This window comes from Mauremys mutica, unplaced genomic scaffold, assembly GCF_020497125.1.
Source record: "Mauremys mutica isolate MM-2020 ecotype Southern unplaced genomic scaffold, ASM2049712v1 Super-Scaffold_100046, whole genome shotgun sequence".
Taxonomy (NCBI): Eukaryota; Metazoa; Chordata; order Testudines; family Geoemydidae; genus Mauremys; species Mauremys mutica.
The window spans coordinates 5647458-5718031 of record NW_025423257.1 but is presented as its reverse complement, the minus strand read 5'-3'; the positions used below and the strand labels follow the sequence as shown (position 1 = coordinate 5718031).

At 51.7% G+C, this 70574-nt stretch overlaps 2 protein-coding genes across 2 annotated transcripts; both read left to right on the top strand.

Annotated features, from left to right (window-relative positions):
- The first annotated feature begins 14240 nt into the window (after positions 1–14240).
- LOC123358365 (hydroperoxide isomerase ALOXE3-like) lies at positions 14241–42976 on the top strand. Its single transcript, XM_045000925.1, has 14 exons — positions 14241–14387; positions 22207–22411; positions 29089–29173; positions 29351–29473; positions 30720–30823; positions 31226–31398; positions 31700–31843; positions 32392–32595; positions 32970–33056; positions 36946–37115; positions 40241–40362; positions 40865–40965; positions 41538–41708; positions 42718–42976. The coding sequence occupies exons 1-14, from the start codon at positions 14241–14243 to the stop codon at positions 42895–42897; spliced, it is 2016 nt and encodes a 671-aa protein (XP_044856860.1). The 3' UTR covers positions 42898–42976.
- An 8147-nt stretch (positions 42977–51123) lies between these two features.
- On the top strand, positions 51124–60094 carry LOC123358362 (natural killer cell receptor 2B4-like). Its single transcript, XM_045000923.1, has 6 exons — positions 51124–51448; positions 51539–51835; positions 56109–56219; positions 57047–57120; positions 59289–59354; positions 60089–60094. Exons 1-6 carry the CDS (start codon positions 51139–51141, stop codon positions 60092–60094), a joined length of 864 nt encoding a protein of 287 aa, XP_044856858.1. The 5' UTR covers positions 51124–51138.
- The last annotated feature ends 10480 nt before the right edge of the window (positions 60095–70574 follow it).

Genomic DNA, 70574 nt, shown 5'->3' with positions numbered 1-70574 from the left:
CTCCTCCAGCCGGGCAATCAGCTGGGCCTTGGTGAGCTTCCCATAGTGCAGCCCCCTCTGCTTGCACTGCTCCACCAGCTCACACTTGCGCTTCTGGGAATACATCTTCCTGCTGGCCGCTCGCAGGCCGGGGTGCTCGCCGCTCCCCACGGGTTCCAGGGGGACCCCTAGTGTGCCAGTCCTTGAGGTCACCACCTCTCTGCCAGGGTCGAGCTGCAGACTCCTCCGCCCCTGGGATCACTCGCTGTGATCCCCCGGGGGACCCTGTTACTGCAAAGTCCTGCTCTCTGGCCACACTCGCCCAGGGGTTAATCGCCCCTTCGTTTTACTGCTCCCCAGTCACTTACTGCAGGAAGCGCCGTCCACGGGGTGCAGTTGATCCCACCGCTACCACCAGTTGTCACGGAGTGTGGGGGCGCCAGGCCCTGCACCCCCGGGCTCCCTGCCGATTCACCAGGACTCTCAGCCAGCCAGTAAAGCAAAAGGTTTATTTAGACGACAGGAACACAGTCCAACACAGGTCTTGCAGGCACAGATAACCGGATCTCCCCGGTTAGGTCCATTTTGGGGGCCTCCCAGCCCCCCCCCGGGGATCAGAGCCCAGTCTCCCTGCCTCCCCTCTGTTCTCCAGCCCACTCCAATCTGCCCAGCCCCCCTCCGGCCCCTCCTCTCTCCTCTGCCTCTTTCCCGGGCCAGGAGGTCACCTGACCCCTTTGTCTCCAACAGCTTTAGATGCACCTTTGCAGGGAGGGGCCGGGCCATCAGTTGCTAGGAGACAGAGTGTCAGGCATTTGCTGCTAGATACTTAGGAACTGTACCCAGCCCCCAGTGCGAACAGTCCCACTTCGTCACACAACGCTAAGAGGCTAATTAATTAAGATGTGCTATTGTCAGCAGGAGAAAAAAAACATTTGTAGTGATAATCAAGACAGCCCATTTAAGACAGTTTGACAAGAAGGTGTGAGGCTACTTAACATGGGGAAATAGATTCAATGTGTGTAATGGCTCAGCCATTCCCAGTCTCTATTTAAGCCTAAATTGATTGTATCTAGTTTGCATATTAATTCAAGTTCAGCAGTTTCTAGTTGGAGTCTGTTTTTGAAACTTTTCCGTTGCAAAATTGCCACTTTTAAATCTGTTACTGAATGGCCAGAGAGGTTGAAGTGCTCTCCTACTGGTTTTTGAATGTTATGATTCCTGATGTCAGATTTGTGTCCATTTATTCTTTTGCGTAGAGACTGTCCGGTTTGGCCAATGTACATGGCAGAGGGGCAGTGCTGGCACATGATGGCATATATCACATTGGTAGATGTGGAGGTGAACGAGCCCCTGATGGCATGGCTGATGTGATTGGGTCCTATTATGGTGTCACTTGAATAGATATATGGACAGAGTTGGCATCCGGCTTTGTTGCAAGGATAGGTTCCTGGGTTAGTGTTTTTGTTCTGTGGTGTGTGGTTGCTGGTGAGTCTTTGCTTCAGCTTGCGGGGCTGTCTGTAAGCGAGGACAGGTCTGTCTCCCAAGATCTGGGAGAGTGAGGGATCATCTTTCAGGATAGGTTGTAGATCTTTGATGATGCACTGGAGAGGTTTTAGTTGGGTGATGAAGGTAACGGCTAGTGGCCTTCTGTTATTTTCTATGTTGGGCCTGTCTTGCAGTAGGTGACTTCTGGGTACTCTTCTGGCTCTGTCAATCTGTTTTTTCACTTCAGCAGGTGGGTATTGTAGTTTTAAGAATGCTTGATAGAGATCTTGTAGGTGTTTTATCTCTGTCTGAGGGATTGGAGCAAATGCGGTTGTATCTTAGAGCTTGGCTGTAGATAATGGATCGTTTGGTGTGTCCTGGATGGAAGCTGGAGGCATGTAGGTAAGTATAGTGGTCAGTAGGTTTTCGGTATAGGGTGGTGTATATGTGACCATCATTTATGAGCACAGTAGTGTCCAGGAAGTGGACTGCTTGTGTGGATTGGTCTAGGCTGAGGTTGATGGTGGGATGGAAATTGTTGAAATCATGGCGGAATTCCTCAAGGGCTTCTTTTCCATGGGTCCAGATGATGAAGATGTCATCAGTGTAGAGTAGGGGCATTAGGCGACGAGAGATAAGGAAGCATTGTTCTAAGTCAGCCATAAAAATGTTGTCATACTATGGGGCCATGTGGGTACCCATAGCAGTGCCACTGACTTGAAGGTACACATTGTCCCCAAATGTGAAATAGTTGTGGGTGAGGACAAAGTCGCAAAATTCAGCCACCAGGTTTGGCATGTAACTAGTTCACAAAACTGGGGGGAGTGTTGGGGAAATTCAAGGTGGGTGTACACCCCCCCCTAGAGGGGGTGTAGGGAAATCACTCTCAGGAGGTGGTTTGCTCACGCTCACTCCAGCCGGTGAGTTGGGACATTAAGAGCAGCTCTCAGTGGGTGAAGGAGATTGTTCTTTGGCAGCTCCACCCTGCAGACCACATGTAGCTTGCTGACTCACTCCTGGATGATCGCATCCAGATGGGGCCAGGTGCCAGCTGGCTCCAGCAGGGCCCCTCCCAGCGCCCACGCACCTGTGAAGAGACTCACCTGAGCCAAGATCTCGCAAAGAGGATTATCACAGACATGCACATGCACACCCCATGCTCTGGCGAAGGCCTTGGACGTCTCGTGTCTGCTTTGAGCAACTGAGGAGTGGGGGGGCGTCTTTTCCACCAATGCCTCACCGGGCAGCCCTTGCAAAATCCCACATCGGTCCAGGGTGGCACAACCTCCTTTTGATAATTCCCGTTTCTCTTCCAGCCTCACGATTGCAGAACAGCCCCTGCTGGGCAGAGGCTGGGGCTCCCAGGTGCACCTGGTTACCTCCAATTGCCGGGGACAGGTGGAGACAAAGGGACTGGGGTTGTTTCGAGGCAAAGAGCTTCAAAGTTCGCAGTGCCCTGCCAGGATCTGGGGAACGGTCCCAGGCAGGCAGCGAATTGCCGCTGTTGTGAGCTGTTGGCTGCGCGTGTGCGTTCTCAGTGTGTGCCATCCTGGCCCTGCGCAGAGAGCCGGGCCAGCAGACCTCCCTCGGACCCCCAGTGAGGCCACCAGACACAGCTAGCAGCGAAGGCGCCCGGCCAGGGTTATTGCCGACAGAGCAGAGCAGGGACACCTGCCCCCTCCGTGGCCCCAGCCCCGCCCCATCTCTTCCCTCGCAGGTCCCACCCCTGGCCAAGTCATAAGCCGGAGTGGGGCCAGGAGCCACGGACCCTCGCGAATCCTTCCGCCTTTAGATCCCTAAATATGTTAGTCCAGTCCACTTCCCTAACTAGTCACCTTAATTTAGTAAAGTTAGCCCTTTTGAAATCGTAAACCTTAGTCTCAGATGCAATTTTGTTTATCCTTCCATTTATTTTGAACCAAATTAGCTCATGATCACTCGGTTCAAAATAAATGGAAGGATAAACAAAATTGCATCCTTAGTTACCACCTTTACCTTGTACATGTTCATTCAATTAAAACATCTCTATCCAGCACACTCTCATCTGACCTTATCTTCAGGAGAGGCCAACGTGTCCTTGTCCGTGTTTTCACCCTACTTGGTACAAAGGTGTCCTCGTACCACCCTTCTGGACGGCGTTTATGTCCCGTGCCTCGTACGTCTCAGGAACACCACGTGATTGTGCAATACCGGCCCTTGTCTTGCCAAGTTCTGTGCGCTTGCCAGCGGGCATGTTTTATACTGGCCTGACGTCTGCTCACAGCCAGGCTTTTGCTCACTTTGCTTTATAGCACCAGGGCTTGACTACCACTGTAGTCCAGGCCTCAGGCCTCAGACTGGGCCCCTTCTACAAGGCCTCACGGCTCAAGCTCTCTCTTTCTCCTACAGCAGCAGTGGGAGGAAATGTTTTGGGTAGAGCTAGTCAGGAATGTTCAACAGAACTTTTTTTTGGGGGGGGGTGGCGGGGGTTAGAAAATTATGTGTCAGTCTGCACCCCATATTCACCCTAGTGCAGGGGAGGGGGAACTTTTTGGCCTGAGGGCCACATTTGGGAATAGAAATTGTGTGGCGGGCCATGAATGCTCACAAAATCGGGGTTGGGGTGTGGGAGGGGGTGAGGGCCCTGGTTGGGGGCGCTGGCTCCAGGGTGGGGCCAGAAATGAGAGGTTCACCTCTTCCACGCCAATGTCACTTTTTCCTTCACAGTAGACACCTTCAGGCCACTCAGCGTCATCTCCTCCCTGGGCTGTAAATTGACAAGCCTTTAATTCTCTGGACTAAAAGGGCTTTAGAGAATTAACATGGTACACCTTAGGCTTTAGGGTTGAGGTGGGGGATGCTATGAGACAGCTACCAGGCGCTCTTGGACTGTGAATGGCCCATCCCATGACACTTCCATCTTATGGGCCTGGAACGCCTTCAAGACCATGGCCTGGTCCCCTACTTTGACGGAACGCTCTCTGGCATGTTTATCGTACCAGGCCTTTTGCGCTTCCTGAGCATCTTTTAGGTTTTCTCTAGCAAGGGCTAAAGAGTTTTGGAGGATGTTTTGTATGTTGTTTACAAAGTCCAGAATGTTAGTTCCTGGAGAAGGCGTAAACCGCTCCCATTGCTGCTTCACCAACTGTAATGGCCCCTTAACCTTGCGGCCATACACAAGCTCGAATGGTGAGAACCCTAAACTGGGATGTGGTACAGCCCTGTAGGTAAAATGCAACTGCTGCAACACAAGGTCCCAATCGTTGGAGTGTTCATTTACGAATTTACGTATCATGGCCCCCAAAGTTCCATTAAACCTCTCCACCAGGCCATTGGTTTGATGGTGGTAAGGGCTGGCAACCAAGTGGTTCACCCCATGAACTTCCCAAAGACTTTTCCTGGTTCCTGCCAGGAAATTAGTTCCCGAATCTGGAAGGATGTCGGAGGGCCAACCTACCCTGGCAAAAATGTCTGTTAAGGCCTGGCACACACTTTTAGCCCTGGTGTTGCTTAGAGCTACTGCTTCCGGCCATCAGGTGGAAAAATCCATGAAAGTCAGAATGTCCTGCTTTCCTCTGGGGGTCTTTTTCGGAAAAGGACCCAGAATATCCACAGCTACTCGCTGAAATGGGACCTCAATTATGGGGAGTGGCTGGAGAGGGGCTTTGACCTGATCTTGGGGTTTTCCCACTCTTTGGCATACTTCACAAGACCGGACATAAGTAGAAATGTCCTTGCCCATCCCCTCCCAGTGGAAGGACTTCCCCAAATGGTCTTTGGTCCTGTTCACCCGAGCATGGCCACTAGGATGATCATGGGCTAAGCTCAAGAGCTTTACCCGGTACTTAGCTGGAAGTACCAACTGTCTTTGAGGATGCCAGTCTTCCTGGTGTCCACCAGAAAGAGTCTCCTTGTATAAAAGTCCTTGTTCTACAACAAACCGGGATCGGTTAGAAGAGCTGAGAGGCGGAGGGTTGCTCTGTGCTGCCGTCCAAGTTCCCTGGAGCCTGTCACCTGCTTCCTGCTCAGCCTGGAACTGTTCCCTTGATGCTGGAGACACCAGTTCCTCACTGGATTGTGGACTTGGGCTTGGTCCCTCTGGAAGCGATGTAGGTGATGGGGCTGTTTCCACTGACTGTGAACTGCTCTCCGCTGGTGCACCACGTTTTATTTCAGCTCCTGCTGAGCCTCTTGTGTAGGTTTATCTATTCCTGCCAGTGCAGGGTCGGTGGTGCCCTCTGGCATTGGAGTTGTAGATGGGGTTGCAAGCACTGGATTCAGTGATGGCAATGGTTCTGGTGCTGGTTGCTCCACCAGTTCTGGTTCTGGGACTGCTTCTGGTTGGGTCTCTGGGACTGAATCCACTATGGCTGTTGCAGTCGTTGGCAGGGGATCCGGTTTTACCACCTCAGTTTGGGGCTCTTGTGGACGGCTCAGGAACAGGGATGGGTGTGGAAGCTTGCTTGGCCTGGCTGCGGGTGACCATTCCCACCCTCTTGGCCAGCTTCACCTGGTTGGCCAAGTCTTCCCCCAGCAGCATGGGGATGGGATAATCATCACAGACTGAAAAAGTCCACATTCCTGACCAGCCCTTGTACTCGACAGGCAACTTGGCTGTACGTAAGTTTAAAGAGTTGGACATGAAGGGTTGAATTGTCACGTGGGCCTCTGGGTTGATGAATTTCGGGTCCACTAAGAATTGGTGGATAGCGGACACCTGTGCTCCAGTGTCCCTCCACGCAGTAACCTTCTTCCCGCCCACACTCACAGTTTCCCTTCGCTCTGAGGGTACCTGGGAGGCCTCTGGGCCTGGAAACCTTGGGTGTGACTCCGGCGTAATGAACTGCAGTCGGTTGGGGTTCTTGGGGCAGTTGGACTTCACGTGCTCCAGCTCATTACATTTAAAACATCGCCCGGCTGACTGGTCACTGGGGCGAGGTGGGTTGCTGGAGTCAGGTGCGGTGGGACGATAAAGTGTCTGGGGCTTTCCTTGGGATGGAGGTGGGGCGTTGGGCTGCCCCCAGTGACAGGGGGTGGTTTCAGGTTGCCCCTTCTGGTATCCGCTCCAACTGCTACTAGTTTTTTTTCTTTTCCGCCACCTCCACCCATCTGGTTCCAATCTCCCCCGCCTTGATTACAGTGTTGGGCTTCCCATCTAGGATGTACCTTTCTGTTTCCTCAGGAACACCCTCTAAGAACTGCTCCGTTTGCATTAGGAAAGACAGATTTTCCTGAGATTTAACGCTTGCTCCTGATATCCAGGCATCCCAATTTTTTACAATGTGGGTAGGCGTGTCAGGAAAATGCCACATCTGGTTTCCACCTTAGGGCTCTGAACTGCCAATGGGCATGTTTGGGTGTTAGCCCCATTCAGGGGCGGCTCTACAAATTTGGCCGCCCCAAGCAGTCATGCCCGGGAGGCGCCCCCGAGCCGCGGGAGCAGCGGACCTCCCGCGGGCATGACTGCGGAGGGTCCGCTGGTCGCGCGGCTCGGCTGGACCTCCCGCAGCTGCGGGCGGTTCGCTGGTCCGGCGGCTCCGGTTGAGCTGCCGCAGGCATGCCTGCGGGAGGTCCAGCCGAGCCGCAGGACCAGCGAACCGTCCGCAGTCATGCCTGCGGGAGGTCCACTGGAGCCGCGGGACAAGCGCCCCCTCCGCAGTCATGCCTGCGGCAGGTCCGCTGCTCCCGGGGCTCCGGTGGACCTCCCGCAGGCATGACTGTGGCAGGTCCGCCGGCCCAGCCTGCCGCCCCCCCGGGAAAGGGCCACCCCAGGCGGGTGCTTGCCCAGCTGGGCTCTGGAGCCGGCCCTGGCCCCATTCTAATTCTGGCCTTTATTTTAAAAAGTTCGCAGCTGTTCATGTGTTCCTTAGGCATTTCAGCTGCCACCTCTGCTAAGGGTCCACTGAGCTGCGGCCTCAGCTCCACCATACACTGGTCTGTAGAGAAGCTGGACCAAGGTAGGCCCTTTCGAAATTTTCTAAGTTGTCCTCTGTATCATCGCCTGCCTTGTTGGTGGGGAATTTTTTGGAACGGGGAGCAGTACCTGGAGAAGGATTATCTGGTAGTCCCAGTTTAGCCCTTTCCAGATCTAAGCGCTTCAGCTCTAACTCTGTATCCCACCGCTTTGCCTCTGTCGCCAAGCGTTTCACCTCCATTTCTGTCTCCAAGCATTTTGCTGTTTCCCCTCTTCTGCTTCCAACTCCAAGTGCTTTAAGGCCATCTGTCTTTCACGTTCTTTCTGTCTCTCCTCAGCTTCCAACCTGGCTAATTCTAGTTTATTTTGGACCTCAATTTCCATCATCCTTGCCTTCCTGTGCTTAACCTAGCCTGACCTGAGAGCGAGAGAAAAAACAGACAAACCCAGCTTGTGAATTCCCTTGCTGTAACTTAACTCCCCTGCCTCCAGGCAAAGAAAAAAAACTGCAGCTTCTCTCCGCTAAAAAAAGTATCCTTTTAAAAGAAAACCTCCCTGGTTTTCAATCAGCCAAAAGAAAATATGTTTTTAAAATCCTGAGGTCTGTGCTTCTGGTTGAAAACGATCCCACCGCACTGCCAGCATGTCAGGGTTCCCTCCCCACTCTGAATTCTGGGGTTCAGATGTGGGGACATGCATGAAAGACCCCCTACACTTATCCTAGAATCATAGAATATCAGGGTTGAAAGGTGTGACGGGTTGGATCACAGAAACCCTGTTGGAGGCTGCCAACTGATGTGCCAAGACTACCTCTGCTCCTGTTTTCCCTGCCAGCTGAGCACTCCAGCACCCTGTCTTGCGGAGCCAGACACTCCTGTCTGCTCCAACAAAGACCCAGGGTCTGAATTACCTGCCCCAAAGCTGCAGGTTGACTTGAAAACAGCTCACAGAAGTGTGCTTGTCTTTAGCACTCAGATGCCCAACTCCCAGTGGGGTCGAAACCCAAATAAATTCGTTTTACCCTGTATAAAGCTTATGTAGGGTAAACTCATAAATTGTTCACCCTCTATAACAGTGATAGAGAGATATGCTCAGCTGTTTGCTCCCCCAGGTATTAATACATACTCTGAGTTAATTAATAGGTAAAAAGTGACTTTATTAAATACAGAAAGTAGGACTGAAGTGGTTCTAAGTAGTAACAAACAGAACAAAGTCAGTCACCAAGCAAAATAAAATGAAACACGCAAATCGATGTCTAATCAAACTGAGTACAGATCGTCTCACCCTCAGAGATGTTTCTGTAAGTTTTTTCTCAGACTGGACACCTTCCAGGCCTGGGCACAATTCTTTCCCCTGGTACAGCTCTTGTTCCAGCTCAGGTGGTAGCTGGGGGAGTCTTCATGATGGCTCCTCTCCCTCTTTGTTCTCTTCCACCCCTCTATATATCTTTTGCATAAGGCAGGAATCCTTTGCTTCCTCTCTGGGTTCCCACCCCCTCCTTCTCAATGGAAAGTCACCAGGTTAAAGATGGATTCCAGTTCAGGTGACATGATCACATGTCACTGTAAGACTTCATTACCCACTTGCCAGGGCACGCGTAGACAGGAAGACTTACAGGTAAAACACACCCATCTGCAGACAATGGTCCTAGTTAATGGGAGTCATCAAGATTCCACACCACCATGAACGGCCCACACTTTACATAATTACAATAGGCCCTTAGAGTTATATTTCATATTTCTAGTTTCAGATACAAGAGTGGTACATTTATACAAATAGGATGATCACACTCAGTAAATGATAAGCTTTGTAATGATACCTTACAAGAGACCTTTTGCATGAAGCATATTCCAGTTACATTATATTCGCTTATTATTACATTTTTATAAAACCATATAGACTAAAAAAAAAAAGTATCCTTTTAAAAGAAAACCTCCCTGGTTTTCAATCAGCCAAAAGAAAAAATGTTTTTAAAATCCTGAGGTCTGTGCTTCTGGTTCAAAATGATCTCACCGCACTGCCACCATGTCAGGGTTCCCTCCCCACTCTGAACTCTGGGGTGGAGTCTCATGGGGGTTGGACTAGATGACCTCCTGAGGTCCCTTCCAACCCTGAGATTCTATGAAAGATCTCCTAAGCCTATCCTAGAGTCATAGAATATCAGGGTTGGAGGGGACCTCAGGAGGTATCTAGTCCAACCCCCTGCTCAAAGCAGGACCATTCCTCAACTAAATCCATTTTATATTCCAGCAGCTTAGGTTAAAATTTCCCCAAGGCACAAATTCCTTTCCTTGTCCTTGTCTGGTATTGCTGCCACCACCAAGTGATTTAAACAAACATTCAGGGCTGGGGCCACTTGGAGCCCTATCCCTCCCCCAAATATCCCCCCAAGCCTCTTCACCCCCTTTCCTGGGGTGTGTGTGTGGAGGCTTGAGAATAATATACCAACAGTTAGATTAACAAAGTGAGCACAGATCAAATCCCTGGTTTTTAGGACACTGAAAATCAATCAAGTTCTTAAAAGAAGAATTTTATTAAAAAGACAGTAAAAGAATCAGATCTGCAAAATCAGGATGGAAGATAACTTTATAGGGTAAATAAAAAGATTTAAAACCCAGAGGATTTCCCCTCTGATTCCCAGTTACAAAACAGGAATAAAATTACCTCTTAGCATAGGGAAAATTCACAAGCTAAAACAAAAGAGAATCTAACACATTTCCCTGCTATTACTTACGATTTTTGTAATCTTAGATGCTTATTTCAGGTAGGGTTTTAGGAGATTTTTTTTTCTGTCCTGGTCCCGCTCTGTGTGAGAGAGAACAAGAAAAAGAGCACAAACAAAACCTTCCCCCAGATTTGAAAGTATCTTATTCCCTTATTGGTCTTTTTGGTCAGGTGCCAACCAGGTTATTTGAGCTTATTTGACCCTTACAGGGAAAGGAGGGACTTTATACTACCCTTAGCTGTATGTTTACGACAAAGGTGGTCAGGGAAATTGTGGGACCCTTACTGAATGGGGGAGGCAACCTAGTGACAGAGGATGTCACTAAGGGAGGGGGAGGTCCCGGATGACTGGAGAAAGGCTAGTGTAGTGCCCACCTTTAAAAAAGGGAAGAAGGAGGATCTGGGGAACTACAGGCCAGTCAGCCTCACCTCATTCCCTGGAAAAATCATGGAGCAGGTCCTCAAGGAATCAATTCTGAAGCACTTAAAGGAGAAGAAAGTGACATGGAACAGTCAGCATGGATTCACCAAGGGCAAGTTATGCCTGACTAACCTAATTGTCTTCTATGAGGAGATAACCGGCTCTGTGGATGAGGGGAAAGCAGTGGACGTGTTATTCCTTGACTTTAGCAAAGCTTTTGATACGGTCTCCCACCAGCAAATTAAAGAAGTATGGGCTGGATAAATGGACTATAAGGTGGCTAGAAAGCTGGCTAGATCGTCGGGCTCAACGGGTAGTGATCAACGGCTCCATGTCTAGTTGGCAGCCAATATCGAGCAGAGTGCCCCAAGGGTCGGCCCTGGGACCGGTTCTGTTCAATATCTTCATTAATGATCTGGAGGATGGCGTGGGCTGCACCCTCAGCAAGTTTGCAGATGACACTAAACTGGGAGGAGTGGCAGATACGCTGGAGGGTAGGGATAGGATACAGAGGGACCTAGACAAATTAGATGATTGGGCCAAAAGAAATCTGATAAGGTTCAAGAAGGACAAGTGCAGAGTCCTGCACTTAGGATGGAAGAATCCCAGGCACTGCTACAGACTAGAGACCGACTGGCTAGGCAGCAGTTCTGCAGAAAAAGACCTAGGGGTTACATGGACTAGAAGCTGGATATGAGTCAACAGTGTGCCCTTGTTGCCAAGAAGGCTAATGGCATTTGAGGCTGTATAAGTAGGGGCATTGCCAGCAGATTGAGGGATGTGATCATTCCCCTGTATTCGACATTGGTGAGAGGCCTCATCTGGAGCACTGTGTCCAATTTTGGGCCCCACACTACAAGAAGGATGTGGAAAAATTGGAAAGAGTCCAGAAGAGGGCAACAAAAATGATTAGGGGGCTGGATTTATGAGGAGATCCTGAGGGAACTGGGATTGTTTAGTCTGCAGAAGAGAAGAATGAGGTGGGATTTGATAGCTGCTTTCAACTACCTGAAAGGGGGTTCCAAAGAGGATGGATCTAGACTGTTCTCAGTGGTACCAGATGACAGAGCAAGAAGTAATGGTCTCAAGTTGCAGTGGGGGAGGTTTAGGTTGGATATTAGGAAAAACTTATTCACTTAGAGGGTGGTGAAGCACTGGAATGGGTTCCCTAGGGAGGTGGTGGAATCTCCAGCCTTAGAGGTTTTTAAGGCCCAGCTTGACAAAGCCCTGGCTGGGATGATTTAGTTGGGGTTGTGTATGAGTGGGAATGTTCTTAATGTTTGTTCTTAATGCTCTCTGAATACTGTGTGGGTGCCTCAGTTTCCCCTATGCCTTTCTTAAGTATCTCGGTGCTGTGATAAGGGTGTGTGATTGTTGCAGAGGTCCAGTATGAGGTTGTCTGCACAGAGAATGGCCAACACCCTGTCTCCTGGCAACTGATGGCCTGGGACCCTCCTCTGCAAGGTGCCAGCTGAAGTTGTTGGAGGCCTTTCATTCGGCTGTATACCTCCACGGCAGTGGAGTCCAGTAAGGGGGTGAGGAACTGGATCCTGTCTGCAGGGTCAACCTTGTGCAGCTCGCAGGCATTCTCAAAGGCCGTCAGGAAGGTGTCTATGTCCTCCCCCTCCTTACGCCGGGCCAGGAAGCTCTTATCGAAGCTCTTTGTAGGCTTGGGCCCCCCCTCACTCACCGCAGCCGGGGCCTTACTGTTGCTCAGCTGGGCCAGGGCCAGCTCATGTCTGCGCTGCTTCTCCTTCTCCCTCTCCTCGTATTCGCGTTGCTTCTCCTTCTCCTCCCGCTCCTGCTGGCGCTGGGTCTCCTCGTGTTTACGCTGGTTCTGCTTCTCCTCCAGCTCACGCTGGCTTTGTCTCTCCTCATATTCCCTCTGTTCCTTACGCTCCTCCAGCTCTCTCAGTTGTATCTCTCTCTCCAAGTCCAGCCGCCTGCGCTCCACGGAGGCCGAGCGTCGCCGGGACGATTCCCGGCTGGGGGGTGAGCTTCGCCGGGCCAATCCCCTGCTGGCCGGGGGGGTCACGGTGCCCTCGGTAGCTGGGCTCCTCCTCCCCCTCCCCCTAGGCCTAGGGGTGGGAGGTCTCGGGGAGCCCTCAGCGGCCGGCTGACCACTCCCAGCGGGGACAGACACTGGTGCCTGCGCTGCATCTGCCCGGCTGCTTCCCTCAGAGACAGGGATCGGTTCATTCCTGCGATCTCCCTCCTCCAGCCGGGCAATCAGCTGGGCCTTGGTGAGCTTCCCACAGTGCAGCCCCCTCTGCTTGCACTGCTCCACCAGGTCGCACTTGCGCTTCTTGGCATACATCTTCCTGCTGGCCGCTCACAGGCCGGGGTGCTCGCCGCTCCCCACGGGTTCCAGGGGGACCCCTAGTGTGCCAGTCCTTCAGGTCACCACCTCTTTGCCAGGGTCGAGCTGCAGACTCCTCCGCCCCTGGGATCGCTCGCTGTGATCCCCTGGGTGACCCTGTTACTGCAAAGTCCTGCGCTCTGGTCACACTCTGCTAGGGGTTAATCACCCTGCAATCGCCCCTTCGTTTTACTGCTCCCCAGTCACTTACTGCAGGAAGCGCCGTCCACGGGGTGCAGTAGATCCCACCGCTGCCACCATTTGTCACGGAGTGTGGGGGAGTCCGGTCCTGCACCCCTCTTCCTGGACTCACAGTGACTCTCAGCCAGCCAGTAAAACAGAAGGTTTATTGAACAACAGGAACACAGGATACAGCCCAGCTCATGTTCAGAGCCAGGACCCCTCAATCTGGCCTTTCTGGGGGGTTCAGGGTGCTTGGATCCCAGCCTAGGATCCCCTGAAAACCCACCACCCAGCTCCCAAACTGAAGACTGACTCCACTCCACCCTTCCCTTTGTCTCGCCCCAGCCAGAGGTGACGACCTCCCCTCCCCCAGGCCAGGTTCATGTTACAGCTGAATACCTGGCTCTCACCTATCAACCACACAAACAGTCCCTACTCCATCACATACATACAATCACACTCACGCTCCAACATATATCCTGTCACATCTGCATTTTAATCACCTACCCATCCTTTAACAAAACCATTCAAAAATCAGTGGGACATGGCAGATTTCAATAAGTCTATTCATCCCACTTGTTCTATCAAAAGGAAATGAACAAGATAAGCATGGAAGAGTGGGGAGTTCACACATCTTATTCCACAGTTCAGGAAAACAAAGTTGTACAGTACCAGCAAACGCTTTGTCTCTGGATGTTTTTCTGCAATTAGCACAGACCTTGCAAACTGGCGGGCCTGTTTCAATTAGCACAAACCCAGCAGGCTGAGAGAGCCGGCTGAGAGACATATTTCTTGCTAATGGTCACTCCAAATCCTGGGGTCTGCTGTGGAGTCACTCTGTCTTACATGTCCCATATCAGAAATATACCTGTTATCAATCTAGTCCAACACCTGGGCTGTCACCGCTTTGTTTTATCACCCTGTGCGGGCAGCGAGCGGAGGCCTCCTTAAAGCATTGATTGGAAATGAAAATTAGCCAAGTCAGCCTCACCGCCCTATGCCTGTGTCCAACCCCCTGGACTGGGAGTGGCTGATCCCTGGAAGAACTCGCCACTCACATCACCAATTGCTTAACGAGGGCAGCATAAAAACCAGCAGCGGGGCAGGACTGGGAGATAACCCCGGATCTCCGGCAAGGACGGCCAGCCAGACAAGGGATCCTGCCAGATACGCTCCTCCCTGCCTCACCAACTACGATGGGCACCTACAAAGTCCGCGTCACCACGGGGAACTTCCTGCTAGCGGGGACCTTCAGCTCCATCTCCATCACCCTGGTGGGGACGCACAAGGAGAGCGACAAGAAGCCCCTCGACAACTGGGGGAAGGACTTCAACCCCGGGGCGGTGAGTACTAATAGAACGGAGACAGGATCTGGGGACAGAACCTCCCAGTAGAAAGTGGGGGGGGGAGGTTTGCCAATACTCATGAATTGGGGCTGTTTGAACATCAATCCCAGCTTCTGGAGTCATGAGGTTACACTAGGTGACTCTGCATTCATCTGAAAAAATATTGAAGTTTCTAGTCCTTGTGGTTGCATAGAAAACCTGAACTAAGTGCAGCTTAAAAGATCTCCAAATAGTTGGTGATTTTTTAAAATCGCCAGTGCTTGGAGTCATGTGACTATGACAGGAGACTGGCAGCTTTTATTGTGAGAATGTTACTGCTTATGCTAGAGAGGAGAAAGGGTGCAAATTTTCAACTGTAATTTTTTTATGGTGAAAGATGGCTATTTGGCATGACCTTGCACAAATTTGCACTGATTCCACTGAACTGTTTGAGTTCCAAAATAAAAAAATCATAATGTTTCCTTCTTCTCATTTTCAAAATGAAAGTGTTCAATTTTTCTAGGCAATGAGCATTGCTTTTATGTTTCATTTTGTTTAAAACATTAAAAAAAATGCTTGTAATCAAAAGGGAGGGATAGCTCAGTGGTTTGAGCATTGGCCTGCTTAACCCCGGGTTGTAAGTTCAATCCTTGAAGGGGCCACTTAGGGATCTGGGACAAAAATTGGTCCTGCTAGTGAAGGCAAGAGGCTGGACTCGATGACCTTTCAAGGTCCCTTCCAGTTCTAGGAGTTTGGTATATCTCCAATTAAAAAAAAAAACAAAACATTTTGTTTCTGGTCGAATGAAATATTTTGTTCAATCTGAAATGATGTCCCCTGACCTTTTGATTCACCAAAAATTTCATTTTTTCGGTTTGACCAGAAATGAATTCCCCCCCACCCCAACTTTGTTAGAATGGATTTTTCAGTTCTGGCAATTCCATGTCCTCATTATACTACGTGGGGAAGATGGTCCAGTGGTTAGAGTAGTTGCCAGGGCTCTGATAGATCCTGGATCTATATTCCCTGTGCTACCGCAGTCTCACTGTGTGAAAGCCTTTCTGTGACTCAGTTTTCCCATCTATATAATGGGGATAACAGCGCTGTACTACTTCACAAAAGTGCTGGGAGGGTAAAGGTGTTAAAGATTCAAGGTGCCTCCATACAGCAGTGGTGGGTGCCAGATAAGTACCTGAAATAGACTAGCTGTAGAAATGCCTGAAAATGCAAAGCACGCGGGTTACTGCTATTTTTTAAATCTCATGATTTGTAAAACAAACTCTTGATGGCTTGGGAGGGATGCTGCAGGATGGTGCATGTTAGGGGGCTTTCCCTTCACCTCCCCCCCGCACCCCGGTTCTTGCCACGCAGACAGAAAGCAGAAGTCCCAAGTGCAGGCAGTGTGATATTTACTGGGCTTAGTTCCAAGCAAACACCCATCGCGCGACACGTCGGCAGAGTCTATTTCCCAGGGCTCTGTTCCCAGCTCTGACGCTGCAGAGCCCGGCCTGTGTCCCTGTTCCCCATTTCTCCTCCCTCCTCCTCATCAGCCCCAAATATACCAGCCGTGCCCGCCCCTGCTCCCACCGCTTATGGTCATGTTCCGTTTGGAGGGGCGAGGGTCTGGGGTCTTTGTCCCACCGCTTCTGTACCCCTTGGGAGGGTGTAACGGTGTGGAGGACTCACCACCTGCTGGTTGCTCCGGGGATTAGCTCCGTCCGGCTCCGGAGCGCCCTCTACAGGGCGTGTCCTGCCCGTTGTCTGCTCCACTCCACTGTTTCAGACCCACGTTGCTCCCCCGCTCAGCGGGGTTCTCTTTGGGATGCTGCCCCCCGGCAGTGCCCCCTACTTCTTCCTCACCCCTCTTCCGGGGGGTCACGGCCGTCCTGTGTCTCGCACCCGCTGCAGGGGCCAAGCACACCCCCAAAGCCTGGCCCCTCGCTGCAGGGGCAAGTGGCAGCCTGTATCGGCCCCGCTCCTCTGTGGCCAGGTGCAGTGCAAGGGCGGGGGACCCAGGCCCACCCTACCCAGAGACCCTCTAGCTGCAGTCTCCCTGCCCAGCCGAGCCTGATCCTGCTCTGTCTCCGGTGCTCTCCCTGGGAGCCAGTCCTCCTCCCTGGCTTGTTGGGGAGAGACTCCCATCCGCTCTGCTCAGCCGCTCCTTATATCTTCTCTGCCCCAGCAGCTGCCTCCTGTCCGGCTCCTAACAAGCCTCACCCTAATTAGCTGCAGGTTTCCACAGCCTCCCTGGTGGCTTCTGCCCCACCCCCTGTGCCACGTGCACCACTACAGAGGGGTAAGGAGCGAGGTTGTGTCCTGGGGAAAACCAGGCACTTCTCCGGTTTTCAGTGTGTCATATGCCTCCCCCCATCCCGCCTTGTCCCTCCTAACTGGTCGCTTGATCTTGGCTGGAAAGAGGAGTCAGGCAGCCACCCTGTGTATGCTCGTAGATTACACTCCCACCACGCCCTGTAACAGTTTAGTTCCATCTCTTATCACCCCATCTGGCTGTGGGCAGATGTAACACGCCGTGTCTTTGTCTTTCCTTCCCACCTATTAGCATAAGGATAAAAAAGTCACCCCCTAAATTCTATTTCAGGCTGACAAACAAGCCTGTATCCTCACACTCCACCCCCTTCTCTTTCTTTTCTTCTGGGATCCGCTGGCCCAGGTATCCCGGGAAAAGCCTAGGACCTATGGCAGCACATTTCCTGATAGGGCCAGGCATCAATGTGGAATGTGCTGATGCTCCATTTACCCCACTGCCCCCTGTGCCCTGCACCTCCCCTCGTGCGGACATCCATATTCCAACGAGTGTGCCAGACGCCCCATCATGGTGTGCCCGAGAGGTTGGGTCCGCGTTATCTGTCACACTGTGGTGGAGGGCCTCTTGTAGAACCAATGTGAATGAAATTGTTTTTAGTTATTCACTGTATCATTGTAACGCCTGTTCACCATTTCATTACACTTGCCATTTTACTTACAGTACAACTTCTGTTCACCATTTCATTACACTTGCCATTTTGCCTACATTGTAACTTCTGTGCAAAACCCATTTTAAAATGCTTACTCCATTTTGTAGAAGGCTTGTGCTGCAGCCTCCATTTTTGCAAGCCATACTGTAATTTTATTAGTCTAGTTGAGATGTGTGAATGAGGTATGTATGGGTGACAGAATCAACCTCCAGCACCAGCCCGTCCTGATAAAATAAAGTTCAAATACCAACGGCTGAAGAACTAGACAACAGCCCTAAACAAAGCAAGAAGCATCCACCCTAAAAAGAAAAGGACGAAAGAAACAACAGGAAAAAAATCAAAGCCAGGTCCCAGGCTGACAGTCACGCCTGCAATTGACGGGTGATCAAGCACCAAACCCAGAGGCGGCGTGACACAGTGAGACCTAGAGACTTTGAATCCGAACTAAAAGCCTATAAAAAGGAAGGGTGAGATGAGAGACTTTGGGTAACGTTCTGCTATCAACATCAAGGAGCATCGGTGCGCGCCCGACAGAGACCCGGCTCCTTCTCGTGCTCAGCTTTCCTGGCCAGTGAGCTGCCACGAGCAACGATCCCAAGCTGCGAACTCAAGCTACAATCAGGACCGGTAACTATCCGGCAGCTGCAGAACATTTTGGGGGGTGTGTGTGTATGTGTGAGTGTATGTGTATAAGCATTGACAATTAACAACAGGCCAATAGCCATAATAATCCACAGTAACATCGGGAGCCCTGATCATTGTAATATACTCCAACATCCGGGCCACCACCAGAACTGCTTCTCCTCCTGTGACAGGGTCAAGCTCTTTTAACACCATTCTGGAAGGGTATATTTTAAATCTGTCCCGTTGTTGGCAGTGGCAGTGAGCTGCTCCTGCCAGTTTCATGTGCTGTTGTCCGTATTATGAGTCCACTGGATAGTCACAGGCAAATGCGTGTAACCCTTCTGCCTGTCTGAGTTGGCAGCAACAAGGGCTGGGTTCAGTTTCTATAACGCAACGCAAAACCGTCTCAAGCCCCCACCCAGTGACCTGGGACAATTACATACCACCCCCCGGGTGCCTCTAGGAGGCGATACTTCCCCTCTCGCAAGCACGGAGTCTGAGTGTAGCAAAATCTTTTTAATAAAGGAGGGAAACAATGCGGCATTATGTTGGGGAAACACCACAAACATGATTCATAACACAAACCGTGAGCAAAAGGCCCACCCCCAAGCTAGTTTGGCAGTGTCCTTTTCCCCTCGGCGTCTTAAGTCCAACCACCCAAAAGATCACCCCAAAATCCCAAAGTCCAACACCCCAAGAGTCCCTTGAGTCCAGCGACCCGAAAATCCCCGCAAAAGTCCAACAACCCAAAAGTCTCTGTCCCTGGTCAGTGTAGCCCCAGAGTTCAAAAGTTTATCTGCAGAGTTCTACCCCCCTCCGCCCCCGCCAGCTGGGTGGAGGGGCGAACGGGGCACACAGAGTGTTAAGGGGCACCTTACGTGGTCCAAGGCCGACTGCCCCGCCTCTCCGTGGGGTTCCGCTGCAGCCTTCACCATGAGCCACTCCACTCCACCAGCCGTCCTGTGAGCTGCTCCCGCCGTCCCACGAACTGCTCCACTCGACTCCGCTCCACTCGCCATCCTGCGGGCCACTCCAGCCAGCCTGCAAACTGCTCTGCTCTGCTCCACTCCACTCCGCTCACCGTCACATGGGCCATCCGCTCCGCTCCACTCCACTCGCCATCCCGCAAATGGCTCAGCTCAGTTCCGCTCCACTCGCCGTCCCAAGGGCCATCCGCTCTGCTCACCAGCCTGCAAACAGCTCAGCAGAAGTTACTGTATTCCTTGGGGGAGTCACAGCCTGGTGTCTAAAGAGACAGAAGAGAAGCTGCCGAACTGCCACTGATATGTTTCACGGTAGGCCCTAGAGGGCAACACCAGGACTTACGATCTGCATCTATTCGGAAAACGAACTCCATCTACTTTTTGCAAGCACTAGATCTCACCACAGCAGCGTTAAGTGCAGTGCCAGCCCCGAGCTGCTTCTCCTTTGGGGTGGCAGGCCTGGTGTTTTGGTGAGTAGCCAGCACCAGGGGCTGGAGATCACAGGGGAACAGTTCACAGGGACTGTAATGCCCAGGGGACAGGGCAGGCTAAGGGAGGGGAGGCTAGAGAAAGACTCAAGGGGTTGACTAGCCGGGATGTCAATTGGTATCAGAGACATCCGGGGTGATGTTTGGAGTTTTCATGGAGGGCTGGAAGATCTGGTGCATGGGGCCGGGCCAGCCGGTTGGGTGGAGATCAGGTGAGGCAGTGGGGCAGGGCCGGGCAAAGCCGTGGGGCAGGGCTGGGTGAGGCATCAGGCATCAGTCTGTGGCTCAGCCAGCTTCCTCTGTCTCTTGGGGGTCTTTATAGTCTGGGTACCCACAGAGAGCATGGCCAGCGCAGCCCATCAGGGGCCTGGGCCGCTGCTGCCCTGGGGCTGTAGGTTCAAGGCTCAGGAGGATGCCCAAGGACCTGGAAGCCTGGGGTTCAATTCTGGGGCCCTGGTGGGGCCCTGGTGAGTGGGGTGTGATGGGTTTGGTCACAGAGACCCCCTTGGGACTGTTACCTGATGTGCTGAAATTACTTCTGAGCCCATTTTCCCTGCCAGCTTAGGACTCCAGACACATTAGCCTGGGGCAAACACTGAACCACATCCCCAAAAGCTGCAGACTTAACTGAAAACAGCTCAGCAAGTTCTCCAGCCCCCAATGGGATCCAAATAAATCCATTTTACGCTGGCTGCAGGGTAAACTCATAAATTGTCCGCCCTCTATGAGAGATATGCACAGCTGTTTGCTCCCCCAGGTATTAATCACTTACTCTGGGTTAGTTACTAAACAAAAGTGATTTTATTAAGTATAAAAGGAGGATTTAAGAGGTTCCAAGTAATAGCAGACAGAACAAAGCAAGTTACCAAGCAAAATAAAACCAAACACGCAAGTCTAAGCCTAATACATTAAGAAACTGAATACAGGTAAATCTCACCCTCAGAGATGTTCTTTCCCAGACTAGAGTCCTTCCTAGTCTGGGCCCAATGCTGTCTCCTAGTACAGCCCTTGTTAGTTCCAGCTCAGGTGGTAACTCGAGGATTTCTCATGACTGGCAGCCCCCTTTCTTCTCTTCCACCCCCTTTTATAGCTTTGGTCTTTCTGCGTCTCCACCCCTCCTTCTAAATGGAAAAGCGCCAGGTTTACTATGGATTCCAGTTCAGGTGACATGATCACATGTGACTGTAAGACTTCATTACCCACTTGCTGGCGTACACGTATCCAGGAAGGCTGCTGAGTAAACAGAGCCATTTACAACCAATTGTCCTAGTCAATAGGAGCCATCCAGATTCCAAACCACCATTAACGGCCCACACTTTGCATAATTACAATAGGACCTCAGAGTTATATTTCATATTCCTAGTTTCAGATACAAGACTGATACATTCATACAAATAGGATGACCACATGCAGTAGATTATAAGCTTTGTAATGATACCCTAACTCCACCAGAGAGGTCCTTTGGGGCCATCTGCCTGTCCCAAGTCAGGGTAAAGGAGGAGGGTTGGGCGTGGGGCTAGCAACTCCACCCTGTAAAAATCAGCTTGCTACAGAAACGCCAACAATAGAGTTAACAGAGACTTTTAGCCTGGAAAAAGAAGGGTCTTCAACTCGAAGATGCATGACGCTGGGTGGTGAAAGCCGCGAGGAAGCCACTAAGCCGATCACCCTTCTTGCAGCCAGGAGGATTACCATCGGCACATGGAACGTGAGGACCATGTACGAGTCAGGAAAGACGGCGCAGGTTGCAGCAGAGATGAGGAGCAACAACCTGACCCTACTAGGCATTAGCGAGCATTAATAGCTGCCTCAGAAGGATTCTCCAGATCCGCTGGCCAGACACCATCAGTAACATCCACCTCTTGGAGAGGACCCATCAACTCCCAGCAGAGGAAGAAATTAGAAGGAGAAGGTGGGGCTGGATAGGACATACACTACGCAAGCAGCCAACCAACATCACCAGACAGGCACTGCAGTGGAACCCCCAAGGCAAGCGGAAAAGAGGCCGCCCAAGAAATACCTGGCGACGCGACCTTCAGGTTGATAGCAAAAAAATGGGCTATACCTGGAACCAGCTAGAGTGAATGGCCCAGGATAGAAGATTATGGAGATCTGTTGTTGGCGGCCCATACCCCGGTTGGGGTGACGGGCATGAATGAATGAATGAATGAATGATACCCTACCAGAGACCTTTTGCATAAAGCATATTCCAGTTACATCATATCCACACTTATAAAAAATATTTTTATAAAACATAGGGAGTGCAACCTCACATGGGGTGCGCCTCTCATTAAACCGCAAGGCATGGATGGGGTGGGCTGAGCTCACGGTAGAGGGCTTGGATGGGCGGGGGCAGGATATCAGCCTTCACTTTAACTGAGGCCAAGTTTAGATGCACACGGCTGCTCTGACCTGTTTCTGGCAGCTTCTAAAACACGGTGGGTGCCGCTAGAGGGCTCACAAAAGCTTTAAAGGGATCGGGCCCTTCTCCTATACACGGCTCGGCTACGCTGAGGTACCTCAAGCTGCAGTGAAATCGGAAAACCTTGGCCTCTCCCTCCAGGCTAATGAAAGGCAGGTGCTGAGTAGAACAGTAGTTGCAACAGTGCCCTGGCTGAGCTGCGGTTCCTTGGAGACTTTCACACCATGGAGGCACAGGAGGCCAACAAGTATTTTATTGGTGGGGGGGGGGGGTGGAGACAGATGCTGCTGGATTAATCCCTGAGTCACACCCTCATGCTCTGGTTCTTCTCTCACCCCGCTGCAGGTGGAGGAGTTCAAGCTGTGCTGCCGGCGCTGGCTGGGGGACATCGTCCTGGTGCGGCTCCACAAGGAGCCCTACTCCTTCTACCCCACTGACAACTGGTACTGCAGCTTCGTGGAGGTCATCTCCCCCAACGGCCAGACCTACCGCTTCCCCTGCTACCAGTGGGTCGAGGGCTACCGCACGCTGGAGCTGCGGGAGGGCAAAGGTAGGGGGCTGCGGGCTGGGGGCCAGCCTGGGGCCACTTGGGCTCATAGGCAGTGGGGCAGGATAGCTCAGTGGTTTGAGCATTGGCCTGCTAAACCCAGGGTTGTGAGTTCAGTCCTTGAGGGGGCCACTTAGGGATCTGGGGCACAATCAGTACTTGGTCCTGCTAGTGAAGGCAGGGGCTGGACTCAATGACCTTTCAAGGTCCCTTCCAGTTCTAGGAGATAGGATATCTCCATTAATTTAATAGCTAGCTATTTATCCCAGCAAACACCCCCCTCTATCTTTCCATCCATCCCTATACACCCCCTCTAGCTACCCATCCCCATTTACCCCCCTATTTATTCATCCCTGTACACACCCCTGTATCTATGTATTCCTGTACACACCTCTGTCTGTCCAACCCCAACCACCCCTCTATCTATGGCCTGGTCTACACTTGGACTTTAAGTCGAATTTAGCAGCGTTATTTCGAACTAACCGCTCAACCGTCCACACCAGGAAGCCATTTAATTCGAACTAGAGGGCTCTTTAGTTCGAATTTGGTACTCCACCCCGACAGGTGGAGTAACGCTAAATTCGACATGGCTAGCTCGAATTAGGCTTGGTGTGGATGCTAATCGAACTTAGTAGCTCCGGGAGCTATCCCACACTGCACCACTCTGTTGACGCTCTGGACAGCAGTCCGACCTTGGATTCTCTGGCCAGCCACACAGGAAATGACCCGGGAAAATTTGAATTCATTTTCCTGTCTGGGCACTTTGAATCTGACGTCCTGGTTGGACATCGGGGCGAGCTCCGCAGCACCTGCAACGATGCAGAGCTCTCCAGCAGAGGAGTCCGGGCAATCCCAGAATAGAAAGAGGTCCCCAGCATGGACTGACCGGGAAGTCATGGATCTGATCGCTGTGTGGGGCGAGGAGTCTGTGCTCTCGGAGCTGCACTCCAGCAAGCGGAACGCAAAGACCTTCGAGAAGGTCTCGAAAGCCATGAAAGACAAAGGATACAGCCGGGATGCGATGCAGTGCCGCGTGAAAGTCAAGGACCTAAGACAAGGGTATCAAAAAGTCAGAGCTGCAAACGGACGCTCCGGAGCCAAGCCCCAGACATGCCGCTTCTACGAGGCACTGCATGCCATTCTAGGTGGGTCTGCCACCACTGCCCCACCAGTGACGGTGGACTCCGAGGACGGAATAGTGTACCGGGACAGTTCCTCCTCGATGTTCGCCGATGGGGAAGATGAGGAATGGTCTTTGGAGGACGGCGCAGGCGACAGCGAACCCACTCCCGCTTTCCCTGACAGCCAGGATCTCTTCATCACCCTCACAGAGATCCCCTACCAACCGTCCCCGCCCGTTAACCCGGACTCAGAATCAGGGGAAGGATCAGGCGGTAAGTGCTACAAACAGGGAAACATTTATTTTTTAAAAAACAGGTATATAAAAAATAGAAATACTATATAAAAATTTTTAAATCTCAAACTATACAAAAAGTAGGTCAACACATATAGGAATAGAGCAATAATCCTCTTGGGACAGTTCAAAAAAGCTCTCAGAGAGCAGCTCGAAAAGCCTCAGCAGGAGGTTCCTGGGGAGAGGTGCCTTATTGGGTGCTCCGTGGAAGCACACTCTTCCGCGCCAGGCCATCCTAATGTAAAGGGGAATCATCGCCTCGACAAGCATGGCAGCATATGGTCCTGGTCTGTGCAGGGCTTCTCTTAGCATCCGCTCTCTCTGACTCCGAGTGACACGCCTCAGGGTAATGTCGTTCTGGAAGTGCTGCATCTAATTAGGGGAATTAGTGTACTGTTACTATTGTGAATGGTAGACTTTTACTTTGCATAAGAATGACCCTCGCTTAACAGCCACGTGTTGGAGGCCACAGAGGAAAAGCATACAGTGATCTTTCCCGTGCACTGCCGGGAGGGGCTGGAAAAGGCTCAGACTTTATGCTTTCCAGATTGCCTTTAGCGGGAGGGCACAGCTATCCATTAACTGTTAAGCAGACTCTACTGTAAGGCTTACCAGGACTGGCTGCTAGACGGATTCAGCTGTCCCTCCCCGCTTGGCGTCTCTCCTGTGCAAGACCGCAACCACTGAAAGCGTATTCCGAAATCTCGAACTTGGCCTGAGATCTCGTGAGACTAGGTGCCCTGTATGGTCTTGTTCACAGAAACTGACTAGACTGTGTTCACTGTTCGCAAACATGTATCTGTTCAAGGAAATCACTTACTTTTTCCCATCACACAGCTTCGGCTCTTTCCCGGACTGCCCCGTCACCCACCTCGCAGAGGCTGGCAAACATTAGGCGGCGAAAGAAAAAGACTAGGGACGACATGTTCGCGGAACTGATGGCCTGCTCCACAGCCGAGGCCGCAGAGCAGAGACAGTGGAGGGAGACCCTGTGTCAGCAGCATCGCACACACATCGAACGGGAGGATAGGTGGCGGCAGGAAGACCAGCAGGCGACTCAAACGCTGCTTGGTCTAATGAGGGAGCAAACGGACATGCTCCGGCGCCTTGTAGATGTTCTGCAGGACCGCAGGCAGGAGAAGAGAGCCCCCCTGCACTGCATCTGCAACCGCCCTCCAACGCCAAGAAGTCCTGTCCCCCCCTCACCCAAAGTTACAAGAAGGAGGGGCGGTAGGGGCCGTGAGAACTGTCACTGCACCGCAGCAGAGCGCTAATGTACAAGACACCTCTCGCGCTCTAAATTTGTAGAAGTTCTTCCCTTACAGGATCACCCAGTCCCAAATCCAAGTTTCAACCCCCCACTGTGTATAACATTATTAAAAGCGGTTTGCTGTTACTCTCTGTTTCCGTCACGTTTCTCGTGTCAGAAGACTTTGTGTGTGGGGGGGGGGATTTTTAATTGCAGTGCATAGCCCACATTACCAGGGTACAGACTTGGGGGCAGGGTCAACTGCAGGGCACACACAGACTGCAGTCACTAGGCACCAGGGTCAGTCTGTGTGGTGTATGCTGCCCCGGGTCATTCGTTGATGTGTATGCTTGTCCAGGGTCCTGGCGCCTGCCATCCCTGAATGTAAAGGCAGGCTTCCCTTACCATGCACTTCGACTGTAGCCACGAGCCTCTCCGCTGCCCTGAGCCTCAAAAAGAGCCCTCATCCAGGGACAGATACTCACCCGTCCCCCACACCCCTCACCCCTTCCAACGCCCAAACCCACAGCCCACAGCCATCATGCAAACCCCTATCCAAAGACGGCACCCCTCGCCCCTTCCTGCAAACCCACCCATTCCTGCAAACCCACCCCTACATGCACAATCACTGTAAACCGTCCCCCACCCCACAGACCTATGTAGGAGCAGGAGGCTGTCCGTCCTGTATTGGACAAGCGGTCTGTACATCAGTGCACACCGAACCCAGCACAGTATGCTTCCATGTTTCAACCCAGGAACAGAAATGCAAAGTCAACGAAAGATTTATTATTAATTACTGTTACATGTCATTAGTTTTAAACCGTGCTTTGGAAGTGGGGGAAACTTGGAGAACCGGGTTTGTGAGCTCAGATCTAACTCGACACATACAGACACAGGCCCATGATCAGGCTCTCTTAAAATCAAGTGGACAGTCACAGGTTACCCTGCTCTGCGAGGAAACTAGCTTTCAAAGCCTCCCGGATGCACAGCGCTTCCCGCTGGGATATTCTCTCGGCACGGGTGTCTGGCTGATCGTAAACAGCAGCCAGGCGATTTGCCTCAACCTCCCATCCGGCCAAAAAGGTCTTGCCCTTGCTCTCACAGAGATTGTGGAGCACACAGCAAGCAGCAATAACTACGGGGATATTCTTTTCGCTGATGTCCGAGCGAGTCAGTAAGCTCCGCCATCTCCCCTTGAGACATCCGAAAGCACACTCCACGACCATTCTGCACTTGCTCAGCCGGTAGTTGAAGAGTTCCTTCTCACTGTCCAAGGCGCCTGTATAGGGCTTCATGAGCCAGGGCATTAGCGGGTAGGCCGGGTCCCCGAGGATCACTGTAGGCATCTGCACATCCCCAACCGTTATTTTGTGGTCCGGGAAGAAAGTACCTGCCTGGAGGCGTTTGAAGAGACCAGAGTTCCTGAACACATGCGCGTCATGAACCTTGCCCACCCACCCGACGAAGATGTTGGTAAAACGTCCCCTATGGTCCACCAGTGCTTGCAGCACCATTGAAAAGTAGCCCTTTCGGTTAATGTACTCACTGGCCTGGTGGGCTGGTGCCAGGATAGGGATGTGAGTCCCATCTATAGCCCCACCGCAGTTTGGGAATCCCATCGCGGCGAAGCCATCTATGATGACCTGGACGTTTCCGAGAGTCACTACCTTTGAGAGCAGTTGCTCAACGATTGCGTGGGCTACTTGAATCACAGCAACCCCCACGGTAGATTTGCCCACGCCAAAGTGGTTCGCTACTGACCGGTAGCTGTCTGGCGTGGCAAGTTTCCAGAGGGCTATGGCCACTCGCTTCTGCACACTCAGGGCTGCTTGCATCCGTGTGTCCTGGCGCTTCAGGGCAGGGGACAGCAAGTCACACAGTTCAAGGAAAGTGCCCTTACGCATCCTGAAGTTTCGCAGCCACTCTGTTTCATCCCAGACCTGCAGCACTATGCGGTCCCACCAGTCCGTGCTTGTTTCCCGGGCCCAGAATCGCCGTTCCACACCATGAACTTGACCCATTGCCACCATGATCTCCACGGCGCGGCGTACCCTGCTTTGTGAGAGGCCTGTGCCACTCTCCTCACCATGCTGCCGGAGCCTCCTCGCCCGATTTCTCAGCATCTGACTGTGGAAGAGGTGGACGATAAGGTGCGAGGAGTTGACAACGGCCATAAGTGCAGCAATGATCGCAGCGGGCTCTATGCTCGCAGTGCTGTGGCGTCCGCGCTGTAACCAACAAGAGAAGGGCACGATCAGATTTCCTGCCGGCGCTTTCAGGGAGGGAGGGCGTGATTGACGGTTCAATGATGACAGTATCCCAAAACCGCCCTCGACACATTTTTTCCCCCAGCAGGCATTGCGAGCTCTACCCAGCATTCCAATGGGCAGCGGGGACTGCGGGAACTGTGGGATAGCTTCCCACAGTGCACCGCTTCGAAAGTCGACGCCGGCCCCGTTAATGTGGACTCAGAAGTTCGAATTAGTGTATTTAGTGTGGATACACAAATTCGACTTCATAAGGTCGAATCCACAAATTCGACTTAAGTAGATTCGAAATAGTCTTGTAGTGTAGACAAGGCCTATGCATCCCCATACACACCCCTGTATCTATCCATCCATCCTCATACTACTTCTGTATCTATCCATCCCCATACACACCCATTAATCTAGCCAACCCCATACACTCTCTCTATCCTTCCCCAAAAACAGCCTTTTGTCTATCCGTCCCCGTACACCTCATCTATCCATCCATCCCCATACACAACCTTCTGTCTATCCATCCCCCACACACCCCTGTCTATCCATCCCCATACACCTCCTATATCCATTCATCCCCATCCACATCCTTCTATCCATTCATCCCCATACACGCCCCTCTACCTATCCATCCCCGTACACACCCTTCAGTCTATCCAGCCATGTCCACCCCTCTATCTCTCCATCTCCATACATGCCCTCTATGTATCCCTCCCCGTACACGCCCCTTCTATCTGTCCATCCCCGTACACCCCCTATATTTATTCATCCTCATATAACCCCTTTATCTATCCATTCCTGTCTATACCCCTCTATCTAGCTATCCTCGTACACACCTCTCTATCTACCCATCCATCCCCATACACCCCCTCTGTCTATCCATCCCTGTCCACACCCCTGGATCTATCCCTCCCAATGAACCCCCTCTAGCTATCCATCCCTCCCCATACACCCAGTCCATTTATCCATCCCCATGCAACCCCTCTATCTATGCATCCATGTCCATACCGCTCCATCCATCCCCATCCCCACCCACACCCCTCTACCTATATATCCCCATCCACACCCCTCTATCTATCCATCCCCATCCACACCCCTCTATCTATCCATCCCCATACATCTCCTCTATCTAGCAATCCCTATACATCCCCTCTATCTATCCATCCCTGTACACACCTTCTGTCTATCCAACCCCGTCCATCCCTCTATCTATCCATCCTTGTACACACCCCTCTAGCTATCCATCAATACCCATACACTCCCGGTATTTATCCATCCCTCTACACCCCCTCTATTTATCCATTCCTGTACACACCTTTCTGTCTATCCAACCCCGTCTGCCTCCTATCTATCCATACAAATATACCCCCTCTACCTATCCAACCCCGTACACACACCCCTATCTATCGAACCCATACCCACCTGTCTATCTAGCCATCCCCGTACACCCCCTCCATCTAGCAATCCTGATACACCCCCTTTATCTATCGATCCCCATACATGCCCTTCTGCTATCCAGCCCCGGATACACACCCATATCTAGCCATCCCTGTACACACCCCCATCTATCCAGTCCCGTACATACTTTTCTAGCTATTTAGCCCCATGCATCCCCTCTATCTATCCATCCCTGTACAATCCCTCTATCTGTCCATCCCCATCTACACCCCTCTATCTATCCATCCCGATACACCCCCTCTGTCTATCCATCCCCATACAAACCCTTCTATCTATCGATCTATCCCTGTCTCTCGCCCAGGCCAGGTGATTTGCAACGATGCCGATTCCCCGTTGCTGCTGGAGCAGCGGCAGGCTGAGCTGACGCACCGACGCGAGTGCTATGGGTGAGCGAGAACCCAGTGGGGGTTGAGGGAGATCCCTGGGGCTCAGGGCTGCGCAGGGTCCCAGGGCTGGAGGTGGTGGTAGAAACCACAAAACAGGTGGGCCCGGGACTGTGGCTGAGTGATTGTCGGGGCAGCGGCAGGCCAGGGCTAATATCCCCTGGGTCTCTCCCTGCCCAGGTGGAAGGAGTTTGCCCCTGGACTGCCCCGGTGCCTGGACGTGGACAACATCAGTGAACTGGACTCTAACTCCACGTACTCCTTAACCAAGAGAACCAACTTCCTGCTGCGCGGGGTGATCGCGTAAGTGCGGCTTCCCCACGGCCCAGATGTGTTCCCAGCGGCTGCCCCTAGGCCTGCCCCTAGAAACTGCCCCCAACCCTGTACAGTAACCGTAACCCTGTACACCACCCTGTACACTAACCCTAACCCTGTACCCAACCCCGTACAGTAACCGTAACCCTGTACACAACCCTCCACACTAACCCTAACCCTAACCCTGTACACTAACCCTAACCCCTATTCACAACCCTATAAACTAACCCTAACTCTATACACTAACCTGACACAGTAAACCGAACCCTTCATCAAGACCTCCCCCTTCCTCGAGCACGGGGTCAATGTGTGACTGCCGGCCCCCACAGCCCAGGTGATTCCTGAGACGAAACCTAAACCCTAGCCCTAACCCTAACTCTGTACTATCTCCTTTCCCTAATCCCAGGGGCGTCTCTAGCGATTTCGCCGCCCCAAGCAGGGCGGCATGCCGCGGGGGTGGGGGCTCTGCCGGTCGCTGGTCCCGCGGCTCCGGTGGACCTCCCGCAGGCACACCTGTGAGAGGTCCACCGGAGCCGCCTGCCGCCCTCCCGGCGACCGGCAGAGCGCCCCCCGCGGCATGCCGCCCCAAGCACGCGCTTGGCGTGCTGGGGTCTGGAGCCGGGCCTGCCTAATCCTACCCTAACCCATATCCTATACCCTTTCTCTCACTCTACCTGTGCCCTATAGTCCTTCCCTAGCCCTAACCCGACCGTGTAGCCTGACGCCTTTCCATAACCTTAACTCTGACCCTTCTCCATGACACTCACCTTCCCGCAGTGTGGGAGGCATGTGTGTGTGCAGCCCAGCCCCCGAGGCCTAGCCCCAGGGACTAACCCCTAGCCCTACTCTATACCCTAACTTTATCTATTCCCATACACATTCATTCTCTCTCTCCCTCTCTTGCTCTCTCTCATTCTCTCTATCCCCACCCATCAACCTATCTGTCTGTCTATCCATCCCCAGACACCCCCCATCCCATATTACTCACTCTAGTCCTTGTTGTAGGGGAGAAGAGCTTGAAAACTCAGGTGTAACCAACCCAGCCATGCTGCCTGAGTCTGCTGAGAGCCTGAGCCCATCGCTCTGACAGAGGGAAGCTTCCCCAAGTGTGGCTCCACTTTGCCACCAGTGCATCTCTGGGGGGGGGAGGGAAAGGGGGGCCCTATTTGTTATTGTCGGGGGCAGAAACGGCCATCCCCATCTCACATGTCTCTCTGCCCCCCCCCGCCCCCAGGCAGGTGGAGCTGCGACTGAAGGGTTTCCTGAGCTGCACCAACTCCTGGGCGAAGCTGGACAACATCAACAAGGTTTTCTGCTTCAACAAGACCCCGATCACAGGTGGGTGACCCCCCAATGCCTCCCCTGAGTCCTGCTCGCCTGGGCCCACCGCAGCCCCCCCACACAGAGCAGGGTGATTGGGACGGGTGTGACGCAAGCGGCTAGAGACAGCAGTGCTGCTTGTGCCAGGCCCTGACAAGACCACCCCGACCCCCGGGTGCCGGGTGCTGCCCAGACCTCCCCTCCCCTAACCGGGGACCCCATTGTGCCAGGTGCTGCCCAGACTCTCACTGAGATCAGGGCCCCCTCATGCTGGACCGTTAGCCCCGTTCTCCAGCAGGGGGAGGCCGTGGGCCCGAGAGACGCCGCAAGCTGCTCCAGGCACCCAGGGTAGGACTCGAACCCGGCTCCCCTGAGTCCCGGCCCATTAACCCCACGGCTGCCCTACCCGTGTCCCCCCAGAGTACGTGCGGGCGCACTGGCAAGAGGACACGTTCTTCGGGTACCAGTTCCTGAACGGGGTCCACCCGGTGATGATCCGGCGCTGCACGGAGCTCCCCTGCAACTTCCCCGTCACGCCGGCCATGGTGGCCTCCTCCCTGGGGGAGAGCAGCAGCCTGCAGGACGAGCTGGAGGTAAGTGGGGCGCCGGGGACACCCCTGGGGGGACTCGGCCACGGTCTGAGCTCTTGGCTCCCTCCCCAGCATCACTCCAGGCACGAGCAGCCACGGGTCAGCGGTGTCCAGCGGGCCCAATTCCAGCCCCAGTGGCTGCGCTCGCACTGGCCACTCAGCTCCAGGGGCTAGTCCCAGGGCACTGCTGTGGGGAAGCTCACAGCACTGGCATCCCAGCTTTCCCCTGTGCCCTGGGGCCCCCACTCTGCACCCCCAGATGCACTGGCCCCCGACTCTGCTCTGCTCCCCCTGTGCCTTGCAGAAAGGGAACATCTTCCTCGCTGACTATAAAATCCTGGAGGGCGTCCCGGCCAACACGATCAACGGCTACCAGCAGTACATCGCCGCGCCCCTCTGCCTGCTGCACCTGCAGCCCTCCGGGGAGCTCATCCCCATAGCCATTCAGGTAACAGCCCCCACACGCTGCCTGGCGGGGCCCCCATGCAGCCCCCACCCCTACACAGTCCCAGGGCTGGGCATTGTCGTCTAAGGGACTGGCCCAGGGAGAGAACCCAGGAGTCCTGGCTCCCAGCCCCGCCTGTGCTAACCCACTAGACCCCATTCCCCTCCCAGAGCCGGGGAGAGAACCCAGGAGTCCTGCAACTCAGCCCCCGCCCTCCCCCGCGGTAACCACTAGACCTCCCCACTTCTTCCCTTACAGAGCCAGGGAGAGAAACCAGGAGTCCTGGTTCCCTTATCCCCCTACACCCTTCTGTGTCTGCATGCGTGTGCCCACTTGCTTGTATATGCACACTCCAGCTCTGCGTGTGTGCACACACACCCCAGCTCTGTGGGTCGCCTCTTCCTAACACTGGATTTGCTGCACCATCATGTCCCCTCATCCTGGCCCCCGGGCCCCAGCCCCTGGGCTCCCCTGGGGGAAGCAGCAGGATTCACACCCCCGGCTTGCGCCAACCCGCCCCCCACACCCCTGCTGTGCCTCTCCCCCCGCAGCTCAGCCAGTGCCCAGGCCCCGACAGCCCCATCTTCCTGCCCAGCGACGCCGAGTGGGACTGGATCCTGGCCAAGACCTGGGTGCGCTACGCCGAGTTCCTGGTGCACGAGGCCGTCAGCCACCTGCTGCTCACCCACCTGATCGACGAGGCCTTCGCCCTGGCCACCCTGCGCCAGCTGCCCATGTGCCACCCGCTCTTCAAGGTGAGAGAGGGGCCGGGCTGCCCCCCCACCCCCAGCCAGCTGTGCCCAGATGTGCAGGAGAGAAGAGCCCAGCAGGGGGAGCGTGCCAGACGGGCCCCCGCTGCCGGCGTCCAGCTGTGCCCAGCTGCACGTGCATGTGCCTGGCGGGTGCTTGTGCCTGGCGTGCCAGGCTGGGCGTGCCCCACGCTGGCCGTGTTCTACCCATCGCGGTCCAGCACCTTCCTGACCTCGTGGAAGAAGAGGGAGAAGGAGCTGCTGCTGGTTTCTTGGAGGGGCCAGGTCCTTGCCCCCTACCCCCCAGATACGTGCAGGGGTGAGGGTGGGGAGTGGCTCCCTGCTTGCCCTCACCCACCCCTGTCTCTTCCCCTCTCTAGCTGCTGCTGCCCCACACCCGCTACACGCTGCACACCAATGTCATGGGCAGGACCCTGCTACTCAGACGCGGAGAGATCATCGAAAGGGTGAGAGGACCCCACGGTCAGGGGCACTGGACCCCGCTCCCCTTCCATATCTGGGGAGAGAACTCAGGAGTCCTGGCTCCCAATCCCCGCTCCTGGGCCCCAGCGCCTCCTGCTCTAACCACTAGGCCCCCACTCCTGTCCCAGAGCCGGGGAGACAACCCAGGAGTCCTGGCTCCCAGCCCCTTCTTCTCTAACCATTAGATCCCACTCACCTCCCATAGCTGGGGACCGAACTCGGGAGTCCTGGCTCCCAGCTCCCCCAGCTCTAACCAAAAGCCCCCACTCCCCTCCCAGAGCCATGTACTTGGAGTAAAATGTGCCTGTTTCCGAGGTCCCAGCCTCATCTGGAACCCCTGAAGCTCTCTTCCCGTATTGTCTTGCAATGAAAACCACATTGGGAACCTCCTGGAGAGCATTTCCAGCCTCCATCTCAGTTGGTCCTGGTGTGTGCACCATACGGCTCTGCGGGCACAACCTCTGCTTTCAGCTCATCGGTACTGTTAGTAATTAACTTCCAGAACTCCTGGAGGACGGGTGAGGTCCCAGCGGGCTGAAGGGCAAACACGGCATCTGCCTTCGAAAAAAAGCACAAAGAGGACCCAGGGAATTATAAACCAGTCAGTCTAACTGGAAGATACTGGATCAAATTATTAAACAATCAATTTGTGCCCAGAGGATCATAGGATTAGAAATGGCCCGCATAGATTTGTCAAGAACAAATCAAGCCAAACCAACCTAATTTCCTTCTTGGACAGCGTTGCTGGCCTTGTGGCTGGGGAGAAGCAGTAGATGTGTGTAACAGGCGGGTCCGGGGCTCAACCCTCTGAGGGGAGGAGGGGAGCCACACCGGCCCGCTGGTCTCACGGGGGTTCTGTCCTGTCCCTTTAAGGCTAGATGACAAAGACAGAGTCAGTGGGGGCTCAGGCCTTTTCTGCAAGGCTGAGCTGCAAACAGTACCAATAGTCTAGGAAAGGCCCAGGCCCTCTGGTGCAGGGGCTGGGCGGCAAACAGTACAAGGAGAGCTCAGGCCTCTAGCAGCAGGCTGAGCCGTGAACAGTACAGGGGCTCAGGCCTCTAGCAGCAGGCTGAGCAGGGAACAGTACAGGAGCTCAGGCCTCTAGCAGCAGGCTGAGCAGGGAACAGTACAGGGGCTCAGGCCTCTTGCGGCAGGCTGAGCAGGGAACAGTACAGGGGCTCAGGCCTCTTGCGGCAGGCTGAGCACTGAACAGTACAGGGGCTCAGGCCTCTTGCGGCAGGCTGAGCCGTGAACAGTACAGGGGCTCAGGCCTCTTGCGGCAGGCTGAGCCGTGAACAGTACAGGGGCTCAGGCCTCTAGCGGCAGGCTGAGCCGGGAACAGTACAGGGGCTCAGGCCTCTTGCGGCAGGCTGAGCAGTGAACAGTACAGGGGCTCAGGCCTCTTGCGGCAGGCTGAGCAGTGAACAGTACAGGGGCTCAGGCCTCTTGCGGCAGGCTGAGCCGTGAACAGTACAGGGGCTCAGGCCTCTTGCGGCAGGCTGAGCAGGGAACAGTACAGGAGCTCAGACCTCTTGCGGCAGGCTGAGCCGGGAACAGTACAGGGGCTCAGGCCTCTTGCGGCAGGCTGAGCAATGAACAGTACAGGGGCTCAGGCCTCTTGCGGCAGGCTGAGCAGGGAACAGTACAGGGGCTCAGGCCTCTTGCGGCAGGCTGAGCAGGGAACAGTACAGGGGCTCAGGCCTCTTGCGGCAGGCTGAGCAGGGAACAGTACAGGGGCTCAGGCCTCTTGCGGCAGGCTGAGCAGGGAACAGTACAGGGGCTCAGGCCTCTGGTTGCAGGGGCTGAGCAGTAACGAGAGGGGGATAACTGCCACCCGTGAGTGGGGTGGCAGGGGGGACACAGGCCCACCCACTCCACTGTGTCCCGGCCCGGGGCCCTAGGCAGCGGTCGTCACCGCTGACGGTCAGTGGGGATCCTGACCGCAACACACTGACATGGGCTCGGTCTGGTCAGCAGCCTGACTGAGGTCGGCTGCCCCCGGGCCACTTCCAATATCCCCCTCTTGTCCTACCTGGTCCACGGCGTCTGGTGCCGGGAAGTCCCACTGCATGGGTTCCTCACCCCCCGGGCTGGGGGGTAGATCGGGTAGTTCCCCAGGGAAGTCCGGCCCATCGTGCTCCGGGGGTTCCTCGGGGTAACAGCACGGTAGCGGGGAAGCTCCTACGGGCTCCTCGTCGTAGGTGGCGCGGGGAAGCTCCGGCAGGTCTTCCCAGTAGCGGGGTAGGGTGCTCTCCGGCCAGTCCAGGCAGCTGCCCGGGGCTCCAGCAGTTCCTCCGTCAGGAGCTCCCTCCGACAGGTCTGCTCTCCCCGGTGGCTGGGCACTGACTGGGCTGGAAGGCCCGGCTTTTATCCTTCCGGGTCGCCGTCTGACCCTCTGAGGGGCGGGCTCACCACGCTGTAGCCCCGCCCCTTCCTGTGTCCGGGGCTCAACCCTCCCCGGGGAGGAGGGGAGCCACACCGGCCCGCTACAATGTGATATATCTTGATTTCAAGTATCAGAGGGGTAGCCGTGTTAGTCTGGATCTGTAAAAGCAGCAAAGAATCCTGTGGCACCTTATAGACTAACAGACGTTTTGCAGCATGAGCTTTCGTGGGTGAATACCCACTTCGTCGGATGCAAGTAAGTATCAGACGAAGTGGGTATTCACCCACGAAAGCTCATGCTGCAAAACGTCTGTTAGTCTATAAGGTGCCACAGGATTCTTTGCATCTTGATTTGAGTCTTTTGACACATGCCAGGGAAATTTGGGCTGAATGGAATTACTATGGGTGGTTGAAAGACCAGACACCAAGAGTGGGTTCTCAATGGTCAGCTGTCAAACAGGGAATCTAGTGGGGTCCCACAAGAGGTCAGGCCTGGTTCGGCAATATTCATTATTGTCATGAATGACTTGGACTACGGAGAGGAGAGTTTGTTGATATAATTTGAGGCTGACATCAAGCCAGGAGGGGTTGCAAGCACTTCAACGGGCAGGATTAGAACTCAAAGCGACTGTGACAGCTTGGAAAATTGGGCTGAAATCAACAAGCTGAAATTCCATGAAGACAAGTGGGAAGTGCACCACTGAGGAAGGGAAAATCCAATGCCCACCTGGGACATAATTGGCTGCTGGGGGGGTCTTACTGCTCAAAAGGATCTGGAAATTATAGTGGAATATAAGGCAATAATTAGACACACTTGGGGAAAAGGATAATATCATTCTAGTCTGTATTAACGAGAGTGTTGTGAGTAAAACCCAGGAGGTCATTGTCTGGCCCTGGTGAGACCTCAGTTGGAGAACTGGGTGGGGAAAGGGCATCACACTTTAGGAGAGAAGTGGCCAAATTGGAGAGAGTCCAGAAAAGAACAACAAACATGATAAAAGGTTTAGAAACCCTGATCTATGAGGCCAGGTTAAAAAAAAAAGGGCACATTTAGTCCTGAGAGAAGAAGACCGAGAGTGGGGACCTGATAGTCTTCAAATATGTTACAAAGAGGACGATGATCAATTGTTCTCTGGTCCTGCTGAAGGCAGGAGAAGAAGAAATGGGATTAATCTTCAACAAGGGAGATTGAGGTTAGATGTTAGGAAAAGCTTTCTCTCTCTAAAGAAAGTTAACTCTGGAGCAAGCACAGAGGTTGTGGAATCTCCATCATTGGAGGTTTCTAAGAACTGGTTGGACAAACACCGGAGGTTGCGAGTGATTGGTCATTTCTGGGGTACAACGCAAAGTGAAACATCGGGGAGGCACATTTGTCACGGGGGTGTATTGTCAGTTGTCTCATTGCGCTGAAATAGGTCGTGATGATATTTCATTCTAACCCGCCCGCTGGCTCAGAGGTTGAAGGCTCTGTCTCTGCTCCCTTCCCAGGGCATGGGCTCGGGGATCGAGGGGACCAAGGTGCTGATGGCCAAGGGCATGTCCTGCCTGACCTACAACTCCCTCTGCTTCCCTGATGACATCCACGAGCGCGGGGTTGACTGCATCCCCAACTACTACTACAGGGATGATGGGCTGAAGATCTGGTCGGCCATTGAGAGGTAAGGAGCAGGAGCCGGGGCAGAGGGTGGCGAGGAAGCAGATGGCATGTGGAACATTCCCACTGGCTCAGAGTTGCTTGGAAACACGGCTTTCCTGCCCAGGGCCGCCCAGAGGATTCAGGGGGCCTGGGGTCTTCGGCAGCAGGGGGCCCCCGCTTTGGCGGTAATTCGGCGGTGGGGGGATCCTACCGCTCCAGGACCCGCCGCCGATGAGCCCCGAAGACCCGTGGCGGGAGGCCCCCACCACTGAATTTCCGCCGAAGACCTAGTACTTCGGTGGCGGGTCCCGCTTTGGCGGTAATTTCACGGCGAGGGGTCCTTCCGCCCCCCCCCCCCACTGCCAAAGACCTGGAGCGGAAGGAGCTCGGGGGACCTGGGTCTTGCAAGAGTTTTCCGGTGCCCCTGGAGCGAGTGAAGGACCTGGGGCCTGGGGCAAATTGCCCCTGGGCGGCCCTATTCCTGCCACATAAAGAATTCTGAGTTAAAAAAAACTGGAATTCCCCAAATGGCTCTTTTTCAGACACCTGCCCCCACGCACCCAGCTACATTGCATGAAAGCTCCTTGAGCCACTCATGACTCACACAGAGAAGGGCACCAGCTAGTACTCCCCAGCCTTGCACACCAGGACTATACCATCTCACCCTGGTCAGAAGCCTGGCCAGTTTCCCAGTCCGCCCCTCCCTCACTGTGGGACTAAATCGGCGGGGGGGGGCCCAGATAATCTTCATCCAAGAATATTAAAGGAACTGGCACATGAAATTGCAAGCCCATTAGCAAGAATTTTTAATGAATCAGTAAACTCAGGGGTTGTACCGTACGACTGGGGAATTGCTAACATAGGTCCTATTATTAAGAAAGGGGGAAAATGTGATTTGAGTAAGTATAGGCCTGTTAGTTTGACATCTGCAGCATGCAAGGTCTTGGAAAAATTTCTGAAGGAGAAAGTAGTTAAGGACATTGAGGTCAATGGTAATTGGGACAAAATACAACATGGTTTTACAAAAGGTAGATCGTGCCAAAGCAACCTGATCTCCTTCTTTGAGAAGGTAACAGATTTTTTTAGACAAAGGAAACGCGGTGGATCTAATTTACCTCAATTTCAGTAAGGCATTTGATACAGTTCCACATGGGGAATTATTAGTTAAATTGGAAAAGATGGGGATCAATATGAAAATGGAAAGGTGGATAAGGAACTGGTTAAAGGGAGACTACAATGGCTCTTACTGAAAGGTGAACTGTCAGGCTGGAAGGAGGTTACCAGTGGAGTTCCTCAGGGATCGGTTTTGGGACCAATCTTATTTAATCTTACTGACCGTGGCACAAAAAGTGGGAATGTGCTAATAAACTTTGCAGATGACACAAAGCTGGGAGGTATTGCTAACATAGAGAAGGACCGGGATATCATACAGGAAGATCTGGATGACCTTGTAAACTGGAGTAATAGTAATAGGATGAAATTTAATAGTGAAAAGTGCAAGGTCATGCATTTAGGGATTAATAACAAGAATTTTGGTTATAAATTGGGGACGCATCAGTTGGAAGTAACAGAGGAGGAGAAGGACCTCGGAGTATTGGTTGATCACAGGATGACTATGAGCCGCCAATGTGATATGGCCGTTAAAAAAGCTAATGCGGTCTTGGGATGCATCAGGCGAGGTATTTCCAGCAAAGATAAGGAGGTGTTAGTACCATTATATAAGGCACTGGTGAGACCTCATCTGGAATACTGTGTGCAGTTCTGGTCTCCCATATTTAAGAAGGATAAATTCAAACTGGAACAGGTACAGAGAAGGGTTACTAGCATGATCTGAGAAATGGAAAACCTGTCTTATGAAAGGAGACTCAAAGAGCTTGGCTTGTTTAGCCTAACCAAAAGGAGGCTGAGAGGGGATATGATTGCTCTTTATAAATAGATCAGAGGGATAAATATCAGGGAGGGAGAGGAATTATTCAAGCTCAGTACCAATGTGGACACAAGAACAAATGGATATAAACTGGTGAGTCTTGCCCACATGCTCAGGGTTTAGCTGATCGCCATATTTGGGGTCGGGAAGAAATTTTCCTCCAGGGCAGATTGCCAGAGGCCCTGGAGGTTTTTCGCCTTCCTCTGCAGTGTGGGGCACGGGTCACTTGCTGGAGGATTCTCTGCAGCTTGAGGTCTTCAAACCACGATTTGAGGACTTCAGTAACTCAGACATAGGATAGGGGTTTGATACAGGGATGGGTGGGTGAGATTCTGTGACCTGCGTTGTGCAGGAGGTCAGACTAGGTGATCATAATGGTCCCTTCTGATGAATGACGCATATGGGTTTTCCAGGGAGCTATTTTGAGGTACAGTGTGTCACAGATTCTATTCCTGATATCTGGAGGTTCCCTAGTAACAAGGCAGTGTGGTGCCAATGGGCAGCTTTGGGCACTAAAAAAGTAACCCTACCACAATGGAAAAGTCAATCCCCATCAAATATTGATGCCTGGCTTGGTGATCTGGCTTATCACACAGCTAACGAATGGCTGGCATTGCAGAGAAAGGGAATGCATGAAAAATTCAAAGCAATTTGGACTGATTTATTAGAGGTCTATGATCAATGTAGACACTGAAGATAGCTATGTCACATCCCCTCCTCTGCCTTTATCCTAACCCCCGTCACTTACTTTGTGTGGTAGATTGGTTGGCTTAGGAAAAATGAATGAAAACTTGTAAATACACAAGAATGGAGAGGAAAAGTCAAACTTTTGGGAATTTTGCCCCAAATCAAATTCCGGGAAAAGGTCTCATTGGGGGTGAATGGAAACACTTGGTTTCAGTCAAGCCAAGATGTTTTGTGTCAATGGCGATGCTTATTTAATGTATTAACTTCCACAAGAGCAAGTCTAATTTGAAATGAAAACTTCAACTCTGCTGTAGACGAGATCCAGGATCACCTGGAGGTCAGGCCGGCGGCTTAGCCACCAGGCCATGCTCCCACAGCTAGGAAAGGGCGAAGTGGAGGGGACACTAGGTAACGGCCAGGGTGCACAGTACCACTGGGCTGTTTGGTGATGCTGGCTGAGTGACGCTGGTGCACTGGGGAGTGATGTGGCCTGCATCGACCCATCCAGGCCGACACATCTCTGTTCTTTCCAGCTTCGTCTCCGGCATCGTCAGACACTATTACCGCAGCGACGCCCATGTCCTGGCCGACTGCGAGCTGCAGGCCTGGGCAGACGAGATCTTCCATGAAGGCTTCCTGGGGAACGAGGCATCTGGTAAGGGCCATGTGAACCCAGAGCTCTGCAGCCGCTGGTCACCGGGCTCCATGCAGGGGTGGCTGGGGGACATCTCCAGACTGCGTGTCTGTCAGCCAGATCCCAGCTGATGTCAATGGGCGTCTCTCCATTGGAGTCAATGGGGCCAGATCCCAGCTGGTGTCAATGGGTGTCTCTCCATTGGCGTCAATGGGGCCAGATCCCAGCTGGTGTCAATTGGTGTCTCTCCATCGGAGTCAATGGGGCCAGCGACCCTGCAGGGACAGGGTGGCCTGGATCACAGTGGTGGGATGGGGCTGTGGGGTGACTGGGAACGGCCCCGCCGTGGGAACAGGCAGGGCAGGGAGATGGCGCGTGGCTGAGCTGAGACCCGGAGCAGGGGAGCGACTCACTGGGGGAGGCTCCGGCAGAGGGAGGCATCGAACCCGACTCTAGGGGTCCCAGCCCAAGGCCACAGAGCAGGGCTGGGCCAGGTCAGTGACACCCGTTCTCCATCCCGCAGGCTTCCCCTCGTCCCTGCAGAGCGTCCCTGAGCTCATCAAGTACCTGACCATGTGGATCTACTGCTGCTCGGCCCGGCACGCCGCCCTCAGCAACGGGCAGGTAGGGAGAGGCCAGCCAGGTGCTCGGAGGGGGGGGCTCATTCCCTACCCCCCACAGGGACCTGGGGTGCAGCCACCGACACCCCCACCCTGCACCCCCCACACAGGGCCCTGGGGTCCAGCCACCGACACCCCCACCCTGCACCCCCCACACGGGGCCCTGGGGTCCAGCCACTGACATCCCGGCACCCAGCATGGGGACCTGGCATCCCGCCACCAACACCCGCACCCTGCACCCCACCCCAATGACACCTCAATCCCCAGGACCCTGCTCTAGCGGCCAATCCCCCACCCAGCACCCAACCCCAGTGAGATCCTGGACACCTCAGGACCCTGCCCCAGCCCCCCAGGACCCTCCCCCACTGCCGCACTCAGTACCCCAACCCCCCTCCCCCTTGATTCTCCCACCCGTTGGCCGTGGGAGAGATTCCGACCAAGCCCCGGGTGCCCAGGCCTCTTGGTTGAGCCAGACCTTCCCTGTACTGGTGCCCCCTGGGCGGGGTGAGGAGGGGATCCCTGGCTGGGCTGGGGGGTCCCCGGCTGCTCTGACTGGGGGGTCTCTCTGGGCCGCAGTACGAGCTCGGCGCTTGGATGCCCAACTTCCCGTCCTCCATGAGGAACCCCCCGCCCCAGGCTAAGGGCACCTCCTCCCTGGAGAGCTACCTGGACACCATCCCGGAGGTCAACAGCACCAGCATCACCATCTACACCCTCTGGGTCCTCTGCTGCGAGCTGGGGGACTCGGTGAGGACACGGGAGCTATGGGGGGCCGTGGGGCAGGGGCAGCAGGGGGCGCTCTCCCCTGGCAGGCGGGGCTGGCCCCAGGGTGGCGCTAGGGGGCGCTTTGGGGAAGGGAGCGGAGCAGGGGCAACAGGGGGCGTTATCCTCTGGCAGGCGGGGCTGGCCCCCGGGCGGCAGAGGGGCGCTGTGGGGCAGGGCGGGGGGCTCGGCAGGGGGTGCTCTCCCCTGGCAGGCGGGGCTGGCCCCAGGGTGGCGCTAGGGGGCGCTGGGCTGTGACTGGGGGTGTCTCTTTAATGAGCCGTTCAGCTGAGTTCTCCCCCCCCCTTGTGGTAACAATAAAGGACCCGCTGACATTTCCCATGAGCCGGGGCATGAACCCAGGTGTCCCGGCCCAGCTGCACTTTGGGGGATTCCGTTCAAACACCCATAAATTCCACCGTGTTGTTTCAACCGGCCACAGGATTCTCCTTCCCTCCCTGGCCTGAACTCTTCCCAGTGTTGCTACACAGCTGTTAAACACCTTCCCTGTGCTCTAGGGCACATGAGGGATCCTTGTGTAACCAGCCGCCCCGCCCCAGAGGTGGCTGCATCTCAGCGCCGGGCGAGGGGTCCCCGGATAACCAGCCACCCCACCCCAGAGGTGGCTGAATCTCAGCGCCGGGCGAGGGGTCCCTGGGTAACCGGCCGCCCCACCCCAGAGGTGGCTGCATCTCAGCGCCGGGCGAGGGGTCCCTGGGTAACCAGCCGCCCCACCCCAGAGGTGGCTGCATCTCAGCGCCGGGCGAGGGGTCCCTGGGTAACCGGCCGCACCGCCCCAGAGGTGGCTGCATCTCAGCGCCGGGCGAGGGGTCCCCGGATAACCAGCCACCCCACCCCAGAGGTGGCTGAATCTCAGCGCCGGGCGAGGGGTCCCTGGGTAACCAGCTGCCCCACCCCAGAGGTGGCTGCATCTCAGCACCAGGTGAGGGAGCCCTTCCGTGTTGTCCCTCACTGCTCTCCCGTTCCCTTGCAGAGACCCCTGGGCACGTACCCCGACGAGCACTTCACAGAGGAGGAGCCCAAGCGGCTGATCGCAGCCTTCCAGGGGCGCCTGGCCCAGCTCTCCCAGGAGATCCAAGAGAGGAACAAATCCCTGCCCATCCCCTACCGCTACCTGGATCCCCAACAAATCGAGAACAGCACGTCCATCTGAGCCCGACCGGCGAGCCCCAGGGTTGCGCCCCACACGGCCGCTGGCAACGCTGTCCCTGCGATCTTGTCCGGGGGCAATAAACCACAGACTAGTTCCACTCTGAATGGCTGATTCTGTCTAGTGGGGTACAGCCCAGGGGGCTGAGAGCCAGGACTCCTGGGTTCTCTCCCTGGCTCTGGGAGGCGCTGGTGGGTTAAAGCAGGGGGGTTGGGAGCCAAGGACTCCTGGGTTCTATACCTGACTCGAGGAGGGGAGGGGAGTCTAGTGGGTAAAGCAGGGGGGTGCTGGGACCCAGGACTCCTTAGTTCTATACCTGGATCTGGGGTGTGTGAGGGGGCTGGTGGTTAGAGCAGAGGGGGTGTGATGTTACTGACATAACCTGTAACTGTATAGATCGTTTTTGCAACCACTGCTATATATTTGCAGCAAAGATTGTTGTGTAAGGTGTCTGTGAAAAGGTTATGATTTGCTGATTATGATTATGCTATCTGGATGCATGTATCATTTTTCTAGTTTCAGTTATGAATATTGGCTATGTACTTGTATCTCAATGTGTTTTAATTCTGAAGTAGCCTTGGTAAAGCATTTGGTCAGCTTCTTGAGAAAGGAATTTGCAAGTTAAGTGCCCAATCAAGAAACACTTAACTCACAATGGACTTTGGAAGACTCCAATCCACATAAGAAATCTTCCTGGCTACTGTCGGTACAGATCTGAATCATGCATGGATATGTGACTTGCCCATGTGACTCCAAACTCCATTTTGCTGTAATTTTCCACAGTAAGAACAAAGAGGTGTCCTTACACCTGGAGGAGACTATAAAAGGCAGCTGCCTTATCTCCATCTTGTCTTCAATCCTACTTCATACCTCTGGAGGGACTTTGCTATAAACTGAAGTTCTGAACAAAGGACTGACTGACCCATCCCAGCTGTGGATGGACTCCAGAGACTTGATTTGAGCCTGATTTATTCCATCACTGCTACAAGCCTGAACCAAGAACTTTGCCATTACTGTCTGTAAGTGATTCCTTTAACCAGTTTTAGCTCTCATCTAGATTTCTTTCTTTTATGAATAAACCTTTAGATTTTAGATTCTAAAGGACTGGAAACTGTGATTTGTGGGTAAGATCTGATTTGTATATTGACCTGGGTCTGGGCCTTGGTCCTTTGGGATCGAGGCAACCTTTTTTCTTTTACTGGGGTCTTGGTTTTCATAACCATTCATCCCCATAACGAGCGGCACTGGTGGGGATACTGGAGTGTCTGAGGGAATTGCTTGTGTGACTTGTGGTCAGCCAGTGGGGTGAGACCGAAGTCATCTCCATTTGGCGGGTTTGGTTTCCCTTGGTGTGCAAAGGAACCCCAGCCTAGGGAAGTGACTGCCCTGCTCTAAACAATCTGTCCTGAATTGATATTCTCATAAATATCCCACAAAAGGCAGCATCGTTACAGGGGGGCTGGTGGTTAGAGCAGGGGGGGCTGGGAGCCAGGACTCCTGGGTTCTCTCCCCGGCTCTGGGAGGGGAGTGGGAGCTGGTGGTTAGAGTGGGGGGGCTGGGAGCCAGGACTCCTGGGTTCTCTCCCTGGCTCTGGGAGGGCAGTGGGGGCTGGTGGTTAGAGCAGGGAGGGCTGGGAGCCAGGAGTCTTGTGGGTTAAAGCAGGGAGGCACAAGGCTCAAGTGAAATCACCCATCCAACACCAAGTCCTGTGTCTATGGGTAGCAAAATACCTGTCCCCAAACCCTGCCCTGGACGGGAGGGCGTTACAGGACAGCTGTGGCTTTAATTAACCCTGAGCAGCAATTAAGGCCTGGAAAAGCCAGAACAGAGGCTAGGACAGGCCTGCACAACATGCAGCCCGCGTGGGCTCGCGGTGCGGCCCGCAGGCAAGCGGCGGGGAGGGGCTGTCGGGTTTGCCCAGGGCCGGTGCAACTGTCTGGGATTTTTCCTCCTTCCCGTCATGGGTGCGGCGTGTGGAGCGGCTGATTGGGCACCTGGGCCTGATTTAGCTGCTCCCATTGGCTTCCAGCAGGCAGAGTCTCGCCCCCTCCCCCTGCCTCAGTGTCATGTTGCAGCACTTTGTGTGTGACATGCGGCTTCTATGATGAGCTGCATGCAATGCGAGGGGGGGCTCCCCACCACTACCCTACCCCTGTGCATGGACACTTGCAAGGGGGCAGTCTCACGCAATAGGGATGAGGAGGAGGAGGAGGAGGAGGCTAGCGAGCCGAGAAACCATTCTTCCCAACAGCCAGGAGTTGTTTATCACGCTGGAGCCAATACCCGCCCAGCCCAAGCTCATGGACCATGAAGCCGGAGGAGGCACCTCTGGTGAGTGCATCTGTGTAAATATAATGCATGGTTTAAAAGCAAGCGCGTTTAATGATATGGCAGCAGAATTAAAAGCAGGGTAAATGTTTCAGTCAATTTAAGGACAGAATGAAAGGCAGCCCTAACCCTAACCCTAACAATGCAAGAGTTGTAAGAGGTGCCGTTTATCGCCTCGCTTTTAGTTGATAAGGATGGAATGCGGATTTAAGCAGAAACCTTGAGATAAGGGCGTGTCTAAAGGGAGTTTGTATTAACAAAGGATAACTGTTAGCCATTGATGTATGTAACGGGAAAGTGTAAATACTTGTCTTATACTGCCTGTAGGGGGAAGATCTGCCTAAGGCCGGGGGACCCCCCCCCCCCGTCCGACCGCAATCTTCCCTTGCAATTGCTCATAATAAACTGTCTCTGACTTGTTGCTAACAAACACAGAGTGAGGACTTGTTTTCTTCCACAATGATTAATTTGCCCTGAAGACTTGGGATGCATTCGCGGCCAGTACAGCCCCTCCTCTTAAATGGCCAACCCAACAGGTGCTTGGTATGGGAAAAGAGGGTGCTGCATGTGTGATCTCGCACACCAAACCGGCAGGGTCTCAATGTAAGGCCTGGTCTACACTAGGAGGTTATGTCGAATTTAGCAGCGTTAAATCGAATTAACCCTGCACCCGTCCACACAACAAAGCTATTTAGTTCGACATACAGGTCTCTCTAGTTCGATTTCTGTACTCCTCCCCGACTAGGGGAGTAGCGCTAAATTCGACATGGCCATGTCGAATTAGGCTAGGTGTGAATGGAATTCGACGCTAATAGCTCCGGGAGCTATCCCACAGTGCACCACTCTGTTGACGCTCTGGACAGCAGTCCGAGCTCGGATGCTCTGACCAGCCACACAGGAAAAGCCCCAGGAAAATTTGAATTCCTTTTCCTGTCTGGCCAGTTTGAATCTCATTTCCTGTTTGGACATCGTGGTGAGCTCAGCAGCACTGGCAGCAATGCAGAGCTCTCCAGCAGAGGTGTCCATGCAATCCCAGAATAGAAAGAGGGCCCCAGCATGGACTGATCGGGAAGTCTTGGATCTGATCGCTGTGTGGGGCGATGAGTCTGTGCTGTCGGAGCTGCGCTCCAAAAAACGGAATGCAAAGACCTACGAGAAGATCTCCAAAGCCATGACAGAGAGAGGATCCTGCCGGGATGCAATGCAGTGCCGCGTGAAAATCAAGGAGCTGAGACAAGGCTACCAGAAGACCGAAGCGGCAAAGGGACGCTCCGGATCCCAGCCCCAGACATGCCGCTTCTACGAGGCACTGCATGCCATTCTTGGTGCGGCTGCCACCACTGCCCCACCACTGACCGTGGACTCTGAGGATGGGATAGTGTCGACGGCCGGTTCCTCAGAGATGTTCCCGGACGGGGAAGTTGAGGAAGGAGATGAGGAGAACGAGGCAGTCGACAGCGCTTACAACGCTGATTTCCCCGACAGCCAGGATCTCTTCATCACCCTCACAGAGATCCCCTATCAACCCTCCCCGGCCGTTAACCCGGACCCTGAATCAGGGGAAGGATCAGTCGGTAAGTGCTTTAAACATGTAAACATTTATTTTTAACAGAACAGGAATATTAACTATCTGAAAAGAATGGGGATAGAACAGAAATCCTCATGGGAGATCTCCACGAAGCTCTCCTGGAGGTAATCGAAAAGCCTCCGCACGAGGTTCCTGGGAAGAGCGGCCTTATTGCGTCCTCCATGGTAGCACACTTTTCCGCGCCAGGCTATCCTCAGGTACTGTGGTATCATTGCCTCGCAGAGCATGGCGGCATAGGGCCCTGGTTTTTGCTGGCTTTCACGCAGCATGCGGTCTTTATCTGTCTCACTGATCCTCAGCAGGGGGATGTCGCTCATGGTGACCTGCTTTGAATTAGGGGAATGTTAGTATTGGGACTGCTTGCCTGTTCCTTTACATAACTGTAACCGGCAGTTTACAGCCACGCGGTGGAGGCGGGACAGGGGCAGAGTGTTATATCCTTGGGGCAGCCGGTGTAGGAAGCAATCACTTGAGGCCAGAGAGCAGGCAGCTAACCAAAACCTCCATTTTATTTACATATATACAGAGAGCACCTCAGCCGGTTGAAACCGGTTGAGCTAACCCATAATAATCTAACTCAGTTGCCATAGCAACAAAACCATGACAACCAAATACACAACACAGAGTTAATGCTTTCCCGATTGCCGGCAGCAGGAACTGGCCAACGCTCGGAGCATTGCTTTGACCGTGACAGGAGGGCACTGCTATAAATTAAGTTTTAAGCAGCCAAAAGTCTACGGCTTACCATGTCTGCCTGCTCCACGAATTCTGCTGTCCTGCCCCGCTTGTCTGATCTCCACTGCAAGACCCCAGGCACTGAATGTGAAGGCCGAAAATTCGAACTTGTCCTGAGTGCGCATGAGAGAGGTGCTGTGCATGGTCTTGTTCACAGCGACAGACTAGACTCTGTTCATTGTTCGCAAAAATGTATCTTTGTAAGGAATTCACTCCCTTTTTCCCATCACACAGCTGCGACTGTCTCCCGACCTACCCCGGCATCCCCCTCACAGAGGCTGGCGCAGATTAGGCGGCGAAAGAAAAGGACACGGGACGAGATGTTCTCAGAACTTATGGGCTGCTGCCGAGCCGAGGCGGCCCAGCAGACCCAGTGGAGGGAGAACATGTCGCAGTACCAGCGCTCACACAGCGAACGGGAGGACAGGTGGCGGCAGGAAGACCAGCAGGCGACTCAAACGCTGCTTGGACTAATGAGGGAGCAAACGGACACGCTCCGGCGCCTTGTGGATGTTCTGCAGGACCGGAGGCAGGAGAACAGAGCCCCACTGCACTGTATCTGCCACCGCCCTCCCCCGCCACAAAGTCCCATACCCCCCTCACCCAAAATAACAAGAAGGAGGGGCGGCAGGGGCCGTGAAAACTGTCACTCCACCCCTGCAGAGTGCTCAAGTACAAGAAGGCTCTCATTCCCAAAATTTTGATAAGTCCTTTCCTTCCCGCCTCACCTAAGCCCCCGTCCCAGTTTAATCCCCTAACTGTCTAGTTGATAATAAAAAATACTTTTCTGTTAATTACTGTTTCTGTCATGTTCTTTTAGAGGAGACTGTGTTTGAAGGGGGGGAAGGGGGTTGGTAATTGGACAGGACAGTCACCTTTACCAGGGTACAGACACGGGGGCAGGTTCAGCAGCAGGTCACACACACAGTGCAGTCACTAGGCACCCTGGTCAGTCTGGGAGGTGGTTTTCATGTTCTGTTTTGGGGGTGCTATGTGACTTTGTGGCGGGGGAGGGTGGTTAGAGATCTTATGCAGCGGTCCTTATCCTGGATCACAGAGCCACGCAGCAGCTGATCTGTAACTGTCCTCCCACGCCACAAAGTCACATAGCCCCCACACACAGAGTCCCGAAAAGGAGGGGTGGCAGGCTCCGTTGAAACAACCAGTCCGCCACTGCGGACTGCTCCAGGAGCAGGAGCCTGTCATTCCTCGAGTTTAGAAGCAGTCTTTACATCACTAAACACCCTACCCACCACAGTCTGCGTCCCAGTTTCAACCCTTTACCGCGAAATCAGTAATAAAGAAAACGGTGTTAATTAACAAAGTTCCATGTATTTTATTTTTAAACATATGTTGGAAGGGGGGATCGGGGGAAACGGGGTATGTAACTGCAGAGGATAGTCAACAGTAACTGGGTAAAGAAACGGGGGCAGGTTCAGCTTCTCTGTAAACAAACTTAATAGTCACAGGTTACCCTGCTCGCTGAGGAACCCAACTTTCAAAGCCTCCCGCATGCACAGCGCTTCCCGCTGGGCTCTTCTAATCGCACGGCTGTCTGGCTGGGCGTAATCAGCAGCCAGGCTATTTGCCTCAACCTCCCATCCCGCCATAAAGGTCTCCCCGTTGCTCTCACAGAGATTGTGGAGCACACAGCAAGCTGCAATAACAATGGGGATATTGGTTTCGCTGAGATCCGAGCGAGTCAGTAAGCTCCGCCATCTCCCCTTGAGACGTCCGAAAGCACACTCCACCACCATTATGCACTTGCTCAGCCGGTAGTTGAAGAGTTCTTTGTCACTGTCCATGGCACCTGTATAGGGCTTCATAAGCCAGGGCATTAGCGGGTAGGCTGGGTCCCCGAGGATCACTATAGGCATCTCCACATCCCCAACAGTTATTTTGTGGTCCGGGAAGAAACTACCTTCCTGAAGGCGTCTAAACAGACCAGAGTTCCTGTAAACACGCGCGACATGAACCTTGCCCGGCCATCTGACGTTGAGGTTGGTAAAACATCCCCTATGGTCCACCAGTGCTTGCAGCACCATTGAAAAGTGGCCCTTTCGGTTAAAATACTGGCTGGCCTGGTGGTCCGGTCCCAGGATAGGGATGTGAGTTCCATCTATAGCCCCACCGCAGTTTGGGAATCCCATCGCGGCGAAGCCATCTATGACGACCTGGACGTTTCCCAGGGTCACTACCTTTGAGAGCAGTAGCTGAATGATTGCGTGGGCTACTTGCATCACAGCAACCCCCACGGTAGATTTGCCCACGCCAAAGTGGTTCGCTACTGACCGGTAGCTGTCTGGCGTGGCAAGTTTCCAGAGGGCTATGGCCACTCGCTTCTGCACAGTCAGGGCTGCTCACATCTGGGTGTCCTTGCGCTTCGGGGCAGGGGACAGCAACTCACAGAGTTCAAGGAAAGTGCCCTTACGCATCCTGAAGTTTCGCAGCCACTGTGATTCATCCCAGACCTGCAGCACTAGGCGGTCCCACCAGTCAGTGCTTGTTTCCCGGGCCCAGAATCGCCGTTCGACAGCATGAACATGACCCATTGCCACCATGATCTCCACGGCGCGGGATCCCGTGCTTTCTGAGAGGTCTGTGCCACTCTGAGACTTCATGTCCTCACCGTGCTGCCGGAGTCTCCTCGCCCGATTTCTCAGCAGCTGACTGTGGAAGAGGTGGACGATAAGGTGCGAGGAGTTGACAATGGCCATAAGTGCAGCGATGATCGCAGCGGGCTCCATGCTCGCAGTGCTGTGGCGTCCGCGCTGTCACTCACCAGAAAAGTGCGCGAACTGATTTCCCGCCGGCGCTTTCAGGGAGGGAGGGCGGGAGAGACGGTTGAATGACGACAGTTACCCAAAACCACCCTCGACACATTTTTTCCCCCAGCAGGCATTGGGGGCTCTACCCAGAATTCCAATGGGCAGCGGGGACTGCGGGAACTGTGGGATAGCTGCCCACAGTGCACCGCTTCCAATGTCGACGCTTGCCCCGTTAGTGTGGACTCACAAAGTTGAAATACTGTCCTTAGTGTGGATACACACGTTCGAGTTTGTAATATCGGTTCCACAAATTCGATTTAAGTAGAATCGAACTTCTCTGGTAGTGTAGACATACCCTTAGAGACTAACAAATTTATTTCAGCATAAGCTTTCGTGGGCTAAAGGTCACTTCTTCCGATGCATAGAATGGAACACACAGACAGGAGATATTTATACATACAGAGAACATGAAAAGGTGGAAGTATGCATACCAACAGGAAGAGTCTAATCAATTGAGATGAGCTATCGTCAGCAGGAGGAAAAAAACTTTTGGAAGTGATAATTGAGATGGCCCATAGAAGGTGTGAGGAGTGTAATGACCCAACCATTCCCAGTCAGGGGAGCCTGGGGTGCAGCCACTCTGTTGTTTAATAGAGGACTCCAGGCTGATCAGCTCAGCACCTTTCACCAGCACTAAATTCCACCCACCTACACCAGGCCAGGAAGTGATCCTGTTTTATCCCACGTTTTCCTGACAAACTCGGGATCCAGTTAACCCTTCACTCACCTGCTCTTTGTATTTTTGAACCCCCAGGTTGCAAAGAAATGGAAGTGGCTGCAACTGCAGAGGAATCGGTTCAGTTACAGCCAGTGAAACTGCCGGAGCCTTGGGCAGAAATCACCTGGGAGGTGACACTAGACTCAGCAGAGAGGTATCGGATTGTAACATTTAATAAAGGGGAACCCGCTGACCTTGGGTCATCTCCACATTTTATCAACAGAGTAACTTTCCACCCTGAGAATCTCTCACTGCAGATTGATCCCGTTAAGAAGTCAGACGGTGGCCTCTATACCTTGAGAATTGACATTGGAGGAGGCCGTGGAGACATCACAAAGTTCCATGTCTCTGTGTTTGGTGAGTAGCAAAGATCACATTTTCCCCTAGTGTGTGTCACTGACGGCAGCTGCCTTCCTCAGCATCTCTCACCAGGGTCTCTCCTTTCAGACCGAGTGCGGCAGCCAAACCTCACGGTGCTCTCTGTCCACCCGGAGCTCGGCCAGTGCAACGTTACCCTGTCCTGCTCGGTGCCTGGCGCTGACAGAGTCACCTACAGCTGGTCCCGAAGCACGTCCCGGATCCCGTCTGAGAGGGACCATCAGCTCCCTGGGAGCCAATCCCTGCTGCACGTAGTGATTAATACAGACAGCAGTGACGTCTTCTACAGATGTAACGCTAGTAACCGAGCCAGCTGGGCCGCAGACACTGCAGATGTCAAACCATTGTGCGACTCCCCAGCCACAGGTAAATAGTCCTCAGTAGAATAAATGTTTGGATTTAGTGTCTTCTGCAACTTAGCATTTGCAATGCATGGGGCTCTGGGTCTAGGTTTCAGTGGTACTGGTGTGTTTCCAATACTCCGGCTCGTTCTCTGTTTGACTAATAGCTCTTATATAGCATGTTTCAGCTGGAAATCTCCAAGCACTTCACAAAAGAGGGCAGTAGCCTCACCCTTATCTTACAACTGGGAAAACTGAGGCACAGAGCAGTGTTGTGACTTGCCTACTGTCACACAGGGCAGAGGCAGCTGGGAAGTGAGGCAGGGATTGTGGGATAGGTAGAGCTCGCTGGGAAACATTTCTCCCCCCCACCCTGAACATGGGGAAAATTTACACAAAATAACAACAAAATTGTTTTAATCTAAATTTTCCACACAACATTTAGACTTTCCATCAACAAGTCAAAACCTGAACATTTTTGGCCAAAGCCCATGTTTTTTTATTTTTGTGGGTTTTTTTCCCCCACAAAATTCAAAATTTTCCACCAGAAGCAGATGCTCTTGATAAAAATATTTTATTTAAACAAAAAAAACCCAATTTTTGGTCAAAACACGTGTGAAGGACCACCACAAACCTCAGACTATCTTCTGTTCCCAGTGCAAGGGACACGCAGTCTGCACAGGTTTGCAAGTAAAACCACTGGCTAGGGAGTAGTGCTACTGAAAAGGATCTGGGGGTTACAGTGGATCACAAATTGAATGAGTCAATAATGTTGTGGAGGCCAAGAATTAATTAATAAAGGTTTGAAGGGATCTTAATGTATGTTAGCTAATTTAGCAGGAGTTAGGCTGTGATATGCTGTAAGATAATGTGGTACAGAGTGAATTGTGTGAAAAGTCATTACGACCTTGTAAACTGCAGTCTTGTTTTCTGTTCTAGTATTGAAGACAAATAAGATAGCGAATAGGCTTATGTATAAACAAATGCAAATGTTTTCCTTCAGTGTCTCCAGGATTGCTAGCCATTGTCTGTAACAAAGGTATAAATGATTGCTATGATTGTTTACTAATTGAGAGAGATCCGTCCGGGACAAGGGGCAACCCAGTTTCCTATGACACTCTCTCCCTCTTGTGATCACTAGAGAAAGTAATAAAGTATTTGATTTTGCTGTACCCAAACAAAAAGCGAGAACTTAGTTTTTCTTCGACAATGTGATGCAGTTACCAAAAGGGCTAATGTCTTTCTGGGGTGAATTAACAGGAGCATCATAGGTAAGACACCAGAGGTCATTGTCCCACTTTACCAAGCACTGGTGAGGCCTCAGCTGGAATCCTGTGTCCAGGTCTGGGCACCACATTTTAAGAAAGAGGGGGACAAACTGCAGAGGGTTCAGAGGAGAGCAACAAAAATGACAAAAGGTTTAAACAATCTGATCTGTGAGGAAAGATTAAATACACACTGGGCTTGTTTAGTCTTGAGAAAAGATGTGAGGCCTGACAGCCGTCTTTAAATATGTGCAGGGCTGTTATAAAGAGGACTGTGATCAATTGTTCTCCGTGATCATCGAAAGTAGCGCAAGAAGCAATGGGCTTAATCTGCAGCAAAAGAGGTTTAGGTTAGATATTAGGAGACACTTTCTAGCTCTAAGGATAGTTAAGCCCTGGAACAGGCTTCCAGGGAGGTTGTGAAATCCCCATCACTGGAGGTTTGTAAGCAGGGCCGGCTCCAGGCACCAACCGACCAAGCACGTGCTTGGGGCGGCACCTTGGGGAGGGGTGGCACTCTTTTTTTTTTTTTTGGTTCGTTAGGGCAGCGCTGGAGGGTTGGTTTTTTTTGTTTTGGCCGTGCGGCGCTCAGGGACGGGGCTTGGGGCAGCGCGGTGCTTGGGGGATTGGACTTCAGGTGGCATGGCGCTCGGAGGGGCGGGGACGTCGGGCAGCGCGGTGCTGGGGGGGGCGGGGGCTTGCACGGTATGGTGTTTGGAAGGGAGGGTTTGGCGCAGTGCTCTGGGGGGCTAAGGAGGGTTAAGCTGGTTCAGTAGTAGGAAGGGCGACCTCAGGAAACTAGTGGTGCTGTTCAAGGGAACAGACCTGCCATTATTTCTCTCGATTATGAGCTCTTCGGGGAGTGTCTCTTTGCTATAATTATAATTGAGGTAACACCTACAGAGCCCCAGTGGAACAAAGCAAAACAAAATTGAAATTTCCCTCCCAAATGAAATTTTAAAAGTTGCATCTTAGGTCGATCAAAACATTTCATTTCAGTCAGCTGAGGACATTGTGCCCTATTTGACCGTTTCAACTTTAAAAAAAATAATAGCAGAAATTTGTTTCAGAATGAAAAGCAGAACATTTCATTCTGAAAGTGACATGTTTTGACATCGGAGGAAAAATGAAGCATTTTGATAAAATTTCACTGAAATCTATGGTTTTTTTCCTTCAAAAAATGCCATTTTTTGGTGAAATCTTTTCAATGAAACATTTGTTACCCACTCTAGTCGCAAGCTGTCCTGGTCTGCACCCTCACTTGAAACTGGGGGGTTTCAAAGTGAGGACCAGCATGTATTCCGCCACCATGTCCTAGGTCTCACCCCCACTTGGAGCTGTTGGGTTCCAATGTGGGGACCTGACTTGGTTTCCCTCTAAACTAAAATCCTAGTTTAGATCTAGTAAGCTGCCACCACTCAATCAGGAAATGTGGATTGAGACACAGTCCTTCCCCAAAATCCTAGGGGATTCCAAGAGCCCCAAATCCATGGAGTTCTTACACCCAGGAGAAATAAACCATTCCCCCTGCTTCCTCCCCCCCTCCCTTTTCCTAGGAGAGATACCGGGATCTAACTACAGAGGGATACCTCCCCCTTCTCTTTCCCTGAGAATCCACCCAAGGAAAGACCAAACAAGTCCTTAATAGAAAAGAATTTATTAAAGAATAAAAAAGAAAATACAGAATCTCTATGAGCCCAAGCTGGACACTCATAGGGTCTAAGCTTATCAATCTCTGGAGAGAATCCCCCTCCCCCTTTCTCAGTAAAAGCAATATCAGCAAACAGGAATAAAGCATTTCCTTTAGCAAACACACAATTGCAAATATAGAAATCAAATCATAAGACTAATTCGCCTTTCTAATTAATACTCACTATTAATTAGTAGAAACTACTCCAGGAGAACTTGGAGACATGACTGTTCTCCCTTAGATCCAAAAAGAGTTCTCACAAAAAAACAGACAAAGGCTTCCCTCCACAGAGATTTGAAATTATCTCGTCTCTGATTGGTCCTCTGGTCAGGTGGTCACCAGGTACTACATGTTAACCCTTTCCAGGGAAAAGAGACCTTAACCCTGATCTGGTTATTTATGACACAAGCATTGTGGGTGATGTCCCTATAGAACTAGAAGTGAGAGAAAGAGAACTGATTGGCCAGCCAAACTGGCAATCACCCAGAGAAACAGGGGAGGGACTTCCTTTCTCTGCAATGGACTCTGGGTAGGAAAACCCTTTATAAAACTCCTGACTCCCGCTGAGCAAGAGAGTGAGAGTTGTAGGGCTGATGAGGAAATGTCACCTTATATAGAGGAACCTGGCCTGTATAAGCCATAGTAGGGAGTATTTTGGGTGAGTAAACAGACTGATGTCAAAAAGTCTATTTTGTTGGGGTTTTTTATTTAAAAATTTTGGTGGTTTTTTGTTTGTTTGTTTTATTTTTTGCTAAAAGTCTCTGAATTGGGTCCCAGTGATTAGATTGGACAGCCTTGCCGCTGCATTTGGCCAGTAGCATGCTAAGGATATGAGTAGTATGTGTATGAGCACATCTGTAGAAGGTGTTACAGATGGTTATAGGCCATAGGCTAGTGTTGCAAGCTCTTGTGATTTTGTTGCAGGTCTTACGACCTTAAGCATTTTCATTAAAGCTCCAACTCCTGGACTCAGGTGACAAGGTGAGACCCTCAGTTTTCTTTTTTTTTTTTTTTTTAAAGTAAGTTTCTAGCCATCAGTGGGTTTGGGAGACAAACCTGAAAATATGACCCAAGTGAACTCTAGAGGATTGGAAACCAGAGGGCAAATAAAAGAAAAAAACCAACATGGATTTTGTAACCCTAACTTATGATTTTATTGAATACCAGTGGTTGGCAATATTTTTCAGCAGTCTGTTGGGCTCTATGACAATTGATCTACTGCCCATTAACTAGCCCATCATAAAAATGCTATAAAGTAGGGTGGAGAATAAAGGTCAGGAAAGGCTTTGGCATTCTGCAGTGTAACGAGAGCTCGCTCGGCTTTTCACCTTTCTCTCTTACAGACTTTTTTCAGAAAGTCCCACTGTGGGCAATTGTTGCTGCAGGTCTGGGGCTGCTGCTTCTGCTCATGGCGCTTGCCCTCATCTTCCTCTGCAAGCATCGGAAAAAGCGAAGTAAGTGGTTAAAAAGAAGCTCAACCAGTAGAGAAACGTCACTTTCAGGTCATGAAAACCACTAAGGGCAGGTCTACACTAAGGGCGGGGGTCGAACTAGGGTACGCAAGTTCAGCTACGTGAATAGCGTAGCTGAACTCGAAGTACCCTAGTTCGAACTACTCACCCATCCAGACGCCGCGTGATCGAAGTCCGCGGCTCCGAGGTCGACTCCGCCACCGCCGTTTGCAGTGGTGGAGTACCGGAGTCGACCGGAGCGCGCGGGGAGTTCGAACTATCGCGTCTAGATTAGACGCGATAGTTCAAACTCCGAGAAGTCGAACTCACCGTGTCGACCCGGCAGGTAAGTGTAGACTAGCCCTAAGATGAGAGCCACATGCGAGAGCTGTCTATGCATCATCAGTCCTCCCTGCTGACACCTGTTACAGTGGAGGTCAGGCCAGATGGTCACACTGGACCTCTGACTCCATTTTGGACTGAAAATCTATGAATCAGACATGAGAAATTGGCCCAGTAAACCCATAGTAACCCCCTGAAACTGCCTCGTGTCTATAGATTTTTAAATGCTTGTCCTGATTTACTGCACTGCAGTCTGGAACCTGATGCTGCGGTAGGAGGCCAAGAGTCTTAGAGGAAATGCTAAGATCACTGGGACCAGGGTGGGTGGCTGGCTGGGAAGCATCAGGGCTGAGGGTGATCTGTTAGTGGCAAGCGGCCCACACCCTGTGCAACCCTGAGCAGAGGGCTTTGTCTGGGGTAACTTTCACCCTGAGACTGGGATGCGATGGGGTCTCTTGCACAAGTCGCTTTGTTCTGTCTCTTCAAAGGCTCCTCCAAAGACAGTGACTCGCCCTTCACCATCTATGAGGAAGTGGAGGGCTCCCGCTCCAGAGGAAATGCAGTGAGTCCTGAGGGAATCCCTTTGTTTTCCCCCTTTGTAGACAAGGCCAGGGCAGTATTGTTACAGCTCGCCCGGCTTAATGATGGCAAAGGCTGAAATCTATAGCAGAGAGTGAGTCTTGTGGAGCGCCGCCCTGCTTTTCCATAAAGAACGCTATCACTGACAGCCTTCCCACCCAGATCAGCTAGAAAACCGTCCCTAGGAACATGGGAATTGCAAGACTGGATCAGACCCAGGCCCCTCTGGTCCAGTATCACATCTGTGATAGTGACCAGCACCAGATGCCTCTGGAAGGGGGAAGAACCCTTCTCTAGGCAGGTGTGGCATAACCAGCTATCATGGAATGCCTCATTTTCACCCCTAATAGTCTGGGATTAGTTTAAGCCCTGAAGAATGAGGTTTTTATCCCTTCCAAAATTCTGTTTGCCTTAATTTTTATAACTCTGAATATCCTTGTTCTCCATATAAATGTCTCCCATCCCTCTTCGACTCTTACTCGCTTCTTGGCCTCAATGGCATCCTGTGGGAGTGAGTTCCACAGTCTAATTATGCGTTAACTGGAAAACTAGTTCCTTTTATTGGCTTTGAATTTGTCACCTTTCACTTTCATTGAGCGTCCCTGTCTCAACACAAGCACAAGGGGAAAACAGAGACTTCTGCGCTAATGCCCTGTAAAGCCCCATGTAATAATATGTAACTTAGCACTTCTGTTGCTGCTGTTTAGCTGTGGATCACAACATGCTTTATGAAGTCTGGTCAAGATCATTACCCCCATTTTATGGATGGGAAAACTGAGACACAAAGTGGGGGAAATGACTTGCTCAAGTTCAAAGCTGGGAGTGACACCTAAGTCTCCTGATTCCCACTCCAGTGCCATTTCCCCTGGGGTTTGGATGCAGTTGGGGTGACTATAATTTACCTGCCTAAATTCCCTCTGAAGTTTCAAATGCCACAGGCATTCTTTACTTCCCATCTAAACACTTGTGTTGCTGTGTAGCTGTTAAGCAGCTGCCATGTTCTACCCCAGAGGGGGCTGCCTTGCAGGGATGGGGGAAGTAAAACCCTGTGTGTAGTGTGTACATTGCTTTGCAGTCCTGCAGAATAGAAGTGCTATAGAAATACGCTTGTTGTAAGAGCTGAAATAAGAAATATATTTTCCAGACAGGTCAATGGAATGTCTAGCAGCATGCAGGATTCATTCATAACCACCTGCTGCCACCTTCTGGCCAGTTTTGAGCATAGCCACTCCCTTTCTGATTTCTGATCCCCCTGCTGCCCCCTGGAACTCATTTGGAGCTGCCGCCGTCTTAAAATACTTTCCCTGTATTCGTCTCGTCTTTCTTGTTTTGTTATGTTTCACTTCTCTGAGTTTCTTGGATAAGCGGAGCTAATGTCAGCTGAGCAATGGGTTTTTCATAATAAAAGTACAGATATTTAATGTATAAAAAGCAGCATAAAAATCAGAGGTGTAACACTTAGTTAATGTGTATATACACCACTGTCGTCTACTGACTGGAATCAGAACTCACCTGTGTGTCATAGGCCCTGTACTGCTCTGAGCTCTGTCCCTGCTGTTACTGAGACGTTCTGGGTGACCACAGATTTATCAGAGTGATTGCTGACGGCCTGACCAAATAAGCAAATGTGCTGCTGCCTTCCAAACAAGCTATCTGGAGGGCATGTTTGCCTGTGGAAAGGTTGTCATGACTGAGTGCCATGACTGGTCAGTTTTTAGTCTGCACCACTGTGGCCTATCCACACTGTATGTCTTGGCTTTGTGAGTTTAGCTTTAAGGAGAGATGGTATCCAATGGCTTATGAAACCCCAAAGAGATTAATTCTACTGCAATCTCACCATCCAATTATCTTGTATCTGTGTTTTAAAAAGCTAATCAATTTTTTTCGGCATGACTTCTTTGCAGTCCCCCAGCGCTGCTTGTCGTGCATGGGTCCATCATCCTGTAGCAACCTGATTCCGAGCTCATTGAAGTCGGTGGAATGGTTCCTGTTGATTTCATTGCACCTTGGATCTGGCCCCAAAGGGTGGTTGAATTTTATTCTCTCAGCAGTTGAGCCAGTGATTCTGACTGAAGAGACAGGAAGGAAATTAAATCCCTTATTTTTTCCCCATGACTAAGATAACCCAGTTGTTGTTTTCCCCCTGTACAGAATGGAAATGCCCAGAGCAGAATTGTAGGAAACACCATCTACGCTGAGATCAACTCCAACCCCCAAGTAAGTGCCCAGTGGTCCTCCCAACCCAGGTTCACTCTGCTGGTTTAAACCATAGGTTTTGTTTTACATCAAGCTACTCCATGGACAGGTGTATGGATGAAAGGAGTCACCTCTCAGGCCTGTGGGACCAGATCCTCTATTGGTGTAAATTGACATTGCTCCATTCCGGCACTTCGGCGGTGGGTCCCGGGGTGGGTCTTCGGCAGGTCTTCGACGGCGGGGGTCCTTCCACCCCAGGACCCGCCGCCAAAGTGCCAGGTCTTCGGCGGCAATTCGGCGGCGGGGGCCCCCTGCCGCCAAAGACCCCAGGCCCCCTGAATCCTCTGGGCGGCCCTGCACTCACCTAAATGTTCCTATCATAAAATATCCACAGCTGGTTTCTGTTCCTGTTCCTAGGGTTTCCACACCCCAAATCCCCGAAACACAATATTCTCAGTTCCCCGATAGCTCAGGGTTACTGTTGGGTAACTCACTTATGCTTAGGCCTCCAAGCCTTATGCTAACTACAAAAGGGAAATATCTTGCAGGTGTAGACCTATGGGTTCCTCACATCACTGCTCCATAAAATACCTTCACGATAGTTCTATATGAGACAGAGACTGGGATCTCCCTTGCTGCAGATTAAGCCTGTTACTACTTGCTCTACCTTCAGTGGACACGGAGAACCATTGACCCCGTCCTCTCTAACAGCCCTTAACAGAGTTGAAGACTTATCAGGTCCCTTCTTTTCTCAGGACTAATCCTGCCTAGTTTTGTTTTAACTTTTTATAGGTCAGGTTTTCTAAATCTCTTATCATTTTTGTCACTCTCCTCTGGACTTTCCCTCCAGCTTGTCCACATCTTTCCTAAAGTGCGGCACCAGAACTGGACACAATACTCCAGCTGAGGCCTCCCCAGTGCTGAACTGAGCGAGACCATTATCTCCTGTGTCTTACTTACAACATGCTGTTAACCAGGGCCGGCTCCAGACCCCAGCGCGCCAAGCGCGTGCGTGGGGCGGCATTTTGCCGGCAGGGCGGCAGCCGGCTCCGGCGGACCTTCCGCAGTCATGCCTGCGGGAGGTCCACCGGAGCCGCGGGACCAGCGGACCTCCCGCAGGCATGACTGCGGAGGGTCTGCTGGTCCCGCGGCTCCACTCGACCTCCCGCAGGCATGACTGCGGATGCTCCACCGCAGCCGCGGACCAGCGAACCCTCCGCAGCTGCGGGAGGTCCACTGGAGCTGCGGGACCAGCAGACTCCGCAGTCATGCGTGCGGGAGGTCCGCTGGTCCCGCGGCTCCGGTGCACCTCCCGCAGGCATGACTGCTTGGGGCGGCCAAATTCCTAGAGCCGCCCCTGCTGTTAACATGCCCCAGAATACTAACCCTTTTTTGAAGCTGCAGCACATAGGGTGGCTCGTATTCAATTTGTGATCCAGGGTAACCTCCAGATCCTCTTCAGCAGTTCTACCACCTCCCCATTTTATAGTTGTGCATTTGATTTCCGCTCCCTGCCACCTTCCTAACTGAAGTACTTTGCGCTTGGCTTTAGTGAATTTCACTTGTTGAATTCAGACCCATTCTCCAATTTCTCACAGTCGGTTTGAATTCTAATTCTGTCCTCCGCAGTGCTTGCAACTCCTCCCTGCTTGGTGTCATCTGCAGATTTTATAAGTACACTCTCCATTCCCTTATCCAAGCCACTAAGGAAAATATTGAATAGTAGCAGGCCCAGGACTGGCCCCTGTGCCCCCACCCCCCAGATACATTCTCCCATTCTGACAGCGAACCATTGATAACCTTCAATCCATAACGCTTTTGCTCTGTTCAAGTTCTAATCTAACTGTAACTCTTTCCTCACATTACAATATAACTCTTGTGACTCAATATAACTCAATATAACTCTATAACTCTTTCCTCACATTACAGTAACTGTAAGGGCCAGGCAGTTACAAGTACAGCTGCCATCTGGTGCATGAGCCCACTGTCCTCGCATGAGCTCTGCTCTGTGCAGGACTCAAGAGGACTACGGGGAGCAGGTGTCCCCAGGAGCAGGCAGCAACTCTGGGTTTATGGCTTTGCTACCAGGCCCAGCTCGCAGCAAGATGCTCCGTAACCAAGCACTGATGGGGTGTAACAGGCTGACATGGCAGGAAGAGCCAACATGACGTCATCACAGTAACCGCCCTGTATCTATTGGGTTTCGTCATCAGTAGTGCAAGTAGGGTGGTACTCTCCAGTACACAATATTGGCAAGAGATTTTTAGGGGATACAAGGTACCAGAAAGAGTTGGGGCTAGCCTCCCACCCCCGTTTCCTTAAAGGAGCAGAACAGGGCTAGGGAGGGCATTCATTCTTTATATAGCTTTAACAGCACAATGCATATGCTAACAAACTTACACAAGGGCTTTGTTTAAGTTTGTTAGCATATGTATTGTGCTTTAAATTGGTCAGGAGTCCTCAAGGGGGCGGGGGGGGGGCGGGACGGACGGGGACAGAAGGTGTTTAAACAGTGTTTTTTATTCCGTTTCTCCCCATTGGTCTGAATTATCCATGACATTCAAACTGCATCACATCAAGTCCAAATCATTAGAGGAATGCCTCTGCTTGCACTGACCAGAGGGTGTTTGGATTCTGATGTCAGCCCAGTTCTGCAGCCTGACAGGTATGAGGTGTTGTCCCTCGTGTACACAGAATTCTTCTTTGCAGCCAAATTAGTAATATGCATTTTGCTAACTGGAACTGGAGCAGCAAAACAAAGAAAACAAATGCCTCATTTTCCAGCTTTGTGGGTGAGAGAACTATAAGTGAAGATTATAATGCCGGACACGGACAGCCTTAAACTAGCTGCCTCAGGAATCTGCCAAGAACTTTGCTGAAACTATGTTCCTTACCTTAGCAACAGAGCTAAGACTTATCACACATCTGCACACCTTTATTCAAATGACGCTCCTTCTGATCTGACAGCTCCGGCATAGTCAGTTTCATCCAGAACAATTTACAAACTTCCTTAAGTAATCCTGTAACCCGTTAATCATTTGATCAATTCCACTGAAGACAATGGTACTATTTGCATGTCTATGGACCACTTTTGTGGTAAGAGTTTCAGGAGTTTATTCCGTTCCTATAAAGGAAGTTGAATCTCCCATTGAAGTGCAATGTTTGGGTACAATATCATAATGCAGTTTAGGATACAGTTCTGCTTCCAATTTGTCTTTTAATAAGTCATACATATGCTGGAATGGCTCCTCACCCAACTCCCATATTCCATCTAAACAGACTGAAATACTGGGGAAAGTGAGTAGTTAAGCATGTTGATGTTTGTATATACACACACCCATTTCATCACTGTACTGGAAAATATAACTGAACTTAATTTTCTATGGAATTTGAAGAAAGTTTAAACAGCCCCAATTGTTTTTTGTGTTAATCAGTGTGAATCTGAAAAAAATTACATGCCTTCTAAGAGAAAAGAATCAGTCCACACTTACTGGAGAAAAAAAAATTCCTTCCAACTGGGGTTCAGAAGAGTGCTACAAAATAATACATAACCTCATGAGCAGAGGGTGGAGAGGAGACCCTCCCACATTCTGACCAGCAAAATAATAAATAAAATATCAGAGGTTAGGTAATAATTGGAGATATACCAGTCTCCTAGAACAGGAAGGGACCTTGCAAGGTCATTGAGTCCAGCCCCCTGCCTTCACTAGCAGGACCAATTTTTGCCCCAGATCCCTAAGTGGCCTCCTCAAGGATTGAACTCACAACGTTGGGTTTAGCAGGCCATTGCTCAAACCACTGAGCTATCCTTTTAGGATTTGCAAACCTAACAACCTGTGTTATGCTTTAAACCACCTCAGCACCTACCAGGTTTATGAACATTAAGAAGTTAACTGCAAAGGAACACTGAAGCTGTTATAACTAGAATGGGAAGGGTAACAACCCTCCTGTATACAATACTATAAAATCCCTCCTGGGCAGAGGCACCAAAAGCCTTTTACCTGTAAAGGGTTAAGAAGCTAAGGTAACCTGGACGATACCTGACCCAAAGGACCAATAAGGGGACAAGATACTTTCAAATCTTGGGGGCGGGGGAGGGACTTTTGTTTGTGTGCTCTTTGTTTCGTGGGTTGTTTGCTCTTAGCACCAAGAGGGACTGGACATCAATCCATGTTCTCCAAATCTTTCTGCACAAGTCTCTCACATTTCAAACTTGTAAGTAACAGCCAGGCAAGGCGGGTTAGGTTTATCTTTGTTTTCTCAACTCGTAAATGTTCCTTTTGCTAGAAGGCTTACCTCTGGTTGCTGTAACTTTGAACCTAAGGCTAGAGGGGGTTCCTCTGGGCTCTTTAAATCCGATTACTCTGTAAAGTTATTTCCATCCTGATTTTACAGAGATAATTTTTACCTTTTCTTTTAATAAAACTCTTCTTTTAAGAACCTAATTGATTTTTTCATTGTTTTAAGATCCAAAGGTTTGGATCTGTGTTCACCAGGACTAATTGGTGAGGGGATATTCTCAAGCCTCCCCAGGAAAGGGGGTTAGGGACTTGGGAGATATTTGGGGAAAGGCAGAGTTCCAAGTGGCTCTCCATAAACATTTGGTTAAAATGTTTCGTGGTGGTGGTGTATTTTTAACCTAAGCTGGTAAATAAGCTTAGGGGGTCTTTCATGCGGGTCCCCACATCTGTACCCTAAAGTTCAGAGTGGGGAGGGAACCTTGACATGGTGGCAGATCAGTGGGATCATTGTTGAACCAAAAGCACAGCAGGATTTTTAAAAGGATTCTTGTTAGAGTTTTTTTTTTTCTTCTTCTCTGCCTGAAGGCAGAGGGGTCAAGTTACAGTAACAAAGGAATTTACAAGCTGGATTTTTTTCTTTCTTTCTAACTGTCAGGTATAGCTAGCTTAGACCCAGAAAGACTGAACACTGAATGCTGTGAAAGTCTCTGTTAACTAAGTAGCCCCTGAGCTGACTGCATCCCAGTTTCAGTGAACTGCAGAGGGGGTGTGACCCAGCACAAGAAAGCAGGAAAATGAGTACCAGTAGTGCCACTAATAAACTAAAGCTGGCCAGACTGGAAGCACAAGAGAACAAAAAGAATCATAAGAGACTGCTCGAATTAAAACAACTCAAGAAAGCCAACGAGGCTGCCCACAAGAGAGCTATGGAGGAGAAAGAAAAAGAGATGGAGGAGAGGGAAAGAGAGAGGAAGCATGAACTGGAGTTAGCGAGGGCAAGGGATAAGCAGGATATACCAGACAACCTTAGCAAACCCTCTCCAGGTACCGCTTCCCAGCCCAGAAAATTCCCTACCTACAAGGCAGGCGATGATACCGAGGCCTCCTTAGAAAATTTCGAAAGGGCCTGCCTTGGGTACAGCATCTCTGCAGACCAGTACATGGTAGACCTGAGGCCGCAGCTCAGTGGACCCTTAGCAGAGGTGGCAACTGAAATGCCTAAGGAACACACGAACAGTTATGAACTTTTTAAAAACAAGGCTAGAATCAGAATGGGGCTAACACCTGAGCATGCCCATCGGCGGTTCAGAGCTCTACGGTGGAAACCAGACGTGTCATTTACCCAACATGCCTACCACATTGTGAAAAATTGGGATGCCTGGATATCAGGAGCTAGTGTTAAATCTCCAGAAGAGATGCCCTTCCTAATGCAAATGGAGCAGTTTTTAGAGGGTTTTCCTGAGGAAATAGAAAGGTACATCCTAGATGGGAAGCCCAAAACTGTAACTGAGCGGGGGAGATTGGAGCCAAATGGGTGGAGGTGGCAGAAAAGAAAAAAACTAATAGCAGTTGGAGCAAATACCAGAAGGGGCAACCTGAAACAAAACCCTATCACTGGAGGCAACCCAAGGCCCCACCTACATCCCAAGGAAAGCCCCAGACACCTTATCGTCCCACCACACCCGTCTCCAGCAACCCACCTCGCCCCAGTGACCAGTCAGCTGGGCGATGTTTTAAATGTAATGAGCAGGGGCATATAAAGGCCAACTGCCCCAAGAACCCCAACCGACTGCAGTTCATTATACCGGAGTCACACCCAAGGTCCCCAGGCCCAGAGGCCTCCCAGGTACCCTCAGAGCGAAGGGAAACTGTGAGTGTGGGCGGGAAGAAGGTTACAGCATGGAGGGACACTGGAACACAAATGTCAGCTATCCACCTATCCTTAGTGGACCCCAAATTCATCAACCCAGAGGCCCAAGTGATGATTCAACCCTTCATGTCAAAATCTTCAAACTTGCCTACAGCGGAATTACCTGTCCAGTACAAGGGCTGGTCAGGAATGTGGACTGTTGCAGTCTGTGATGATTATCCCATCCCCACGCTGCTGGGGGAAGATTTGGCTAGCCAAGAGGGTGGGAATGGCCACCCGCAGCCAGGCTAAGCAAGCTTCCACACCCATCTCTGTTCCTGAGCCTTCCACCAGGGCCCCATCTGTGTTACCAGAGACCCAGACAGAGGTGGTGGAACCAGATCCCCTGACAATGACTGCAACAGCCGTAGTGGATCCAGTCCCAGAAACCCAGCCAAAGCCAGTCCCAGAACCGGAACTGACGAAGCAACCAGCACCAGAACGATTGCCAGCACTGAGTCCAGCACTTGCAAACCCATCTACAGCTTCAACGCCAGAGGGCACCACCGACCCTGCACTGGCAACAGTAGATAAACCTACACAAGAGGCTCAGCAGGAGCTGAAATAAAACGTGGTGCACCAGTGGAGAGCGGTTCACCATCAGTGGATACAGCTCCATCACCTGCATCGCTTCCAGAGGGACCAAGCCCAGGTCCACAATCCAGTGAGGAACTGATGTCTCCAGCATCAAGGGAACAGTTCCAGGTCGAACAGGAAGCAGGTGACAGCCTCCAGGGAGCTTGGACGTGGCTCGGAGCAACCCATCACCTCTCAGCTCCTCTAATCGATCCCGGTTTGTTGTAGAACAAGGACTTTTATACAAGGAAACTCTTTCTGGTGGGCATCAGGAAAATTGGCATCCTCAGAGACAGTTGGTAGTTCCAACTAAGTACCGGGTAAAGCTCTTGAGCTTAGCCTGTGATCATCCTAGTGGCCATGCTGGGGTGAACAGGACCAAAGACCATTTGGGGAGGTCATTCCACTGGGAGGGAATGGGCAAGGACGTTGCCAATTATGTCCAGACTTGTGAGGTGTGCCAAAGAGTTGGAAAACCCCAAGACCAGGCCAAAGCCCCTCTCCAGCCACTCCCCATAATTGAGGTCCCATTTCAGCGAGTAGCTGTGGATATTCTGGGTCCTTTCCCAAAGAAGACCCCCAGAGGGAAGCAGGACATACTGACTTTCATGGATTTTGCTACCCAATGGCCGGAAGCAACAGCTCTAAGCAACACCAGGGCTAAAAGTGTGTTCCGAGCCTTAGCAGACATTTTTGCCAGGGTAGGTTGGCTCTCCGACATCCTTACCGATTTGGGAACTAATTTCCTGGCTGGGACCATGAAAAGCCTGAGGGAAGCTCATGGGGTGAACCACTTGGTTGCCAGCCCATACCACCATCAAACCAATGGCCTGGTGGAGAGGTTTAATGGAACTTTGGGGTCCATGATACGTAAATTCGTGAATGAACACTCCAACGATTGGGACCTTGTGTTGCAGCAGTTGCTCTTTGCCTACATGGCTGTACCACATCCCAGTTTAGGGTTTTCCCCATTTGAATTTGTGTATAGCCGCGAGGTTAAGGGACCATTACAATTGGTAAAGCAGCAATGGGAGGGGTTTGTGCCTTCTCCAGGAACTAACGTTCTGGACTTTGTAAACAACCTACAAAACACCCTCTGAGACTCTTTAGCCCTTGCTAGAGAAAACCTAAAAAATGCTCAGGAAGAGCAAAAAGCCTGGTATGATAAACATACCAGAGAGCGTTCCGTCAAAGTAGGGGACCAGGTTATGGTCTTGAAGGCGCTCCGGGCCCATATGATGGAAGTGTCATGGAAAGGGCCCTTCACAGTCCAAGAGCACCTGGGAGCTGTTAATTATCTCATAACATTCCCCACCTCAAATTCAAAGCCTAAAGGGTACCATGTTAATTCTCTAAAGCCCTTTTATTCCAGAGAATTAAAAGTTTGTCAGTTCACAGCTCAGGGAGATGACACTGAGTGGCCTGAAGGAAAAGGTGGATGGTGGCGTGGAAGAGGTGAAATTCTCCCTGACCCTGGGATGTATGCAGCGACAGCAGATCAAGGAGCTGTGCACTAGCTTCGCCCCAATGTTCTCAGCCACCCCAGGACGGACCGAACGGGCATACCACTCCATTGACACAAGTAACGCTCACCCAATTAGAGTTCAACCTTACTGAGTGTTTCCACATGCTAAAACTGCTATAGAACGGGAAATCAAGGATATGCTACAGATGGGTGTAATCCGTCCCTCTGACAGTGCATGGGCATCTCCAGTGGTTCTAGTTCCCAAACCAGATGGGGAAATATGCTTTTGCGTGGACTATCATAAACTAAATGCTATAACTCGCCCAGATAACAATCCAATGCCATGCACAGATGAACTATTGGAAAAACGGAGACATGCCCAGTTCATCTCTACCTTAGACTTAACCAAGGGGTACTGGCAGGTACCGCTAGATAAATCCGCCAAGGAAAGGTCAGCCTTCATCACCTACGTCGGGCTGTATGAATTTAATGTGCTCCCTTTCGGGCTGCAAAATGCACCCACCTCCTTTAAAAAACTTGTAGGTGGTCTCCTAGTGGGATTGGGAGAATCTGTCGTCGCCTACTTTGACGATGTGGCCATCTTTTCTGATTCATGGGCAGAACACCTGGAGCACCTGGAAAAAGTCTTCGAGCGCATCAGGCAGGCAGGACTAACTGTTAAGGCTAAAAAATGTCAAATAGGCCTAAACAGAGTGACTTACCTTGGACACCAGGTGGGTCAAGGAACTATAAACCCCCTATAGGCCAAAGTGGATGCTATCCAAAAGTGGCCTGTCCCAAAGTTAATCCTTCTTAGGCTTGACCGGATATTACAGGTGATTTGTACTGCACTACAGCCAAATTGCTGCCCCACCAACAGACCTAACCAAAAAGAAACAGCCAAATGCAGCTCGGTGGACTAAGAGTGTCAGAAGGCCTTTAACCAGCTTAAGGTGACACTCATGTCTGACCCTGTGCTAAGGTCCCCAGACTTTGACAAACCATTCCTAGTAACCACACATGCATCTGAGCGTGGTGTGGGAGCAGTTTTAATGCAGGAAGGACCGGATCAAGAATTCCATCCTGTCGTTTTTCTCAGCAAGAAACTATCTGAGAGGGAAAGCCACGGGTCAATCAGCGAAAGGGAATGCTACGCCATTGAGTACGCACTGGAAAAACTATGCCCATACGTTTGGGGACGGCGTTTCCAACTACAAACCAACCATGCTGCACTAAAGTGGCTTCATACCGCCAAGGGAAATAACAAAAAACTTCTTCGGTGGAGTTTAGCTCTCCAAGATTTTGATTTTGAAATATAACACATTTCACGGGCTTCTAACAAAGTGGCTGATGCACTCTCCCATGAAAGTTTCCCAGAATCAACTGGTTTAAAAATTGTTCTTGGAATGTGGAACATGTTAATTTTTATATAATCAATAGTATGTCTAGCGGTGCATATTTCTTATTAACTCTGTTTTCTTCTAGCGCTCCAGGAACAAATCACAGCCAGTGTGGAACCGTCTGTCCGACACTATCTGTGATTTGGGGTGCGTGTTATAACTAGAAAGGGAAGGGTAACAACTCTCCTGTATACAATACTATAAAATCCCTCATGGCCAGAGGCACCAAAAGCCTTTTACCTGTAAAGGGTTAAGAAGTCTCAGGTAACCTGGCTGATACCTGACCCAAAGGACCAATAAGGGGACAATATACTGTGGAAGCCAGGAAATAATTAACAAGGATTTGAAGGGATCTTAATGCATGTCAGTTAGTTAGCATGAGTTAGGCTAGCTGTGACCCTAATGATGTGAGATTTGTAGAAGCAAGATAATGTGAGACAGAGTGAACTGTGTGAAAAGTTATTACGACCTTGCAATTCAGATAACCAAATATGCAGTCTTGCTTTTTCTAGTAGTGAAACAAATAAGATAGCAGAAAGGCTTATGTATAAACAAATGCAATTGTTTTCTCTTTACTGTCTCCATGATTGCTAGCTATTGTCTGTAACAAAGGTATAAATGCTGGCTGTAATTGTTTACTAATTGAGAGAGACCTGTCCGGGACAAGGGGCAACCCTGTTTCCTAGGACACTCCCTCCCTCTATTGTAATTACTAGAGAAAGAATAAAGTATTTGATTTTGCTGCACCCAAACAGAAAGCGAGAACTGAGTTTTTCTCCGACAATACTTTCAAATCTTGGGGCGGGGGAAGGCTTTTGTTTGTGCTCTTTGTTTTTGGGGTGTTCACTCTTAGGACCAAGAGGGACTGGACATCAATCCATGTTCTCCAAATCTTTCTGCACAAGTCTCTCACATTTCAAACTTGTAAGTAACAGCCAGGCAAGGCGGGTTAGGTTTATCTTTGTTTTAACAACTCATAAATGTTCCTTTTGCTAGAAGGCTTACCTCTGGTTGCTGTAACTTTGAACCTAAGACTAGAGGGGGTTCCTCTGGGCTCTTTAAATCCGATTACTCTATAAAGTTATTTCCATCCTGATTTTACAGAGATAATTTTTACCTTTTCTTTTAATAAAACTCTTCTTTTAAGAACCTAATTGATTTTTTCATTGTTTTAAGATCCAAAGGTTTGGATCTGTGTTCACCAGGACTAATTGGTGAGGGGATATTCTCAAGCCTCCCCAGGAAAGGGGGTTAGGGACTTGGGAGATATTTGGAGACAGGCAGAGTTCCAAGTGGCTCTCCATAAACATTTGGTTAAAACACGTGGTGGTGGCGGCAGCGTATTTTTAACCTAAGCTGGTAAATACGCTTAGGGGGGTCTTTCATGCGGGTCCCCATATCTGTACCTTAAAGTTCAGAGTGGGGAGGGAACCTTGACAGAAGCCCATTAACCTGAATGTGTGCCAGCCTTTGATACCTGTGCTATAAGCAACATGGCCCTTGCTTGAGTGGTTTTGTTCGTTCCTTTCCAAATGTCAAAGCCTGTTCCCGTTGAACTCAAGAGCAAAACTCCTTTTGATCTCAATGGGAACAGGATTTGTCCCCAAGAGATCAGAGAATGGGATTTTGATAAATTGCTTATCTGTCCAG

Coding starts and splice junctions, on each gene's coding strand:
- LOC123358362 (XM_045000923.1), top strand. CDS start 51,139: ATGGAAGTGGCTGCAACTGCAGAGGAATCGGTTCAGTTACAGCCAGTG. Junction 51,836..56,108: donor GTGCGACTCCCCAGCCACAG/GTAAATAGTCCT, acceptor TCTCTCTTACAG/ACTTTTTTCAGAAAGTCCCA. Junction 56,220..57,046: donor CAAGCATCGGAAAAAGCGAA/GTAAGTGGTTAA, acceptor GTCTCTTCAAAG/GCTCCTCCAAAGACAGTGAC.
- LOC123358365 (XM_045000925.1), top strand. CDS start 14,241: ATGGGCACCTACAAAGTCCGCGTCACCACGGGGAACTTCCTGCTAGCG. Junction 29,474..30,719: donor CTGCTGCGCGGGGTGATCGC/GTAAGTGCGGCT, acceptor CCCCGCCCCCAG/GCAGGTGGAGCTGCGACTGA. Junction 30,824..31,225: donor CAACAAGACCCCGATCACAG/GTGGGTGACCCC, acceptor GTGTCCCCCCAG/AGTACGTGCGGGCGCACTGG.